This window comes from Spinacia oleracea, chromosome 3 (assembly GCF_020520425.1).
Source record: "Spinacia oleracea cultivar Varoflay chromosome 3, BTI_SOV_V1, whole genome shotgun sequence".
Classification (NCBI taxonomy): Eukaryota; Viridiplantae; Streptophyta; class Magnoliopsida; order Caryophyllales; family Amaranthaceae; genus Spinacia; species Spinacia oleracea.
Window position 1 is genome coordinate 4,403,074 of NC_079489.1, and position 70,700 is coordinate 4,473,773.

General features: G+C 35.4%; 8 protein-coding genes and 1 non-coding gene across 11 annotated transcripts; 5 read left to right on the plus strand and 4 right to left on the minus strand.

The window, feature by feature from the left end:
* Nucleotides 1–6,031: 6,031 nt before the first annotated feature.
* On the plus strand, nt 6,032–13,454 carry LOC110779919 (hydroxyproline O-galactosyltransferase HPGT1). 2 transcript variants are annotated; one of them, XM_021984368.2, is made up of 12 exons: nt 6,032–6,318; nt 6,651–6,714; nt 8,743–8,792; nt 8,900–9,090; nt 9,603–9,666; nt 9,760–9,832; nt 10,513–10,636; nt 11,219–11,306; nt 11,396–11,446; nt 11,931–12,002; nt 12,119–12,231; nt 13,060–13,454. In XM_021984368.2, exons 1-12 carry the CDS (start codon nt 6,194–6,196, stop codon nt 13,083–13,085), a joined length of 1,041 nt encoding a protein of 346 aa, XP_021840060.1. In that variant the 5' UTR covers nt 6,032–6,193; the 3' UTR covers nt 13,086–13,454. The 2 variants fall into 2 exon arrangements, with proteins under 2 accessions (XP_021840060.1, XP_056694360.1); XM_056838382.1 differs by having other exon boundaries at nt 6,048–6,318; nt 6,651–6,709.
* Nucleotides 13,455–13,917: 463 nt separating this feature from the next.
* LOC110779928 (uncharacterized) lies at nt 13,918–20,779 on the minus strand. Its single transcript, XM_021984375.2, has 5 exons — nt 20,340–20,779; nt 19,802–19,854; nt 16,492–16,656; nt 15,034–15,135; nt 13,918–14,279 (listed from the first exon to the last, which is right to left on the minus strand). Exons 1-5 carry the CDS (start codon nt 20,551–20,553, stop codon nt 14,145–14,147), a joined length of 669 nt encoding a protein of 222 aa, XP_021840067.1. The 5' UTR covers nt 20,554–20,779; the 3' UTR covers nt 13,918–14,144.
* A 1,070-nt stretch (nt 20,780–21,849) lies between these two features.
* Nucleotides 21,850–29,240, plus strand: LOC110779939 (common plant regulatory factor 1). 2 transcript variants are annotated; one of them, XM_021984384.2, is made up of 12 exons: nt 21,850–22,244; nt 23,704–23,786; nt 23,912–23,956; nt 24,096–24,191; nt 24,553–24,627; nt 24,995–25,164; nt 26,200–26,254; nt 26,338–26,380; nt 27,376–27,527; nt 27,935–28,012; nt 28,110–28,235; nt 28,718–29,240. In XM_021984384.2, exons 2-12 carry the CDS (start codon nt 23,727–23,729, stop codon nt 28,871–28,873), a joined length of 1,056 nt encoding a protein of 351 aa, XP_021840076.1. In that variant the 5' UTR covers nt 21,850–22,244; nt 23,704–23,726; the 3' UTR covers nt 28,874–29,240. The 2 variants fall into 2 exon arrangements, with proteins under 2 accessions (XP_021840076.1, XP_021840083.1); XM_021984391.2 differs by having other exon boundaries at nt 21,851–22,244; nt 25,004–25,164.
* A 546-nt stretch (nt 29,241–29,786) lies between these two features.
* On the plus strand, nt 29,787–30,755 carry LOC110779432 (uncharacterized). The gene is made up of 2 exons (XM_021983952.2): nt 29,787–29,944; nt 30,322–30,755. The coding sequence occupies exon 2, from the start codon at nt 30,334–30,336 to the stop codon at nt 30,508–30,510; it is 177 nt and encodes a 58-aa protein (XP_021839644.1). The 5' UTR covers nt 29,787–29,944; nt 30,322–30,333; the 3' UTR covers nt 30,511–30,755.
* Nucleotides 30,756–31,079: 324 nt separating this feature from the next.
* On the minus strand, nt 31,080–36,277 carry LOC110779952 (uncharacterized). Its single transcript, XM_021984399.2, has 4 exons — nt 36,119–36,277; nt 34,866–34,931; nt 32,672–34,306; nt 31,080–31,632 (listed from the first exon to the last, which is right to left on the minus strand). Coding segments are annotated over exons 2-4 (2,037 nt in total). The 5' UTR covers nt 34,867–34,931; nt 36,119–36,277; the 3' UTR covers nt 31,080–31,231.
* Nucleotides 36,278–38,560: 2,283 nt separating this feature from the next.
* TRNAM-CAU (transfer RNA methionine (anticodon CAU)) lies at nt 38,561–38,632 on the minus strand. The gene has a single exon. It is a non-coding gene; the product is annotated as a tRNA-Met (tRNA).
* A 2,262-nt stretch (nt 38,633–40,894) lies between these two features.
* Nucleotides 40,895–44,675, plus strand: LOC110779963 (probable inactive receptor kinase At4g23740). Its single transcript, XM_021984409.2, has 4 exons — nt 40,895–41,100; nt 41,175–41,237; nt 42,007–43,334; nt 43,913–44,675. Exons 3-4 carry the CDS (start codon nt 42,083–42,085, stop codon nt 44,569–44,571), a joined length of 1,911 nt encoding a protein of 636 aa, XP_021840101.1. The 5' UTR covers nt 40,895–41,100; nt 41,175–41,237; nt 42,007–42,082; the 3' UTR covers nt 44,572–44,675.
* A 1,221-nt stretch (nt 44,676–45,896) lies between these two features.
* Nucleotides 45,897–50,715, minus strand: LOC110779442 (uncharacterized). The gene is made up of 4 exons (XM_021983959.2): nt 50,374–50,715; nt 47,755–48,073; nt 46,625–46,683; nt 45,897–46,244 (listed from the first exon to the last, which is right to left on the minus strand). The coding sequence occupies exons 1-4, from the start codon at nt 50,618–50,620 to the stop codon at nt 46,201–46,203; spliced, it is 669 nt and encodes a 222-aa protein (XP_021839651.1). The 5' UTR covers nt 50,621–50,715; the 3' UTR covers nt 45,897–46,200.
* Nucleotides 50,716–53,339: 2,624 nt separating this feature from the next.
* Nucleotides 53,340–57,556, plus strand: LOC110779967 (ubiquitin-conjugating enzyme E2 28). The gene is made up of 5 exons (XM_021984414.2): nt 53,340–53,583; nt 53,734–53,813; nt 56,129–56,256; nt 56,472–56,576; nt 57,137–57,556. The coding sequence occupies exons 2-5, from the start codon at nt 53,744–53,746 to the stop codon at nt 57,278–57,280; spliced, it is 447 nt and encodes a 148-aa protein (XP_021840106.1). The 5' UTR covers nt 53,340–53,583; nt 53,734–53,743; the 3' UTR covers nt 57,281–57,556.
* The last annotated feature ends 13,144 nt before the right edge of the window (nt 57,557–70,700 follow it).

Below are 70,700 nucleotides of genomic sequence, written 5' to 3' on the forward strand. Positions count from 1 at the left end.
AATTAATGTTTAAAATTTTATATTGAAAACTATGACAAGCGTGAAAAAGTGAAGTGTGACTATTATTTTGAAGTGGAGGAAATAAATGGGAAATGAAGGAGTTAAAAGAGTGAAGAATCTAAGAGAGTCTGAGAATGTTAGAGAGAAAATAGTTGAAGAAAACTTGATTTTCTGATTAAGTTTCTTAGCTTGGAAGAGAAGCCAACATTGCTTTATATACAAGCAAGCAACTAACCCTAACTAACTTGCAACAAACTCACTAACAAACTTACTAACAAACTTTGTAAAAATAAAAATAATGAATATAAATATCATATATCCTATACTCCCCCTTCAAGCTGGACTCTAGATACAAGTCCAAGCTTGGCAGATAGAAACTGATGTCGAGAGGAAGCAAGTGGTTTAGTTAACAAATCTGCAAGTTGTAGGGCACCAGAAACATGAGCAGTTTCAATGAAACCATTCTCTACTTGCTCACGAACATAATGCATATCCCTCTTCAAGTGTTTGGTCTTGTCATGAAACATGGGATTCTTGGCAAGATGTTCAGCAGAAGTATTGTCACATAATAACTTAACAGGCAATGAAATGTGAACCTGAAGGTCTTCAAGTAATCCCTGAATCCAAACAAGCTTACTGGCAGTTGCAGACATGCTCCTGTACTCTGCCTCAGCTGAAGATTTACTCACACTACGCTGCTTTTTAGTCTTCCAAGAAACCAAATTGTTGCCAAGGAAGACAGCATATGCACTTAAAGATCTGCTGCTGTATTGACAGGCACTCCAGTCAGCATCACTTTAAGCACTTAACTCTGTATTAGAATCAACTGAATACCATAAACCATTATCTATTGTACCCTTTAAGTACTTTAAGACATGAAGAGCAGCCTTGAGATGAGGAACTCTTGGAGAATGAACAAATTGACTGAGATGCTGCACACAGTAGGATAAATCAGGTCTTGTGATGCCTAGGTAAAGTAATCTACCAACAAGCCTTCTATATACATCAGGATCATCAAGCAAAACCCCATCAGCAATGGACAATTTTAGACCACATGAAAGAGGAGCTGGTGCAGGAGTACATTCTTCCATACCAGCATCAATTAGAATGTCCTGAATGTATTTTCTTTGAGAAAGAAAAATACCAGTATCAGTTCTGTGGATTTCAATACCAAGGAAATAAGCAAGCAGACCGGCCAAGATCCTTGATTGTAAAAGCAGTGTCCAAAGCAACTTCCACTTCTTCAATTTGAGCCTTTGAAGTACCAGTAATCAATATATCATCCACATAGACCAAAATCACAAGAAATTCTGCATCATAAGTCCTTGTGAACAAAGAATAATCCTGCTTAGATTGCTGAAAGTTGAGAGAAAGCAGAAATTTGTTCAATTCTTTGTTCCATTGCCTAGATGCTTGTCTCAAACCATATAAGGATCTCTTAAGTTTACAAACTTGTCCAGGCTGAGCTTTAAGATAACCGGGAGGTGGCTTCATGTAAACCTCCTCATCAATATAGCCATGTAAAAAGGCATTATTGACATCCAGCTAATATAGTGGCCAACCTCTCACAGCAGCAAGTGCAATGACAATTCTCACAATAGCTAATTTAGCAACAGGAGAGAAAGTCTGAGTAAAATCCTTTCCTTCCACTTGCTGATAACCAATTGCCACTAATCTAGCTTTATGCCTTTCTATAGTATAATCAGGATTGAGTTTGGTTCTGTAAACCCACTTAGAGCCAATTGCTTTCTTATCTTTGGGTAACTGAGTAAGTTCCCAAGTATCATTACTCTCCAAAGCTTGGATTTCTTTATCCATAGCAGTTAACCAGTTAGCATCATGTTTAGCTTGATTGTAATGCTTGGGATCATTGGGAGACTGAAACACAGTGAAAGCTAATGATTCCCAAGTGTCAAAGCTATTAAGTGCCAAATCAGTCAACCAAAGGTCATCACAATCATTGTCAAGAGAGCAATCTTTTACAGTAAAAGAAACAGATTCAGAAGAAGAATTGTCATGTCTGTGTGGAATATATGCTCCAACAAAGTCTTTGAGAGCAGTTGAAGGTTTAATTGTTCTGGAACTCTGTCTGGTAACAAGAGTTGGAACAATAGGTTGTATGATATTAGGAGATTGATTAAGTTGAGTATTAGGAGAAGTAATATGAATTTCAGGTTCAGTATTGTGTGTTGAACCAGAACTATGAGAAGAAGAAGAAGACTTGGGAGCAAAATGTAAGGAATTTTGAGATGAATGTGGTGGAGAAGTGTTTAAGGATAAAAGTGGTGATTCAGTGTGAAGATGATTCTGTATATCAGAAGAAAGATCAACAAAATGAGAATTGGCTTCAGAACCAAAATGACAAGTTTGAACCGGTTTCAAAATATCAGGATTATGTGTAGGTTGAGATTTATATGGAAATACATCCTCAAAAAAGATGACATCTCTAGAAACAAAGACAGTGTGTGTATCCATATCATAAAGCTTGAAAGCCCTGTAACCAGCAGGATAGCCTAGGAAAATACACTTCCTAGTTCTAGAATCAAACTTATCTTTTTTGACTTGAGTGTTGTGAGCAAAACACAAACAGCCAAAGACCCTTAGTGTGTCATATACAGGAACACTCTGAAACATAATCTCAAATGTAGTTTTCCAATTCAACACCTTAACTGGAATTTTGTTTATCAAATGTGTGGCTGTAAGTATGCATTCACCCCAAAACTTCTTTGGCAATCCAGCATGAAATCTTAAGGCTCTAGCTATTTCAAGAAGACTCCTATGTTTCCTCTCAACCCTACCATTCTGTTGAGGAACATAAGGAACACTCTTTTCATGTATGATACCTTTACTGGCAAACAAAACTCTGCAAGAATCTTTCACTACTTCAGTTCCATTGTCAGACCTTATTCTTTTTATTCTCTTGTGATATTGAGTGTCAACCATAGAGATAAAATCTGCCACCACCTTTTCTACTTGCATCTTATTGTGAAGCAAAAAAGTCCATGTAACCCTACTGTGATCATCCAACACAGTCAAGAAATAAGCTGCACCATCTAAATTTCTGACCCTATATGAACCCCATAAATCCAGATGAATCAGTTCAAAACATTCATATGCTCTACTGTCACTCTTTTTGAATGGAAATCTATGATGCTTTGAATGAAAACAAACATCACAATTACATTCAGTAAATCCTTTACAATATGCTTCATCAACATACTTCATTTTTGACAGAGAAGGGTGTCCTAATCTGGCATGTAAAAGATCTAATTTATTCATGTTGTCCATTTTGGACTGAAACATACTAGTAGCAGTCTTATTTGGCAAAACACCACTATTTACATGAGTATTATCATCCTGTACCACAGTAGCAGCTGTGTTACCACTACACTTAAGATCTTGAAGATCTGTTTGTTTAGCAAAGTAGTAAAGACCTTGAGTCTTGTTTCCAGCACCAAGCATAGCTGAACTAGAAGGGTCCTGGAAAGAATACCCATCACCAGTAAATATAACATGAATACCAGTTTGTTCAATTAACCTACCAACAGACATCAGATTGTGTTTGAAACCTTTGACCAATAACACATTTGACAATACCAGTTTATCACTAAGAACAACATCACCAATAGTGTCAACATTCAATTGTGTTCCATTAGGCAAGCCAACTCTAATTGTCTTTTGAAGTGGTCTCTTGTTTATCAAAATACTCTCATCATATGTCATATGATCACAGGCTCCAGAGTCCACAATCCACAATCCACAATTAAGCATTTTATTCACAGTGCAGTTAAAAGAGTGAGAAATTATACCTGCATAGTTTGCATAAGAACCAGAAACTCCAGAAGTATCACCATACTGAACTTGCTTGCCTTTCATTGCTTTCAAAACCTCTTGGCAAATTGCATTGATCATTTCATTGTTTACAGAACCATCAGAACCATTCAACTGATCATCAAGAGGATTATCTCCAACATCAGCAGCTGAATTTACATTAGCAACAAGTCTGCTTCCATTTGCTTGATACTGTGATCCTTTTGAAGCCTTAATTGTGTTGTACTAATCAGGATAGCCTATGAGCTTGAAACATTGATCCACAGTATGCCCCTTACCTTTGCAATGTGTGCATATCTTGTGCATTTTTTTCTTTCTTTATTTCTTTCCAGTCTTTCTTTACACCAGCAAACCTCTGAGATTGATCACCTTTGTATGATTGAGCAGCCATAGCACTGCTACTCATAGCACTGGCCTCAACTGCTGCACCACTAACTTCTTTCTGCTTCTCTATTTGCTGAGTGATAGCAAAAACTCTGTTTATATTTGGTAAAGGATCCATGGATAGCAAATTTGTCACAGTTCCTTCAAATCCTCCATTTAACCCTAACAAAAACTTCATCATTCTATCTTCTTCTTCAAACTCAGCTATTTTCTTCAAAATTTGGCAACTACAGCTGTTCAAAGCACCACAAATACAAGTAGGAAATGCCCTCAAACTCTGCATTTCTTCCCACAGCTTCTTCAACTTACCATAATAGGTAACAATAGTCATGTTCTCCTGTTTTAAACTATCAATTTCCTTCTTCAGTTGATAGATCAAAGGTCCATTGGACTGTCCAAACCTCTCATTTAATTCCTTCCATAATTCTCCAGCATTATCAATGTATCCAAAATCATCTGCTAACTCATTGTTCATAGAGCTTAAAATCCAACTCACTACCATGAAATCAGCACGTTTCCACTTACAATAATCTTTGTGATTCACAACAGGTTTGATAATTCCTCCATTCACAAAACCTTCTTTGTTCTTAGCTATCAATGCTCTCATAACATTCCTTTTCCATCTCAAGAAATTCGAACCATTGAAAACAACAGAAACTAAAGAAGAAGTTGGACTGTCTGAATTAGCTATGAAATAAGGATCAAGATTACCTCCATTTTCACCATTGTTCTGGTAAGAATCTTGATGAGTTTCAAAGCTAACAGTCGGCATTGTATCAACAATCAATCAAATGCAATCACAATCGCAGATTCAAAATCGCAAAATTGTGCAAGAAACTTCGCAATTGCAAGAAGTTTCGCAGCAATCCAAGCAATTCGTGCAGTATTGATTCACTAAATCGAAAACCTAAATCTCGAAAATGAGATTCAGCTCTGATACCATGAAGAATCTAAGAGAGTCTGAGAATGTTAGAGAGAAAATAGTTGAAGAAAACTTGATTTTCTGATTAAGTTTCTTAGCTTGGAAGAGAAGCCAACATTGCTTTATATACAAGCAAGCAACTAACCCTAACTAACTTGCAACAAACTCACTAACAAACTTACTAACAAACTTTGTAAAAATAAAAATAATGAATATAAATATCATATATCCTATAAAGAGAACATACTACTAAACACAATAAGCATTAATAAATATGACATGCCACATGATTTTGTCGATCATGCATTTCTAAATTAACATCAATTCAAAAAATGCATAGTTAAACATGAGAAGTAATTTCCCATGGGAAGTTCTACTTACCTAGGGGAATCTAGGTAAGAAACTTCCTCCATTTTATAAGAAGTAGAACTTCACACTTCCTATGTTTTTGTCAACCAAAAAATACTCTAATCTTCCACTTCTTAGGAAGTCACACTTCTTATGATTTTTCATGTCAACCATACATTACCTAAGTGTAGCGAGATTCCCTAAGTGCTACCGAATCAGATTCATGATCCAAAAATTTATTCGAATTCAATCCAAGAATCGGATATCTGTACTATAATATTCAATTATATAAAAATCGGATCGGATGTCCGAAAATTTTAGAAAAGACGTTATTGTTTAGGGTTTTATACCCAAAAGGCCCAAACTAGAATTACTTTATGTTTTGGGCTTTTTTTGGGCCTGAAATATATACCCCCATAGCCCACGCCCCGAACCCAGCCCAACACATGGTCACTTGGTCAACTATAGTCTCAAACCCATTCAACATCAAGGGCAAAATCGTCTTTCCGCCATAATCGAAAATGGGGAATTTGGGCATCTCCCTTTCAGTTCCCGTCCCGGTGTCATGGACTTCGCGCTGACGCCTATCTGAATCACACTCTTTCACTCTCTCTCTCTCTCTAACTTTCTCTCTCTAAAACCAGAGATTCGATCTTCATCAATTTCACTGCGAAAATCCCTAAATTCTGGGAGGAGAGAGAGAGAAAAATGCAGAGAAAAGGATCAAGTCAGAGGCTATCATCAGGTAGCAGTAATACGCTGCTTCGCTCTCGGATTTCTTCTCTTATGCTCACCATGTTCGCCACCATTGCTTCCCTCTATGTCGCCGGAAGGTCAGTCGTCTTTCTAATTTTATTTATTGCTTTTTGCTGCGACCTTTTCGAATTGTATCGTGATGTGAATTGACTGTTGTATTGAGTTTTCGGGTGATCGCGGGGGAATTGGATCCTACACTGGAGAGCGTGATGCGCATCATGTTCTGGAATAGCGTACAGTTCAAATTAGAAGAACATATTTTCATATTTGTTTCGTAGCAGATTTAGGGGAAATGTAATTTTAAGGATTGAGAGAGAAGATGTCTGTTTTGCAATTGAGTGAAGCATTTGTTGTTTGATCTTTGATGTTTTCCGGTAGTAATTGTTGGAATGACTGGTTTCTGTTACAGATTGTGGCAGGATGCACAAAATAGGGTTTATATTATCAATGAGCTTGACAGAATTTCAGGTCAAGTAAGTTTGTTATGATTCATTTAGTTCTTGTAGCAATCAATTTCTTTCTATGTACTAAATCGATTAGTGGTACGAATGATGTGCACAATTGAATTTCAGTAGAAAATGGCATGATCTATCTTAGCTGGTGGAATATAGTTGTAATAGACTAATAGTAGAAGTAGATGTATTTCCATTTAGCAATTAGCATGCTTGTAGTGTGAATATCACCCTGCTAAAATTGAAGCTATGTTACTCAGAATCGAGTACTTTTGTGGGACACACTACTTTGTGTGAAAAAACCCATGATGTTGGCCTAGAAGTTGTGTCACTCAGACTTGACTGACACGGGTTTGTGTCCAAGTTTTTGTCACAGACATCGTATGAAAATATAGCTTGATTTTGGTCCAAATGGAGTGTTTAAGTTTCATGAGTGTTGAGATTTTGATACGGGTATTTAAAATGAATTGAAGAGCCAGAGTAACATAGCCCAAAGGAATTAACCAAGTGTCCATACCAGAGTTACCTGGTTCGTGGTTCACTTCGGTACGGGGTACGGGTTCGGGTTCGCAGATCGCGGGTAGCTGATTTTGGGTTCGCGAGAGGGTTATGGTTTTTGTTTTTTTGTGTGTGTTTTAGTGTCACTCAAATTGAGGCCTACATTCTTAAGTACTCGTACAACCAGAACATAGACAACATATCACCAGAACGATTGAAGAGCTGATCTTAAGTGCAGAGTGTGACTTTTAGTAATTCACTAAGTAAGGACAACTAAATAATATACGAAGAGTAACATACGAAGAGTAATAGAATTGTTAGCACTTAGAAAAGTCAATTGTCAAATAAAATAACACTTAATAAAGTAATGGGACCACACCCTTAACTCATGTCACCATGTGCAGACAAAAGGACAAAATGAAGTAAAAAATAAAACAAATTAAAAAACTCCCATCATCTTCATTCTTCGAGTTCCAGGTTCTTCGACATCCATGGTTGTTTATTTCAGTAACATGAAAAAACAACAAAAACATCTATTGACGGTGGAATTCAACGCGTATGGCCTTCTCAACCAAAAGCCCCAACATATTATATTTTGTATCGAGTTTTGGTTTGGTTCTCTAAAAATACCGAATTGGATCGCCGGCGAACCGCGAATCGGTACGGGCGAACCGGTTCGCGGTTCGTGGGGTTTAGGAGCGAACCAGGTAACGCTGGTCCATACCCATGTTGGAGTGTGGAGGACCAACATGGGCACTTGAGATAGTATGAAGAGCTTTGGTAACTTAGAATTGAGGTATTTAGGATTTGTATCCGGAATTCCAGATACCTGATGGTTCTTCAGCTAGTACTACGAAGGATGTGAACATTTGAACTCCCTAGGAAATGGCATGATCGATCTGAGCAATTTTCTATGTAAAACCGGCATCCAAAGCTATTTTTATTTGCTCATGCAGAAGCTCCAAGTTAGCAAATAAATAAATAAATACTTTGGTTATACAGTGAATATTTCCGTGATTATAGTTGTAGTAGTAGCAGTAAGCTTATTTCAATTTAGCATACTTGTAGTGTGAATATCCCCAACTAAAATTGAGGCCATGTTACTCAGACTTGAGTAATTGTGTCGGGCATGCTACTACACTGTGAAAAGTTCCCTGATTTTGGCCAAAAGCTAAGTTAGTCAGACTTGGATGACAGGGGCATGTATCCAAGAGTTGGACATGACCATCCTATGAAAATATGTCTCTATTTTGGTCCAAAATGGAGTGTCTAACTGTCTAAGTATCATACCCACGTCTGAGTGCTGAGATTCTGATACGGGTATTTATGAAATAGTCGGAGTAACATATCCCAAAAGAAATTCACCATGTGTCCATACTCATGTTGGAGTGTACTTGAGGAAAACTGAAGTGTTTGAGTAACATAGAAGTGAGGTGCCAGGATACTTAATGATTCTTTAATTAATGCTATGATTTCTCATGCACATGGAATTATTGTGTTTTTCTCGTTTGTGCAAGATATTTAATTGGAAGAATGGGTTTCTTTGGACAGGGGAAAAGTGCCATTTCAGTCGATGATTCACTGAAAGTCATAGCCTGCAGGTGACTTTATGTCCATCTCAACGTTACAACTTTTAACCTTTATCTTATACTTATAGTGATTAAGTTTTCCTTTTCCATGTTTATGAACTAAAAGGTCTGGTTGTCAGGGAACAACAGAAGAAACTCTCAGCACTTCAGATGGAGCTCGCTGCTGCTAAGGAAGAGGGTTTTGTTGCAAAATATTATGGGATAGACAAGGCTAAGCCTAAAAAGAAGCCACTGGTTGTAATAGGCATTTTGACAAGTTTTGGACGCAGAAATAAGAGGGATGCAATCCGTAAGGCATGGATGGGACAAGGTAAAAGTGCAGTGTAATGTTTTTTTTCTTCATGTTTCTTCAATCAAGGAGGTGTTTTTTTTATATACTGCGTTTTTCCTGGTAGAGATAAAGTGAACATTAATTGCTAACATGTTAATAGGAAATTTTCAAGTGGAATGTTGTAGCTGGTAAGGTCCTGATATTGGGGATTTGGGGTTAGATTTTATGTTTTAAACTATTGTGGAATTTATTGGTTTTGGAACTAAAACTAATAAGGCATATGGCTTTCTAATAAGAGGCTTGACATCTTAGGAATCTTACTGAGCATGCTTGCCTTTACCTGCAATTTTCTGTTGAAATCATGGTCCTTCTGCTTCTTGAATCATTTAACAAATAGAATAATGGATGGATATAAATTATATTCCTTTTTCAACACTCTTAATTATTTTACTTTGCTGATTATTTTTGTATCTCTTCCTTTGGGACATGGTGATTTCTTGCTTAATATTTTCTAGGCTAATAATATGCTGTTATGTTGTTATCTGTTATAGGTGCTGCTTTGAATAAGATGGAGAGTGAGAAGGGCATTGTTACTCGGTTTGTCATTGGAAGAAGGTGTTCACATACTCGGTTCTTCTTTCCTTTCCTGTTTTTTTCCTTGGTTGATTTCTCAGTTTTGGTAAAGCTTGATTTTTTTTTTATTCGCAGCGAAAATCATGGGGATAGTCTAGACTTGGAGATTGACATTGAGAACAGACAGAACAATGATTTCATTGTCCTTGTATGTATCTGACATTTTGAAACTTATTTAAACTCCTTTTCTACTCCCTTTATGTTTGATTTATTCTGATGTCCTGCTTCTGGACGTACCACTCTGAAATGTAGTTTACCTCCTTCATAAATCATCAGAATTTAGAGTGGATTTGCAGGGGGTAGTTGTAGTAAATTGATAAAATTTATTGAGACACTAATGAGGATGTTGCTCTGTCATAACGACAAGGATCCATCTCGGTAGCAACATACCTGGAAAAGGTGGCAATTTCTGCTAGCTTTAACATAGAAGCACTTATAGGATACTGTTTAATGCTATAGATGCTTTAGGAAGCAGAGGTAGCAACTAGCAAAGAATACAAAGGACTATGCCCTGTAGTAAACATTGTTTCTTCTATGTCTTATTAAGGCCATTCTTGGAATTAAAGAATTGAAACAGGGGATAATAGATTAAGGGTAACATGGGGCAGGGGAGCCTAATATCTCCATTTGGGGTGATCTATCACCCTTTTCAGCATTTTACTTAACAGTTTACCTCCTGTAGTAGTTTCATAATAAATATTACCCCTTATTAATTCTTTTGCTCCAAGCATGGCCTATGTAGCATATAAATTGTATATTTATGAATAACCTAGTTGCATATATTGAGTATTATATATTGATTTGGAGCTTTACACTTCCTGTTTATAGAAAGATCACGTGGAGACTTCTAAACAGCTACCAAAAAAGACAATGTTTTACTTTGCTCATGTTGCTGATAACTGGGAAGCAGAGTTTTACGCAAAGGTCAACGATGATGTTTATGTAAATGTTGGTAAGTAACTATTCCGTAATTAGTACAAATGAAATCCCCCAACATGTGTTAGAATGTGTCTGTTAAAGTTGTAGTTTTTTTATTATTTTACAGTGCTAAATTTGTTTTACTGAATTGCACATTGGTTCTATTTTTAACTTGGACCTTTGTTCGCTCTTCATTGATTATGCATGCCCTATGTTATAGGTTTGAAAGATCTAAGAGATTTAAACTCGTGATCCCTTGTAGGTTATAACCTACGGAGTGACACTCTGTTTTAATGGTGAAATTGAAAATACACGTTTTCGTTTTATTTTTTATTCTTCTTTTAATAGCTCTTTCTCTGATGTTATTATTGGCACATTGTATCAAAAAAAGTACGAAAGTAACTTTTCACATGATGAGCTTTCTTCTCTATAAATCTATAGTCTTGTTAAACTTGTTGAATGATTTGTTTTATAAACTTATGATATTTCTGAACAAATGGAAAATATTACCATCTTAGATTGTTTCAGTCCTCTAAATTACTCATAGATATTACCGAAACTTGCCCTGGATCTTGCAATCGTTACATTTTAATGAAGGACACTTTCTTCTTTACAGATGCACTGGGAAATACTCTTGCAGCTCATGTGGATAAGCCTCGTGTATATATGGGATGTATGAAGTCTGGTGAAGTTTTCTCTGAACCGTGAGTAAAACCACAAGCATAGAATGATGAAAGATGAACTATGTGAATGTAACTTTATTTTAAGATTTCATCAATGCTTGTCCTTCCAGGAATCAGAAATGGTATGAGCCAGAGTGGTGGAAATTTGGTGACGGGAAATCGTAAGTACAGAAAATAACTCTATTTCTTAGCTTGATTAGCTGGTTTGCATTCTGAAGAAAAAAGGGAACTTAATTGCCTCTCGATTATCCGGCACTAAAGCTTAGCTTCCATTTCACTTCTTTCACTGTGAAGATTGGCTATAATTTTTTTTCCTCCTCAGTTTTTTACCATGCATGTGACATTATTTGTGTTTTATCATCTTGTGTAGACACTGTTTCTTGTTTCACCAGAATTGAAACGTTTCTTTTTCTGGCTATAGAATTTGAACATTTCTTTTCTTACCAAAATCCCTAATACATTTCCAATTGTTTGATTTAAAAATAAAATAAAATTGTGTAGCAGTGTCCCTAATCATTATCGTAGAGGTCATGGCCAGAAACATGCTATCCCTTGACCCCCTTGATTTTGATTCCTTGCCTTCACAAATTATACTGTTGGTTCACGTTGGCTTTTCCTCATGCTTCTCATCTTGTGTCCAAACAGGTACTTTCGCCATGCTTCAGGTAAAATATTTGTCGTATCACAAGCGCTGGCAAAATTTGTCTCAATAAATAGGTGAGCTTGTTTTGAGGATACACAATCTTTCATACAACATTTTCTGTCTATTACATTTGTAAATATGTTTTCTTAGTGCATAGCTTTTATTGGCCTTTATTTTACTGACTTTGCAGATCTAAGCTCCGAACTTACGCACATGATGATGTCAGTGTTGGATCCTGGTTTATTGGGCTTGATGTCAGTCACATTAACGAAAGAAAGTTTTGCTGTTCGTCGTGGGCATCAGGTCAGTCTCTTTTTAGCTCTCTTACACTGCATATGTTTGACAATTATGCTTGCGATTTAGTTTGATACAAAGGTCTTGGTATACCATCAACGACCTGGTATTTTTACTACGTTCTCAATCAAATGCTTGCAATATCAGTATTTCTATGGTTTTATGTCATTGTACGTTTAAAAGCTGTTCAGAATCTAAGAATCCTCAGATATGTACTGGAGTAATGTTTATGGAAAACAATAGATCTCAAAAACACTTGACCCTGTTTGGTAATTGGCTGTTGGCTGTTTTACTTGGCTTGTTTGACTGGCTGTTTGTGTTGGCTTTTTATGTTGGATGTTTGATTGTGGACTTTACTTTCTAAAAATGTGTTTGGTAAAGTTGGTTGTTGACTACTAGTTGTTGCATAAAATGTACTTAGTAAAATGAACAACCAACAGCCAATGTAAAAAAGCTACTCTTACTAGCTTTTGGATTTTGGCGGAAAAGCCGGTTTTTTTGCCAAGGAAAAAGCTAACTTACCAAACCATATTGGCTGTTTGACCATATGAAAAAACCAAAAGCCAAAGCAAATGAAAAAGCCAACAAAAAAGCCAATAAATCAAGCCCAAGAACTCATCAGGTGTAAGGTCATCTTGACCTCTAGACCAAGTCAGTGGTGCGATCCACAATAGCTGCTGTTGTTTTCTTAGTTCATGATGCAGCAATTGGAATACTGATAGTCAGATTAGTTTTCATTTGCATTTTGGACTTTTCAATAAGAGCCTCTATTTTATTTGGTACATACTTCCAGTTGAAAGTCTCTTATTGTTACTGAACAAAGTTTCTGTGTATCAGGAGCTATTTGTGCAGGAGTCCAATGAAAACTTCTTATGCCGCAAGAGAACGTCATCTTTCTTTTTGAGAGTCATGCCCGGATGCCATATACGATACGCTGAATCTAACCTTGCCTTATTTTATAAACGGGTAGGAATAGTTTACACTTAACACACATCTTGTTTATACCGACAAAACTGATGTTAAGATTGTGTTCTTTTGTCTTTCGAGACAGGACAGTTCTAAAGGAAATAAGTTACCATTACCTTATACTTCCTATTAGACGCAACACTCCTTATTTACGGTATAAATTCCTTGTATAAAAGTCCATTGTCCTTGTAAGTACTTAGGTACTTCCTATATAATGTGAGGTTGGACATTTATCCTTCCTCCGCATAAAAAGGGTTTTATTTCAACGAGAGTAGACTACTCCCACATTACTTTTTACGAGCATTTGAATGCCTCGACTTTCAGGATGATTTTCATGATATCAACATTGTATCTTCCCTAAATGCTTTCACTAGCCAGTAGCCACAAAAAAGGGCAGAAAAATACAGACATCTATGCGAAGATATGGAGACATGGAGTATACAACTTTCATATGCACGGAAACAGTCAGCAAGATGGAGAGTTTAATTCTCATTAAGTAGGTAGCAAACAGAAATGAAAGAGTTTGTATTTAAAACGACGAGATAAAACTCAGTACTTATGCAAGATTGAACTGAACTGAATTGAATTTCCCTGAAATTCAACCAAATAGAACAAGGCCTAACAAGGGGCATTGCTAGTTTGTTGCCGAGATAACGCTTTATTGGATAGATACAGAGTAATAACATGAAAAAGAAAGGAAAAAAAACACTTCTTGTACAACCACTACACTCGAGCGACATAATGTATATTTATACACATACAATATCATGATAAAAGAAAGATCCCTTTTTGGTTTACAAGAGCAATAAGCCAGATGGGAGATGTTGCATCAACATTCAACAGCAAGTTAAGACTACTTTGTACATCAGAAAAGCAGGGTATAAATGGCCAAAAACCACAAGAATCCCCTTGTCAACAATATTAAGGGAGAAATTTGCAAGACGCGAAGAGACTCTCTATGATGAACTATTCAGGAAATGAGCTAAAGCTTTATCTGTGTCATTGTCATGCATAAGAAGAGCTTCAGCGACGTTGTTGGAAGGGAACCCCATTTCTCGAAGGAGGGTGAAACCATTCACAAACTCTCGAACCTACAACAAGTGCCCAGGAAAAAAAAAAAAAAAAAGAAAAAAAAAGAACAGTAAGTTCTAGCAATGGCCTGAGCAGATAGTGAAATGCAAAGACATCATCTAAACCCAAGAAGAAAAAAAAGGGAAATTGAGGGGGGAGCGGTGGTGGAGGATAAGAACATCATGATTCAATTTCTACAGACTTGAACATCATGATTCAATTTGTCAAACTAAGAAAATACAAAAATACAGTGCTCACATCGTTTCTAATAGACAGCAGGTACTGGAGTACTCCCTCCGTATTTAACTAAAAGATACACTTTGACCGACACGTATTTTAGGAGAGTGAGTTGAATTTATTAAAATAAGATGAAATTGGGTAGTGGGTGAATTATTTATTGTAGTAAAAATACGATGTGAGTGAGTGCAGGGACCACAAGAATGAGAGAAATATTAATGCCAAAAAAGGAAAATGTATCTTTTATTTAAATGCGGCCGATTATAGAAAGTGTATTTTTAAATTAATTACGAAGGGAGTACAAGTTTGCAGGAACCTAATCCCTAAGAAGCGGACAAAAAAATGAGACCCCCCATAATAACTAGATCGTATTAACTAAGCATGTGTAAAGGATGCCAAACCTACTCCTTGCCAACACACTTTGGGGGGTACGGGGTTTATTACTACATTAGAAGTGAAGTGCAATGGTGCATGACATAGTGAGTTAAGGGGGCAAAAAGGGAACTTCACTGCAAATAATAAAAATCCGGCACAAACCTTAGTAGGGTTGTCCCCAAACGTCGCAACAGCCAAAGGAACAGCTTCTCGGTTTAGGCCTGATGCAATATATTTGCTCACAACGGGATCTGCACCAGGAGCCTACAAGTAATTACATCCTTTTAGAGTCTAGAACAACATAATAACGGAAATAGGAACAAACCTGACAACGCAAGTATAGGGACAGTAACAGGTAGTCTGGATAGATGTTCACACACCTAAACCCGGACAGAGGAGGGGGGAGGGGGCATATGAATGCACGCAGAGATAAACAGATGGGAGCTATTTCATGCACTTTTTTAACATATAATTGGGGAAGCATAAATTTGGGACTCGGTTTTCTTTTGTCCAATTATCCTAAAAGGAATCACAGGGAGAAACTAAAAGACTTGCGTAAATCATTAAGGAACTGAAGTCAAAGCTACTAAAAGATGTTATACAAGAAATGTTAAATGGAAGCTCATCTCATGCCACCTAATATAACACCAAGTAAGTTATATGACCTCTTTATCCCCTGGACCTAGACCTGTCAAAAATCGACCCGACCCGAAAACCGATCCGAACCTGACCCGAAAATACTGGGTCCTGAACAAGATTTTGTGACCCGTAACCCGATTTTATCCGAACCCGAGCAACCCGAAAAGTAATGGGTCAAAATCCGACCGAACCCGTTTTGGACCCGACCGATTGAAAATCGTTGTATTTATAGTAATAATTGCGATTATGAGAAAATTTAAGCATAATAAACACGCTGTTTTTACTATTATTGTGTGTAATATGATTTTAATTTGAACTATACGCCATTTTATGGTTGAATTTGACTAAATATAAACTTATGTAGGAAAATTTGTTAATTTGTGCCCATATTTTGTATATTTATCACCTAAATTAATGAAAATATAATGCGCGTTTTAAAATCTCTCAACCCGTTGGGTCGACCCGAACCCGAAAGTTCTGGGTCTTGAACAAGCATTTGTAAACCCGAAACCCGAACCCGAAAGTGACCGACCCGATCTAACCCGAACCCGAAAATAATTATTTACAATCCGACCCGACCGACCCGTTTGACAGGTCTACCTGGACCCCAATGTATAACAGCCTTTACCTGTTCTGGAATGCAGAGGGTAACCATTCTATTGTTTTGTCCAGCTTGTGAATTCATATATGCACACACAAAATTCCAGAGCAATAGGAGACAATATGCTTGATCTATACTCAGATGGGTTGTAAAGCAATAAGCATAAAATACAGGTTGTTCAATGGCAACAGACTAAAGAACCCTTGAGATGTAGGAAAGTAGTTTCAAGACTAAAACCTACTATTTTACCCATACATCAAAGGGGGCACAAATAGTGAGAAGGGAGAGAGACCAAGGGTGCAAATTAGGGGGAAGAAAGCGTTGCACACTTCATGATTTATGTGATCTACACTAAAATTAGTGGGAGTAAAATAAATTACCATTGATGGCATGGATTGTGGTGTTCTTGATGGGAGATTTTCAGATGCAAGGCGGCTCCAATTCTGGTTTTCCTTCTCTGCTTCAGCAAGTATCTTCTTCTCTAAATCAAAATCAAAACGGAATGTACTTCGTGGAATATCTCCCATTTGTGGAAACATTTGAGGCTATTGAACAGAAAAGTAGAAACAGAAAAGGTCAATTCACAAGTATAAGAAAGACAAGCAACAAAATCAATGACATATCTCCGAGTAAATAGGTTTGGAGGTCCCTAAACTTTGCCAAAAGGAGCAGATAAGTCCCTCAAGTTTCAAAATGAGCATTTAGGTCCCTCAAAATGGATGGAAACCGCTGCTTTTTGACTTCTGTTACTAACGTCTGTTAAATGAATTAAAAATAAAGGCAAATTAATATAAAGGGCAGAAAAGGACAAAATAACAGTTACTTTTACATATTAACAATAATTAAATAAAGGGAAACCCTTTTAAGTTAGCTTTTTACAAAAAACTAGCAGTTCAAAGTATTTAACAAGGCCATTTGTACCCAAATTATTCAACACTTAATAAAATAAAATAAAGGATCAACGCTTCCTACTAATCAAATCCCCCAAATTAACACACCCAACAAGCATAGGTTAATCAACAACATTTCTCAGAGACAATTTATCAAACACCTTGTGTGCACACCCAAGTAACTTACATTTCCGGTAAAATTCATCCGAGCTCAAACCCATAAACTCCATGCATCATCATCATCTTCAATCTCATGTTTAATCAGCAAGTCAGCAACTCATACATGAAATCTAACGAGCCTACGACTACTAGTACTCTGCTCAACCATACTCTTTCAATTATATTCTTATCAACAGCCTAGCTAGCTAACATAACTTTGTGGATCAAACAACAATGCGGGGTCTAAGTGTAAAATTCCACTGTAATCCTCATCATGATCACCATCAATCATCTATCAACTTGAGCTTGAGATCACAATAATCATGCACCTTCAAAGATCACAATAATCATCTATCAACTTGAGCTTGAGATCCTCGTCATGATCACCATCAATCATCGTTGATCCTCATCATGATCACCATCAATCATCATCGTTCTATTTTTCTTGGTAACAATCTTTTGAAATACGGAGTAAGTTTTGAAATATTGAAGTAACTATTTTTCTCAGAATTATTGAATAGGATTATGAAGAAGAAAGTGGTTTCCCCAAATGAGATCAGAGATCAATTTTTTTCAGAAAGGGAGGAGAGAGAAAATGGGGGAGCAGGGGTGTGGGTTACCATGTGGTAACGAAACCCACCCAGAATCTCTTCAATTGAAACCAACCCAGAATAAATAAGAAAAAAAATCGAAACCAACCCAAAATAAATAAAAATCCGGGGAACAAAAAAAGGGGAAAATCAGTGAAAATGTGAAATTACAATGGAATTGTTGGAGAAATACAGGAATTAAGAAAGAGAAGCAGATTGAAGAGAATCCATAATAAAAGAGGAGAGAGAAAGAGAGAGAAAAAAGGTAGAAGAAGAACTAGTTGTAGTAGCAGACATCTGGGAGAAGAGAATTTGAAACTTTAGAGTTGTGCAAGAACAACAATTAGCTGAAGTTTATGGCGATAGTTGCTGAAAATTTAGAGTAAATTTGCTTGGATTACTCACTAAATTCGATTTGATTAGGAAGAGTTGTGGAAAAACCTAGAAAAGGAGAATATAAAGGGTGAAACGTGTAAATGGAGAAAAAGCCATATGAAAAAGCTAAGTAAGTTGAAAAAGCTAAGTCATAATTAAAATCAGCTGTTTTCATTTATTTATACACGTGTAAATTAATTTTCCTTTTCTTTAAAGCGGTTTTATTATTATTTTATTGAACTTAACAGAAAATGAAACGGTGTTAACAAAAGTAGCTGATTCCATCCATTTTGAGGGACTAAAATGCTCCTTTTGAAACTTGAGGGACTTAACTGCTCCTTTTGCCAAAGTTTAGGGACCTCCAGTATAGTTTACTCACATATCTCCACATGATTACGTTATGCTTATTCAATGTAGGTTGTGGCCAAACCACCATCAATAATTACTTTCTAGTGACTCTAGACATCACTGAAAATAAAACAATAACCACCAGGGAAGTTTCAAGCTATGTTGCCCAAACATGGGTATGGATGTCATGATAAGGTACATATACAAGCGTTTCCTACATAACTTTTAACAATTTATAGTTCAAGGACTTTTAGGTTATCCTGGATATGAGTATATGGACACATCATTCCATTCAAAAGTTATATGCTTCATATTTTTAATTTGTATTATCATAACATATACAGAGGATAGATGAATAAATTGTATAAACAACGAGTAAAAAGACTTAAAGGAAACACGGATAAGAAAAGAGAGTCAGTGAAGTAGGAATTGGCTAATTAAAGAAATCTGAGATCCTAGTTACTCGACACAGTTGCCTCTATTTATATAAAAAAAAAACAGACACTAGTTAGTAAACTTATAGTAGCCTCTTTCTTCTACTTTTGGTACTTAGACTCGGCTACAAGTGTTGGAAGAAGAACATAATTACATGGGCAAGTACAAAGTTAACCATCTTATGAAACATTAGCGTACTCCGGTCCAACATCAAGCACCAACCTTTTCTTTCCAGGCTAATGGGTTAAGTATCTAACACAGGAGTTTGAGGAGACATAAAGCGTCCCGGTACACATCTATCCGCTCTATCTATCCTGCCCTCCATTCAACTTAGTCATTCACTATCCCAACAGCCTGATGGACACTTATACATATTAGTACATTACTATACTAGTAGAAAGCAAGTGGCAAGAGCTTCACTCTTTCCTAACTTCAACAAAATCCTGGCTGGTGCTATTGTTCTAGGCAATGGTTCAAGGACCATTTGATGCTTCAATCAAAAAAAAGAATCAGCAAATATGTGCATGGAAGAAGCTATGAGAAGAGGCCAGAATCAAGTCACACGAGAAAGCAGGTTAAACGCTTTCAATCTATACCCTAGACCTGTTATTTTTGGTTTTAGTTTTGTTAGGCTTAGTTTTATCTTTCCCTATCTGTCTTTCTTAGAATAGTCATATCCATATGCTAGATGGCAGATGTGACACCTATTCCATATATGTAACTATGTAACCATGCCTTTGTTAAGTCTTATACTGACAATACGAAGACCAGAAATTACCCCCCCCCTACCTAAAGACAGCTGTCGTATTTTGTGAAATGATCATGCAAGTGAAGAAACAAATGAAAACCTAATCAATTATGGCGTAACGTAGAAGTTGGAATCTGGAACTTACAGGAGGAGTGATCCTATATTCTGGCTTTATTTGAACCCTGATCCCAGTTCCTGCTGCAAAATTAAACATAGCCATGATGTAAGAAAATAATTAAGTCAAACATCAACATAATTAAGATATTGGGGTTATATTAAGGCCCTCACTTTGACAAACAAAACTCTGCAATTAGATAGCCTACAACCAGAAACTGCTCAATCAATCAACTCAATGATCCTATGTTACTCGGACAGCCGGACTCTTTCATTTCATCCCAAGTACAATGGCAGATTCTCAACACTCTAACATGACTATGGATACTTCATTCTGAACCAAATTATGGAAATTATTAATACTTGTGTGTTAATACCCGAATCTGACATTTGGACATATACCCAAATCCGACTAACATAGCAATTATAATCAATACTCAATCACAAATTGCTGATCAGCTAAATTCAACAAACAAAAAGTTCAAATTTAGCCAAATTTCTCACAACCCAAGTACAACACATCAAAACAGACATAAAATCAGAAGAGGGGAGAAAAAAAATAGACTTACAGGAAGTCGGAGGAGGAGAAGAATGGTGATATGGAGCCAATGGAGGGGCACGGGCAGGAGGAGGGTTAACCGGTTGACCGATCTTAGGGTACATCGAAGAAACATGAGGCGATTGAGAGGAGGAAGAAGAAGACATCTTTTGGTACATGGGTACGTGAGGATCGTAGGGTGAAACGCCTGCTCTGTGTCTGCTTGAATTGTAGTCGTACTCCATTTTTTTTGGGTTTCTTCCTTCTTCAGAAATCCAATCAAAAACCCCCAATTTCAATTCCGAATTTCAAACCCTAATTGCTAATTCCTAATTTTGCAGAGGGGTAGCGAGATGGAATTTGGGGATGAATTGTGAATGAATTGCCTGGATGGATCTTTTTCTACATAAATATTTTTGTAAGACTTCCCCTCAAAGAAAGAAAAGGAAAATATTGAATTGTTTACTACTTGAATTTTTAATTAAAGTGTTAATGAGTCGATCCTACTCGTATCCGATTCGAGATCTTAACGAATAAGATTGATTTAATATTTGTTTCGCTCTAAAGCTCGTGAATAGGCTCAAGTATCTCTAATCAAACTGTTTTTTTATACAACAAAAAGTTGGGGTTTGATCTTATAACTAAAGCCAAATTTTTACCACTAGGTGAAGCATTGCTTGATAAAATTTAAAAGTTAAATTTCGTATATTTCTTTTGAAAAACAAAAGCTGATGCAAAAGTTACCGTAAGTAGGTAAATTTCATATGAAAGGTTAAAAACAATTAATGCTAGGCTTCAAAATTTTATAACATTACATGTGGCACAAAAATTCCGATAAACAATACATTATACACCTGGCTTTATGTGGACTCAAACACTACTTGAAAGTAAGATCAAAGTTAGTTATTCCAGGTGAAGAGAATAAAATCCTTATCGGGTCGTTTTCGACCCTAATTTTACTTGGAGTTATTTGACTGTAATAATTTAGCCCGAATGGTTAAGTACGGTGTAATATTTGGTGTTTGTTTGGTAGACAAAAAAAAATATGGAAGACTTGAAAAATCACGCGAATTTGAAGATGTAGAATTGTTTAGTTGACAACACATTCTCCATATGTAAATTCCCATAATTATCAGTTCCCTTATGTCAACCAAACAACTTTTAAAATATTTGACTTGGAATTTCAATTCACATGAAATACAAATTATTACGAAATTTATTTCGCATGTCAACCAAACAAGCACTTTATTCGACATAACAAGGCTAAAAACAAATAAGAACTTATGAACTACATAATTAAAATAGATCAAAACTTAAAAAATAATTGTAAAGATAAATTACAAGAAAGTTATGATAATTTACTCTCAAAACTGTATCCGAACTTAAAAAATTTAGATAAATGATCAAGTCATTTTTGGTCGACATAACCCATTAAAAAAAGGTAGAATGAGAGGTGAGGTGGGAAGGTGGGCAAAAGTGGCAAAACTTCAAAAGAAGAAACTAGAATAATTAACAAGCAGGAGAAGAAAACACGTGTAATCTCAATGACGTGGCTGATAGCCTGGCAACCTTCTCTCTGCTCTTTCACCTTCTCATTTCCCTCTTTTCTCGCTTTTCCTCTTCCACCCCACCTCCACCTCCTCCTCCACCTTCACCCCCACAAAAAAAATCAATTAAAATAATTAATTACAAAATTAAATTAAAGAAAAAACCGACAAATTTCCCTCCTTTTTTTTCACCCAGGAAAAATTAATCATACCCAAGTTGTATTCTTTACAAATTAGAGGGTAAAGATTGTATCTTTGTCAATTGTGGTTGTTTTTCTGAGACCCAGGAATAGAAAGAGAAGAACTTTCTGGGTTTTTTTTTTGTTTTGTACTGTTTTTGTTGCATTCAGGTGAAATTAGGAGGATAATTGCTGTTTTGGATTCAAAAGGTATGTTAATTACTTCATTTTTAGCTCAATTTTTGTTTTATTTTGTACAATTTTGCAATTTGTTTGATTAATTAGCTATTTTCCCATGCCTTTAAGTTTGTTTTTAATTGAAAATTATTGATTCTTGGTGATTTGAGTGCAATATGAAGTTTCTTCTGCCTAGTTTTCTGCTTAAATTTTCAGTTTTGATGTACTTGTGGGTGGGCCCCATTTCACACTTGGACACTTATTACCAGAAATTATGATAATCTTAAAAGTTTATTTGGGAAAGGTAGCTAATTGCTCAATTTTTGTTTTGGAAAATACTGTAGTTTCCCATATAGATTTGGTGCAGTGATTACTGATTGATTAGGGGTTGTAAAATGATTGTCCTTTTAGTAATAGATATAGACATAAAGTCACTTATCGTTGCTCAAACTTTTCAAGGGTTGGGGAAAAAAGTAGTTGGAGAACCTTGAGAAAGAACAATTAGACGGGTTATGGCAGCTTAATGCTCAATTTTTATACTGTAGTTTGTTTTTTTGGTAGTGTAATTGCTCAATTTGAATATGGAAGCAATTGACTGAATGTGTAGAATGCATTGAATTTTATCGCAGCGACAATAACGCCACAAATACGAGCATTCGACAGTTGCTAGCTCCTATGATTTGAACTAATATGTGATAATTTGTGGGGAGCATGTACCTATGGAAAGAAAGTTTTGAAATTTTAGTACTACTTTAGTTGTGAATTTGGTGAAAGTGAGACAACCTTTTCAGATTTCTGGTTCCCACATACTGTTGAAGCTTCAAAACTACTTCTTAATGAGTATTAAGTTTTAGTAAACGTCCGAGCCTTTGTTTCAGGCTTCTGGTTCATGGGTTCTATTTTGTATAGAGGGAAAGAGTCACTGTTACTTGGGGTTTAAACCATAATGAACCAAAAAGAAATTGGCATACTATATTGTTTATACCCCCCTCGTCATGCTTAGAGCGTAGACTTGATTAATGGTATTAGAGTAATGTTTGGTGATGATGTTAATGTGCATATCCAACACTAAAGTTTCTCTAGAACTAATTACACATGCTAAAAAGCAATAGGCCATAGGATAGGCTATGCTTACGGAAGATGATAAAAAAAAATTGATTCTTCAAATGCAATTAAAGATGATGGGAAAATCCGATTCTACTGTGGGTTTTTGATTGGTGAAAGTGATTATGAATGTTACAAACTTATGAGTTATGTGATGCTTTCACTCCCTATAGACTATCGAGTAATGCGTACACCTTATTACTTTTTCCATGTATGCCATCCCCTAACACATCAAAGGAGCATTGCATATTCAATGTAAAGATCATTTCTTTTTATTGTTGTACGAATATTGGATGCTTAATTGTTGGCCCTTTTGAAAGATCCGGCTTAGTGGGTTAAATATTGGTTAGAAAGGGGACTCTCTCATATTTCTCAACTAAATTTTCAGGGCTCTGAAGCTTGTGACACGTCATGGGTAATAGTGAAGGAGAGAAACCTGCAAACACCGAGAAAGCAGCGTCTCCTCCTCGGGTGAGTTATGGAGTCTTGGTTGAGAGTAATTTTGTTTGTGATGTTTATACTATGGTTGTGTTGTATATATACCATTGTGGGATGAATTTCTTTCCTTATTTTCCTTATGTTGTTTGAAATTACAGGAACAAAGCGGCGTTCATGTTTATCCTGATTGGGCAACTGTCCAGGTTTAGGCCGCTCTCTCTTTTATTTATTTTGCTTCTTCTATAAATTAGAAGAAAATCTGTTGGGCATTCGAATTTCTGGGAACTAGTAGGCTAGTAGCTATGCTGATTTTATTATATTTTTTATGTTTCGCCATTGTAGGCATATTATGGTTCAGGAGCTTTGCCACCACCTTACTATAATCCAGCTGCTGCATCTGGACATGCTGTTCAACCGTATATGTGGCCACCACCTCAGGTAATTACATGCTTTCCCATAATTAGTCAGAATTTTTTTTGAATTTTTTTATCAATTTCTTTTTTCTCCTTTTATGATGAGTTATATTCACCTGATTTTCACTTATTTGAACTTAAGTGAACTTGTTTAAACTTTATATAAACCTATCCGAACTTATAGGAACTTATTTTAGTTGTAAATTGAACTTGCGTAACCCATATCTTTCCAGAACTTGTATTATCGAAATTTATCTGAACTTATCCTTGAAACAAGGTGAACAGAACAGGCCTTAATATAAACGAGGAATCCCAAATCTTTGTAAATATAATTCTTAGTTATTCATCACTTGTTTGTCTTTTGCTGTCTTGTTGAATTTGGTCAGATGATGGCTCCTTATGGAACTCCTTATGCAATGTATCCACACGGAGGAATGTATGGGCCTTCTGCTGCACCTGTTGTAAGTTTGTTTATTACTGCAAACTACATAATCACCCACACATTACAGATATTTTAAGTTATATTTACATAATATGCATCTTGTTTAACAACCTTGATTTGCGTATGTTGAAAATCTTTGGGTAAATGTGCTAATCTAAAAACAAAAAAAGGATCATATTCCTCTGTGGGAATTTACAAAATCATCATAGACATTAAGTTTTGTTCGTTTCTTTCATCACTTGATAAATCTTGCCCAAATTATCCATATTGATATTCTTGTACGGCATCTATATGTTTTTTCCTGATTAAGAGCAGTGAACTGCTTGATTTGTATCTTCAGAAAACTGAATCAGGAATACCACATGGATGATGCTACTGTATCTTAGTGTATGCAGGTTCCAGCTCCCTTAAGTTTAGAAACACCAGCAAAATCCTCTGGAAAAGATAGTGGGTCAGGAAAGACTGCTAAAGAATCTGATGTTCATGCAGCATTAGGCAACGGAAATGCCAATGCTGAGAGTGCTGGGGATGGAGGTGCCCGTGGCCAGTCACAGAGGTTCGCCCTCAAATATTTAGTTGAGTTGCATTTTTCTGCATGAATCTTGAATAGATTTCAGAACTGTTCTCACCTTTTCCTGGTATGAACAATTTTAAGTATATAATCCTTTTTTAAAATAAAGAAAACCCTTCTCTTAAAAGGAAAGAAGAGCTAATTAGACCTTCAGGTTGCCCCACCAACAAGATAAACGATTTGATTTTCTCCCTAAGAAAAAACCATACTCCCTCCGTTCCGAAATAAGTGTCCATAATTCTAAATCGGGCGTTCCCTAATATGTGTTCACTTTCTATTTTTGGACATTCACTTTTTCCACTTTTCCATACACCGTGATCGCTTTTTCTTACACATTCTACACTTTTCCATCTCCACATCCACTTTTATTTGTATTTTATCAATAAACAATTATCTACTTTATCCTTTCCCTAAAAAAACACTCCCAAATCCCAATCGTTGTTTTTCTTACACACTTTTCATTTTCTTACGCACTTTTCATTAATTTTGGTAGTCCATTTCCTTGTTTCATAGTATCCATACTTGCTTTTAGTGCTGTTTTACTGAATCTTCCTTGAAAGTTCTTTTTCTTTAGTGAAGAACTCACCAGTATATGGGGTGTATTCTGAGCAAGACTGCAAGAGTTTTCTTAAATGGGTTTATAGCTAAGTTAGTTAATTCAATAAATGAATAATTAACTAGCATTTTTTAGCTGATAGCCTTATCCATGATTAGTAAACAATTGTATAGTTTAGGTTTATGTGTGTCTACACCTTGCACCACTGCATGTATTTCTTCTTAACTTAGACTATCATGTTTCTGGATCTTAGTTGAAGAACCCTAAATTTGTTTTCTCTTGCTTCTTTGACTTAAGGTTTAGTGAGGTTGCAGGGAGAGTGATAAAACACTATTCTACTGTCCAATTCTGTCGTGACCTTTCTTATTAATGTTTTTTCCTCTCGACTAAAGATAAATTAATACTTTTTTTATCATCATGTTTGATAAATTAATACTTTTTTTATCATCATGTTTGATGTATAGCACGGATTGTGGAACTGAAGGTTCTTGTGAGAGAAGTTATGACAGTTCAGCAAGAGTAAGAGCACATCTTCTCTTAGTAGATTTCTTGACGTCATTGATAAACGCGGCTTTGAACTGATATTTTTGATTCTATTCCAGGAGGACAATAGTAGTAGAAGTTGTAATGGGGTGATGGATACAGGTACAAATGCATTCTAACTTCTATTTTTCTGTGTCTCTGCGAAGTCGATAAAAGTGATCTGACTAACTACGTAATTAGTCTACCTATCATTAGAGTAGATAATCATTTGAAGATTAACATAAACTAGTCTTTTGTCTCAATAAAAATGTGATTAGTTTCCTATGTACTAGCTGTGAGGTATTAATGCTCAAGAGCTGTCAAAACAGGTCATTGAGTCGGGTCAGGTTATCTCTGGTCTTGGGTCATGATCAGGGGTCGTGTCGAGTCACTTTATTACTCGGGTGCAGGTCGGGTTCGGTCGGGTTTTTTCCCATCTGGGTAGAAGTCGGGTTCGGGTCGAGTCATGATCGGGTTGGGTTCAATTTCGGGTTAGGGTATTATATAATCGAGTTTTTAGCAGTTAATCTCGGATTCGGGGACAAGTTCAGATCGGATAATTTTCAGGTCGGTTAAAGTTCAGGTCGCGTTCACTCTCGGATACGGGTTAAGATCGAGTCAATAACTGATTTGGTAAAAATATTCAAGCGTAAAATATTTACTCCACATGTCGAGTCACTAACATGTTATATGGTAAAAATCTGGTTAAGTTCATTGTCGGGTCGGGTATCGAATCGTGTTCGGATCATTGTTTGTTCGGGTCAGTTTGACTATCAGTCATCTTTCGTTCGGGTGTCGGGTCCCCGGTCATACAACATCGGGTTAAAATCGGTTATCGGTATTTTCGGGTTTGGTACAGGTCAGATTACGGGTTACCTATTTTACCAAAATTTCGGGTCGTGGCCGGTTACGGGTTTGGTCGGTTCAGGTCGGGTCAGTTTTTGACAGCTCTAACTCAAGCTTATTATATTCTGACATTTTGTTATTGCTATTGACTTATAATATGAAGTACCAGAGTTTCTCAGGTGTTTTAGTTTCAAATGCAGTGAGTTTTTTGTGCCTGAGCCACATACTTTCTATTGCTGACTAATTTTACTGGTGATCTACGTGTGTTAAAGGCACGTGTAACATGCAGATGAACGGTGTAGTTCCAGGCATACCAATGGCTTCTGTGAATCCCGTGGGAAACTCTCCTATGCCTACTCCGGATATGAATCACCGTCCTGGTGCAGGAACCAATGCAAACGGAGTTCGTGGTGCACCCAGACAGGTCCTGCACAATAATTGTGAATTAAAAGGGTCCTTTTTTTATTGAATACACAAGTTTAGGCTTTGTTCTATTTGACTTATTTTGTGTGAACTTATATTATCTAAACTTATCTGAACTTATTTTATCTGAAAAACTTATTTTGACTGAATATAAACTTACTTGTGTGTTAAAATGTTTGAAAAAACTTATGTGAAATTAAATAAGTCAAAATAAGTCGCACAAAAAGTGAACTTCTTGAATCCATCAGCTTGGAAAGGCATGTTTTATTTGGTTTCATGCTTGCAGTTCTGATGTAAGCTTGAGATAATGTGTAATGTGGAAGTCAGTTCATATATGGAGCATTGACTGTAGAAATGGCAAAGAACTTTGCAGAAGTTGTTGACACTGTTGCTTTAATATTTTCTTAGGATGAAAGGGAGGTAAAACGGGAAAAGAGGAAGCAATCCAACCGAGAATCTGCCAGAAGATCGAGGTTAAGGAAACAGGTAAAAAAAAAAGATCAATAAACAAATTTCTGATTTCCATCTTTTACTTATCTTAGTACTATTTATCCCTTCAATCTTGTCAATATTACTTCTGCAGGCTGAAATGGAAGAGCTGGGTAAAAAAGTTGATTCTTTGAATGTTGAGAATATGGCCCTTAGATCTGAAATTAATAAGTTAGTGGAAGATTCAGAGAAACTAAGATCTGAAAATGCTGCATTAATGGTAATTCCCTTCATCATTTGCCGTCTTTTTCTGTCCGTAGCCTTGGAAAAAAATTCACCATGCATTCAGTAATGCATAACCTTAGAAACAATTTTGTTTGGTAGGATGTAAAACATTTTCATGGAAAACGTTTTTTCCTTTTCAATCATTTTACGTTATTTGGCTTAGCCAGGGATGGAAACAATTTTTCATAACTCCCTCAAAGGTGGAAAAATATTTTCCATTTGATAGGATGGAAAACCACTTTTCCATCTTTCCTCCTTATCTCCATCTTCCTTCTTCCCATTAATCTTCACCTATTTTCTCCATTTTTCTTTTTCTATTAAGGAACCAAACAAAGGAAAACTAGTTTGGATTTGCGTTTTTCCTATTTTTCACTGACAACGTTTTACACCAAACCAAACGGAACCTAAAGGCGAACTACTTAAACGTCAAGAATACGTCGACATAATTTTGTCTGCTGTTTTTCAATGTTGCTGCAGGGCAAGTTGGGTAATATACAAGGACAAGGAGATGAGACGGGAACAGAAAATAGGACAGAAAATCAAGAAACATCACATATTAACACCGAGAATTTGCTATCTAGAGTAAACAACTCGGTCTCTGACGGAGTGCATGAGCAACACGAAGAAAAATGAGAAACCCGTGGACGTCTAAATAACTCTCAGTCTACTCGGATTTTAATTTTTTGGACGCAGAGATCTCGTGGATATAGGCTGACCGAAACAACAGTTTTTTGTTGCACGTGTCCCAGGCATTGTGACCTTAATTTACGGCTAACAGGTGCCCCCGCTAAAATAGTCGGTAGCAGCAGCAGCATGGACAGGTTTTTAGAGTTTGTGTAGTAACCTATACATTGTAGTCATGTGACTCATGTTGTGTGTTATATGTAAACAAAGTTGTATCCTGATTGAACCAATTCTGGTGTATCTGAATAATTCTATCATGCTCTTGTTTTCAGAAAATTGTTGGTAATTGTTTGGATTTTCCGGTTACCGAATTGTATCTGAGAAGTGAAGTTTACTGATCTAATGTTAGAAGTAATGTATGGTTTGTCATGGAAAACGTTCGAAGTGATGGAATAAGCAACCGGTTGTACTTAGAAAATCGCCAGGGTTACGTGGTGCACATTTTATTTTGTCAAGGGAAGGGATTTGCCATATTATTTGTCCTCCTCGAATGTTCCTTGGCAACTGTGTGCGAATTTACCAAAATGCCTGTGAATATATGATTGAGGTCATGGTGGGCGTGGCCGACCATGATCTACACTTCATAGGGCATCATACTTGAGTTAATCTCACCTGAATTGAACTGAATGAATATGAATTGAACCGAATGAACCTGAACTGAATTGAGTCATATGTGAATGTATGCAATATGATGATGCAAAGGTATGACATGTTGAAATCAATTATGTCTTGACCTAGTGGTTAAGATTGAGTATATGCGTTTTAATATATGAGTACACGATAGTAACTATTGAAGGAAGATTTTTCTAACTTTTGTACCTATCCTTTAAAATAGGAAAAAAAAAAGTTACGGAGTTTCTAAATGGAGAAAGTACAAAATAAAACTGCAAAACAAAATACGGTATTTCGACTGTTGAGCTCTAAAACCCAGAACCTCCAACTAAAACACCAGTGAAAAAAATCATTTTCCCAAATTAATTCTCCGAGGAAACGTTCAATCGTTCTTCTAGTCTCCAAAAGGTAACCTTTATTTCTCTCTTTCTCTCGCCTAAATTTGTGTGTTCGATCCCAATTTATTTCCAATGGTTTGAGAAAATGTAGCAAACCCTAGCTCACTACTTCACCGAGGTTTATTGTATTCATTTCAGCACTTTTTCTCGAATCATCATAATCTGCAGTACATTTTCATCCAATTGTAATCATTATCTACTTCGAAATCCGAACAATTGAAGCTTTGTAATGTGATACTGGACGCCCCGTAATTTCGATGCATTTTTCTTCCAGTTTTTAGATTTTTGGATGATTAATTTGGAATTGAATTGATTTGCTAAAAAAAATTGTTTGCAATTTAACATCAAAGATTCAAAGTCTGTTGTTTTTCTTGGAATTTTTGACAGGGATTAAAAAGTATGACAAGGGGAAGAATACCTGATAAATGGTCAATGAGGGTTCTTTGGATGTGTGCAATTGGAAGTGCAGTTGGTCTGTATATGGTTGCTGTTGAAAGACAAATGCAGAATAGAGATAAAATGCTGGCTGAATTGGGTTCCATTGACCCGAATAGCGGTTCGAGCGAAGATGGTTAACTTCAGAGAATTTCATCTGTATGAAATGATGGAGAAATTTTGTGTTTTTTGGACAAAAAATGAATGGCATTTGGGACTTGTTGTTTGATCTTTAAGTTGTTCAGTTTTGAATTCTGCCCTGTTTTTGGGTGTAATGTCAAGAGCATATCAGATGCACTAATTTTGGATGTTTCAGAGTTGTTTTCAATGTCGATCAAGAACTTGATGTTTCATGAATAAAATGATTTGAGATTTCTGAGCCTAAATTTTTTTACTCTCATCTGAAATTAATTGTTACATTGTGTCAACTTCCTGCACGAGCTGCATATCATCGATGATCAATGTGGAAGAACACCAAGTTTCTTATGTTTATTCCGGTTAATTTTTACTCTCGTTTTCTAGAAATAGTTGTTACATTGTCTCAACTTCATGCACGAGCTGCATATCATCAATGACCAACGTGGAAGAACACAAGTTTCTTATGTAAGAACTAAGAAGAGATCTTATTCCGGCTAATTTTTTACTCTCGTTGTCTGGAATTAGTTGTTACATTGTCTGCATATCTTCTCATTGATGTGGAAGAACACGAGTTTCTTATGTAAGAAATCTTATCATGAAAGTCGTGACAAAAATGTTTCCATTATCACAATAACCATCACAAGGTATTCCTAGAGCTAAACTATAAGAAGGATATACATGATACAAAATTACAAACATGATTTTTGGCTTATAGTATTAGAACTCACAAACCAAAGTCATTTGCACCACCAAAAAACGCGGTGCTAAATTGTCTCGTGTTCAAGTCACTTACATCATAAGTCCCAAAACGATCAAGCCACTGAGTAGGGCTCGGTGTCTCAATTTCTTCCACCCATTCCGAAGTCATATCAATGTCATCAAGCTGGATTGGATCCACATCGAAAGACTTGTTATTTCTAGGTCTTCCCAACTTGAGGTTGTAATTTATGTAGATGAGATCATTTAATGCTTCTTTGTCGATTTTGTTCCTCTTCTCGGAATGAATTTGCTGAAACGTACTCCATTGTTTCTCGGTTGTAGAAGTACTGCAAACTTGACTGAGGATTCTCATGGCTACTTTCTGTAATACTGGTGCTGAATCCCCGTATTGCTCCCACCATTCTCCTGCAAATTTGTTGAAGATTAGAATTTACTTTAATTGACTGTGATATTATCTGTGAAAGATGAACTTCAGTTCATGCACAGGGGAATTGAACCACCCAGTTGACCAATTTTGCAGAAAGCTGTAACATTTGCAAGACTATGATGTGGTTATATGATTCTTTGATCCCTAACTTAACTTCAAATCAAATTAAGAATAAAGTGCAATTAAGGGTGAGTTTATCCCTCGAACTCAACCCCAAACTTCAGACTCTGCCACATCAGTTTAACTTCAAATCAAATTAAGAATAAAGTGCAATTAAGGGTGAGTTTACCCCAGACTCAACCCCAAACTTCATACTCTGCCACATTGGTTTTTCACTACCTACTTTTGCATTATTCAAACTCACACAAGACTCTTCCTATTTTTACACATTATCCTCAAACTCATCTAAACTCCTAATAAAAGATAATTGCGTAGGATAAATTGTGATGTTGTGCATGATTTGAGTTGGTTGGGAAAAAAGTAGAGTCTTGAATAAGTCTTGGATTTTCAAACCCGCCTCCGGACTTGTTGTATTCTTCTACCACATTATCCCAAGAGTTTGGCTCCATCTTTTACCACATTATCCCAAGATTTTGGCTCCGAACCCCCCTCCAGACTAGGGATAAACTCACCCTAAATGTTCAACATCAACATAACCAATGCCTCTAAAAAGACTCCTGCTTTGAACAGGATTGAAAGGGTTAAACGTACACACAGCTGTACCCTTCCCTTGGCGTAATACAAAGATCAAAATTGACCCTTAATTAAACACACAACTAGCTACTATTTCACACTGAATAATAACAGTAAGATGAGCCGTTTTAATTTAGTATTTTACACTCCAAAAGTCGAAGACTTGGAAACCTTCGACTCTGAAATGGACAGATTAGCTCGTCCAGGTACTTGAACAAAATGGAAAATGGTCAACAATGATGTAGAAATGTGGGATTTTGGCAATCCTTTGGAAAATGTGACATGATGTATAAAACAGTCAAATTTCAAGAACGGTAAACTTACCAGGAGCAACTGTATCACGTGCTTCTTTTGCCAGGTTACACCCAAACATCCCAGTTGCACGCTGGAACAAAAGAACCTGGTTAGTGATTTTGTGCCTTAATTCAGGCGTTGGAAGCAGTTTCTCCAAAACATTGAAGAAATCTTCTTTTATAGCACCCAAAAACTTAACTTCAGGGTTATACTGTATACACGGGTTCAAAAACGCTCCAGCTGAATGTAACGATGTATGAAGCTGATTATGCCAGCCACTGTCAACTATATCCAAGAACGTCTTGCACTTGCTCTCGTCCATAATGTAATATGTTCGAATTGACTCTTTCGCCCTTGTCATAAGCTCGTAAATGAACCCTACTGCAGGTTTACCATCAGCTACTTCCCTCAGAATTCTCAGAAACGGTTCAGAAACAGCTATACATTCTTCAACTGCTCTCCAAAATTCATTATCATCCAAAATCGCTGCACATGATATGCTCTGTTGTTTGTTTACACAAGCAGATGTAACGGAATACTCGGGACTATTGACCATAAGTTTCAGCTTACTCCTTTGCTTAAACATGGATTGCAAAGAGAGGAAACTGGAAACGGGTTTTGTAATGCCTGTTTTAATTACATCTTGACCAGCTGTATAACTTTTCATGAATTCAAGCAAAGGTGTACTATTGTAGATGAATCTTGTGATGGATTGTGCCTGTACAATACATTTATTCACCCAATCAATCTTGCAAAAATCTTCAAGTATCAAATTTATGCAGTGAGAAGCACACGGAGAGATAAAGATCGTTCCATAATTCTGCAGAATATGGTTTGCCACACCGGAATAGCTCAATGCTCCATCAACAATTATCTGCACCACGTTTTCAGGGCCGATTTCTTGAATGACAGAATCAAATAAATCAGCTAAAGATTTTACGTTCTTGAAATAAGAAGACGCGTCCACTGACTTGTGAAAGAAGGTTCTAGAAGGTGATGAAACCAAAAAGTTGACCATTGCTCGTGACTTGTTATCAGTCCACGTGTCTGCAATGATTGTACAACCGGTTCTGACCCATTCATTCTCGGTGTCCTTCAACCCCAGATTCACTTTGGACTTGACTCTTTCCAACCATGTGTTCTTCAGTGTTTCGGCAGTGGGGCCAGAAAAATCCGGACCACATTTTCTTATTGCTTCAACCATAACCTGGTAAGAAGATGATCTTGCTACACTGAAATCTAACTTATTCTCAAAGAAAAACAGAGCAACACTTTCCTCTGCATTTTCTTCTTCACTTGAGGTGGAAGAATTATCTATTTGGTTAAATGTAGGAAGCAACTTTGAAACGGGAGATGTTGTTTCCACAAACAAGAGAGGTTTGCTTAGGGTTATACTCCCGGGAGAACTAGTTTCTGCAAACTTTGGCTTTTTAGTAAGTGGGATTTCTCTGAAGTCGTCTTTTGCTGCTATAATGGCCCGAACTCTATCAGAAACATCATCCCTTACTTTGCTGCAGGGATTTACTCCTTTACTAGGAAACCGGGATAAGTGATGCTTCAATCTGCTGATTCCACCATTTAAGACTCTTGAACAGAATTTGCATCTCACCTTGTTCCCATCCAATTTATCAGCATACTCCCAACATATATCCTTTTCACGAACCACTAAAACAAAATGAATGTGAATCAATCTCTATATGTTGACTGATAAAGTGACAATTTTTGTTTAAGAAACACTTCAAAGTTATAGTAACCCAGAAGGATTCCTTCCATCCGAACTGGAAAACACATAGCCAACTTGTAACTTACGGCAATAGCAATAATAGGTTTGTGTTGAATTTTAGAGGTTTGTAGACAAATCTCACTATGTTGGAAAAAGTTCCAAAATCAAAGGTTACTAAAGAGTAAGTACTTTGTCTTTGCCATGTATGCAAAACATTTTTTTTTTTTTGATTTGTTTTAAGTGAGATGAATGATTTTGGATCCCACATATAAACCTTTATATAGGTTTATCAATTGTTGGTAGAAGGTTCATTACAATCAAGGTTTGTAAATGATGATGTGGCATGAAAACAAACCTCATTGAAGTTTATTCTATTGCTAAATACTGTCCGAAGAGCATTCAGCTATTCATATTCTCAATTGCTCATACAATAACATAGCAACACACACAGTGACTATGAACAAGAACTGAGATTGGAAACAAGGCCAAATATTTACTTACTTCTGATGACTGATGCCAAAATGCATAAACATAACCATCTGTTAAAAATTTATGGTAATCTGCACCCTGCATCGGTATCAAAGTAATATCAATTAACAAGAGATCTCAACTCAGTTTACAGAACAATGCAACATTTTGCATATTATGCATCAATAAATTATGTTTTCTGCAGGAGATAAACTCATCAAACAGGGCTCAAATCTGAATAAACATCTGCAAACAACTAGTAAAAGAAAACAAAACCCAAATGTTTGCAGCTAGTTGACTAGTTCTTGTCTAAGGAAGACTAATACGAAGAATTTGTACAAGTTTAGCAAAGTGATCGATTTACAAACACTTAAATTGCATAAGATAGTGTTCAATCTACATGATTAAATGGATCAATTCTTATTACAATACGCATTAGTACATGAGTAAACAGATTCATCCTTATTGCACTATGCATTACATGATCAAATGGATCCCTTCTTATTACATTACGGATTACATGATTAAACGGATTCATCCTTCTTACATTACGCATTACATGATTAAATGGATCCATCCTTATTACATTTCGGATTACATGATTAAACGGATTCATCCTTATTGCATTATGCATTACATGATCAAATGGATCCATCCTTATTACATTACGGATTACATGCTTAAATGCATTCATCCTTTCTTCATTACGGATTACATGATTAAATGGATTCATCCTTATTACAATTACATGATTAAACGGATTCATCCTTATTGCATTAAGCACTACATGATCAAATAGATCCATCCTTATTACATTTCGGATTACATGATTAAACGGATTCATCCTTATTGCATTATGCATTACATGATCAAATGGATACATTCTTATTACATTGCAGATTACATTATCAAACATGTAGTCTCAAATAATGCGGCAACAATCCAATCGAACACAAGGAACGATTGATCGCTATCCAATTGCATTATATGATTATTATCACTAGTTTTGTTCATCCAAATGAATTAGTTCCAACAAAAAATTGGCAAAATTTTACTTAAACCCTTGACAAATTAGCTACATCAAACAAAACAAAACCCATTTGACATTCTAGCTCAGGATAAAATTAATCCATAACGATAAAATTATTTATCATAAGAGAATTTGTTTATTCAATTTATGTAATCAAATCGGATAATTGAAATGTGTAAAATGCTTAAAAATAGAGAAAACTAAAAATAGGATGAGAAAATAAACGAGAAAAGAGAGATTGATGTCGGAAACTTACAGCAGAGAATTAGAGGAGAGAGAGAGAGATATATAAATACGGAGCGATAGTTTTCCGATTTGCAAATCGCGCGATATTTTAACGCGATTTTAGGGTTTGCATTTTTCTTCTCTTTCTATTTTCCCCCTTTTATGAATATGTTATTTTCCTCTCCTAGGAGATAATAATATCGCGGTGCGTTGACTTTTGTAATACAATGCGAAGTCGTGTGACTCGTATCGTACTGTCCCGGAATATTTGAACAGATTTGTGTTATTACATTTAAACCTGAAATAACATGTAAAAAAATATAATATAAATGCAATTCGTGCGAATATAAGAAACATATAAGTTAGATAGAGCCGAACGCATATAAATAGATCCACTAAAATGGTAAAAAATTATTTAAGGGGCTAGATTGATTAAAAATTTTGGGCTTTCTAATGCGGAAACCAAAAGTGGATTTACTAAAATAACCTCATCTTTTCACTTATACGATAGAGATGCCTCAATCTCAAAACTTTACCCAACCAGCCACCACATACGCGCCACCTCTTCCTCCCGCAGACGCACCAAACTTCTTGACACTTTATCGTTTCAAGTTTCGACCCGACACAGACAAGTAAGATAAGTTAAGTATGAACGCGCCTCCACCTTATGCCTTCTCCTCCCTTCCCTTACACCTTCAAACCCAACACCTTCACTCATTTACTCCCTCTGTCCCTTAATACTCGCACCGCTTTTCTTTTCGGGTCGTCCCTTAATACTTGCACCGCTTCTATAAATAGAAATTCATATCAATATTATATTATTTCTCACACTTACTTACTAACCCCACCTAACCCCTATTCCCTACAAAAAATCATTTAAAAATTCACACCTCCAGTCCTCCACTCATCACTCTCCACCTCTTACACATTTCCCACTAACTATATTAAAAAATACCCCACTATCAACTAACACTCATTAAATTAATAAGTCAATTTAAATGTCTTAAACTCCGCATCGGTCAAACCGGTGCGAGTATTAAGGGACGGAGGGAGTATATAAAGTTTACTTGATTGTTCACTTATATAAGTAACCCTTAAAGAGTTTGAGTATTACAATGACATGTCGTCACATAGGTTGTTATCATAACATATGGCACTAGCCTTGAAAATTGGAAACAAAAGACAATAACGAACATGTTTATAGATAGTACTCCTTTTAGGCCTTTTGATTATTGAACTAGTCATTACAACTTCCTACCTCCGTTTCAGAAAGTTCTTTACGCTTTAGAAAATGTGTCCAAAGTATAAAAAATTTGACCGTAAATTCTCACAGTTATATACATTAAAACATTACATATAAGATCTTGTTAGATTGGTCACGGGATGTATTTTCAGAATATCAATTTTTTATAATTTTTTCGCATACGAAATTGAATATATTAGTAGTTAAATATTACATTGGAGTCCGTGCAAATAGTGACTGCAAAGATCTTTTTGAAACGGAGGTAGTACAAGTTAGTACTCCCTCCTCCCCTTAATACTCCAACGCTTTCCTTTTCGAGCCGTCCCTTAATACTTGCACCGCTTCTATAAATGAAAATTTATACCAATATTATATTATTTCTCACACTTACTTACTATCCCCACCTACACACTTATTCCCTACCAAAATCATTTAAAAATTCACACCCCCACTCACCACTCCCCACCTATTACACATTTCCCACTAACTATATTAAAAAAATACTCACTATCAACTAACACTCATTAAATTAATAAGTCAATTCAAATGTCTTAAACTCCGCACCGGTCAAACCGGTGCGAGTATTAAGGGACGGGGGGAGTACTAATTTAAATTCTCATATTTGGATATAACTCGTTATTTTATCTTTTGTGCATTTGATATAGCAATTTCAGACTATATACTATTTATTACTAGTTTGGGCTTGTTCGACAATTACCTTTCAGTTGTTGATTGGTTTAAATAGTTGTTAGTTGATTTAACTAGTTGTTAATTGTTAATTGGTTTAACTATTGATTGAATTAGTTGCTTGTGTAAAATATTTGATAAATTTGTAGATAGTTGTTTAAAGAAAAAAATGACCATTAATGAACATTGACATAAAATGAGTTAAGTTGGTAATAGTGGTACTTTTTTTTTTGACGGGGTAATAGTGGTACTTGTAGAGAATATTAAGACAAAATTGTCTTGTTAAACCCACTAATGCCAACCTCTAATTCATATTTGCATGTGTTTTATTAATCAAGTACTTCGTAGAATTTAATCATAAATATTAAATGAGTTTAGCAAAACCAGTGAGTTATGGGCCAGGTCCAGGTCCAGATCCAGGTCCAGGTCCAGATACAATTACCAAGTGTATATGGATTATAAAGGGCTGGAGGCCCACAGGTCCAACTGCTAAAACGGGCAAAATGGAAAATAAAAAAGTTGGTGGAAGAAGCTTTCTCTTTATATCAGAGCCAGGTTTCGATCCTGGGACCTGTGGGTTATGGGCCCACCACGCTTCCGCTGCGCCACTCTGATGTTGTTGTTATTCTTGTCCAACTAAATGTATAATAGTCTTATAGTCCCATATTGAATATTTATCCACGCATTGAGTTGTTCTAGACTTCTAGCACAGTAGTAAAAATAAAAAATGTACTTTGTATCTTTTAGTTTTTTTGTGTTTTGTTTTGTTTTGTTTTATATTTACTTTGTGTATTGAGTTAAGAGAGGTTGTGTTTGGCTTATTTTGCATAAACTAAGTTAAGATAAGTTGAGATAAACTCGATAATATATGACCAAGTTTGGATATTTAACTTTGATCAACATTTTAAAACACTAATCTTCTCTAACTGATTTGTAATTGTTTAGGGTATGAAGCCAATCATCTCGAGTGAGGCTTTAATCGTTGAATGGAGAAGACTTGCTTACTCTGATGCCTTAGTTACACGGTGAATAGAGTAAGAGAAAAATCTTATTGAGGTTGTGTGCAAGAGCAATAATGAACATACATTGCGATTCACCATTTGACGGTCTACTTATAATGTTTAATGATAAAGGCGGTTGAGCTTATTATAATAGGGCCTTGTAAGCCAATAAGGAACCGATTCCTTTATGCATATAGTAAATAGAAACCTAATGATCTTTAGTGTAGATTGGACCCAAATAGGAGCCAAATTGGGCACCTAAACAATTATAGTGTTTCAAATTATAAAAGTAAGTTTGAAGGTCTTACAACACACATCTTATGAGCTAGGAGAATAAAGGAATATCCGAATATGGATGACACTGAGCCTAGCCAAGTATTTGACTGTTCGAGTTAGGTTTGATGAAGAAAATTCCTAGCTTGAGTTTGAGCACAACTTAACCAAGCTTTAATTTTTCATGTTCGAGCTTGACTCGTTTAACTTTTTTCGTTGTTCGTATATATGAAACACAAACACTAATCTGAGAAGCCCGCTCAATGTTTCTATAAGGCATCTCGGACGCTCTTCGCATGTTTGAGGGGAAACCCTGTCAGTCAGTAAGATTGTCAAAAGGAGAAAGTCAACTTTCCAAAAGTTTCACTTAAGCGACTACATTCCATCCCTTAGCTCCGGCCAACCTCAATCAAGCCATATGAGTCATTGGCTGTTTAATCCAGGTAGTTGACTAGTCGACCAACTTGAGGCCGACACACAAAGTGCAGTCCCAGAGTTTAAGACATTGTCTAAAACTCATGTCCATCATAGAAAAGAAATAGCTTAAAATACGAACTTTACACAATTCTCAATACTCCTACATACAATAATTTGTGTTCTACGAATAATACAAACTTGAAATTAAATGTGTGACGACAAATAAATCATCATACCAAAATTTGAAAATCCATTAAAAAGGCAAGAAATGACATGTCACAACTAATACTTCAATTACAATTAACGTACATATGTACTCCTAGTTATGTACCCTCTATAACTAACAAAATGATACTCCAAAATTCCCTTTATATAACAAAGACAATTGCTATAAGATAGAGAAAAATGGAAAACCAGGCTGCTCACATGGAAACCAATATATTCAAATCAAAATCTCTTTTAAGAGAGATAAATAATAAAAGGAATTTAAAGTTGTTGGAACAAACAAGAGAGTAAATGCATAGTTCATGGTTTAAGCAAGCAATTAAACATGGATTTTTCCAATTTCCTTCGTTGTCTTAACTTTGTCTCCACATGCATCTCCCTCTTCATACGCCCATATCCTTCCCACAAAATATTATTCTATTTTTTCTTATTTTCGCATTGATCTGATCTGATTTTTCTAATTTTTGCTCCCTGATCCAAGTTTCCTTGTTCTATTTTGTTATGAAATTTTCTGATTTAGTCTGGTTTGAACTTTTTCCGTGAGTTTTTTTTGCTTTTTTGAGTCTGCTCTAGTCTACTTTTAAGAACAATAAGGTCCCGTCCTATTGGACTTATTTTGACTGAACTTATATTATCTAAACTTTTCTAAACTTATCTGAACTTATTTTATCTGAAAAAAACTTATTTTGTCTGAAATAAACTTATTTGTGTATGAAAATGTATGAAAATAACTTGTTTTTGCTGAACTTATATTGTCTGAACTTATTTTGTCTGAAATAAGTCAAAAGAAGTCGAACAGAACAGAGTCTAAGCAATAAGCAAAAAGAATAATTTGAAAAGAACATAATCTTAATCATAATTAAATTGATTAACATTGAATGTCATCACCATTTTAATTATTTAAGTTCCCTTAATTGATCATCCCATCAATTTGTATTAATTAATGTATTTTTTTTAATTGGCTGACCTTCTCTCTTTGTCTCTCTCTATTCATGACTTCCCCTTTTGCAAGCAATAAACATTATTTCTGCTTCACATGCTCTTCTTCCCTATTCCATCATTTCTCCTTTTCTCTCTCTCTTCTCTGTATTATTTTTATTTGGGTGGTGAATTTCAGAGGATTAATTCAGACTCCATTGTTGATTGGTTGAAGTTCATGAATTTCTGGTAAATACCCACTTTCTAAAAGTCTAAAAAGTTCGCAACTTTGTTGTTTAATTCTGTTTTCTCTTCCTCTGCAGTTGAATTTCTAGAAAGAGCAAAAATTGAAGAAATATGGATGCTTTGATCATCATCATTAACAAGTAAGTTTAACTCTAGCTTTCTCTCATTTTTTTTGGGGGTTATAGACGAGATTTAATCATAAGTCGTGTTACTGCGACTACCACTTTATTAAGTGAGTCGAGGGGTGACACAGACGGAATTTGATCACAAGTCGTGTTACTGCAAGTCTGCGACTACCACTTTATTAAATGGGTTGAGGGTTGACAATCTTGACATCCACTATAACGTGTTGCGAGGGTAGCAGTGTAGACGGGATTTGATCACAGATCGTGTTACTACGACTACTAAGTGGGTTGAGGGTTGACAATCTTGACATCCACGTAGACGGGATTTGATCACAGGTCGTGTTACTACGACTACTAAGTGGGTTGAGGGTTGACATCAATGACATGCACATTAACCCTCTCTTGTGTGTCCTCTTGTTTGTTTCCCGGGAAAATTGGAAGTATTTTTGCCCATTTTCTGCAAAAAGATTAGAACATATTTTCGTACAAGTATCAAGATTTTGGCCAAAATTAGGTAAAAATATATTTCCTGGGAAACCAAACAAGTCACCTAACTTCTTGAGTTTTCACAAGCAAAAACGCACTAGTATTAGTAATTCCGTAATTGAATTTGCTTAATTCTGCTCTTAATACTGTCACTGCCTGCCAAAAATGACCGTTGAACTTAATTACTACTCACAACGTTTTACTATTAAATGCATTCAATTCTTCAATAACTATATATTTCTGTCTTTCTGAATTCTGATCAATTTCTATTTATAACCCTTCTTTTTCTTTTCACTAGATCATGACCCAGATTGTCAGAACCAGTTAAAATCACTGTACCAAATCTGTTTTCTGGATTCAGCAACAACAACAAAATGGGTAAATCTGGGTTCAAATTTACATCAATAATCTTCTTTGGAATATGTTTATTACATGTTTATGGTGAACCATGGGGTGACAAACAAGCATTACTCGAGTTCTTACAATACACATCACATTCGCGGTCTCTGAATTGGGATCAGAAAACTCCTGCATGCACCAGTTGGACTGGTGTAACCTGTAATGATCAGAAAACTGCTGTTATCGCACTCCGATTACCGGGAATCGGAATCCGAGGATCGCTTCCTTCGAACACGATTAGCCGTCTTTCTTTCCTTCAAACACTTAGTCTTAGAAACAATGGGATTTCAGGGAGTTTTCCATCAGATTTTTCCAAGTTGAGTAACTTAACTTCTTTGTATTTACAGTCAAACAGGTTTTCAGGTCCTCTGCCTTCAGATTTCTCTGTTTGGCAAAACATGGTAGTGTTGAACTTATCCAATAACAATTTCAATGGAAGTATACCTCCTTCGTTTACAAATTTAACCCAGATTACGACCCTCGATCTTTCGAGAAACTCGCTTTCGGGTCAAATACCTGATCTGGGTATCCCAAGTTTGAGGTTTCTGAACTTTTCTGACAACCATTTGAATGGGAGTGTTCCTAATTCCCTTTTAAGATTCCCAAGTTCATCTTTTGGTGGTAATAATGTTACCTCAAGGGAGATTTCAATTCCTCCTATACCATCATCAATCCCGACTAACGGGACAACCCGTAAGTCCAAACGGATCAGTGAGACGGCATTGTTGGGGATAGTTGTCGCTGGTGCTGTCATCTTGTTTGCTATGATTGCAGTCTGCATGATCCTTGTTTTCTCGAACAGAAAAAGCAAGAACCAGGAAAACAATGGTGTAGACTCACAAAACACGAACAAATTCTACACGAAGAAGAAGAGATCGCGGTCACCTACAGAAACCCGAGAAGAGAGGAACGCGAGGATCACGTTCTTCGAAGGGTCTAACATGGCATTTGACTTGGAAGATCTTCTTCGGGCCTCGGCCGAGGTGCTCGGTAAGGGCATGTTTGGGACAACGTATAAGGCCGCCTTAGAGGATTCTACCACCGTGGTTGTGAAGAGGCTGAAGGAAGTGAATGTGGGAAAACGGGAATTCGAGCAACAAATGGAGATTGTTGGTAATATTAAGCATGATAATGTGGCTCCTTTGAGAGCTTACTATTATTCCAAAGATGAAAAACTCATGGTTTATGACTATTTCAGACAGGGCAGCTTATCAACAATGCTACATGGTATGTGATTTCCTATATTGTTTTATGTTCTGCAAGGTTTTTTTTTTTTTTTTTTTTTTGAAGTAGGTAAAAAGAAGGGATCCTACTAGACCTGTTTAACGAGGTGGTTGGGTTGGGTTTTAAAAAATTATTTTTCGGTTTAATTCAGGTCGACCTAATGGAGTAATGGGTTGAAAGATTTTAAGACGGGTATTATATTTTTATTAATTTGGATAATAAATATACAAATATGTGCATAAATTAACAAAATTTCATACACATGTTTCTATTTAATCAAATTCAACCATAAAATGGTGTATAATTCAAATCAAAATCATATTACACCCAACAATAGTAACAACGAAAGTAATCTTTGTAATCTCATTTTTTACTATAAATACAACCTTTTTTAATCGATCGCGTAAAAAAGGGATTCGGTTGGGTTTTAACTCATTACTTTTCGGGTTTTTCGAGTTCGGATAAATTCGGGGTTACAAGTCACAAAATCTAGTTCAAGACCAATATTTCCGGGTTGGGTCGATTTTTGACACATCTAGGCCCTACTAAACCATCACCTGTTCATGTTCTGTATTTTGCAGGAAGAAAAGAAAACCGAGCTCCATTAGACTGGGAAACCCGGCTAAAAATCGCCACAGGAGCAGCAAAAGGCCTTGCACACATGCATTCCCAAAACGGCGGGAAACTAGTCCATGGTAACATAAAATCCTCAAACATTTTCCTCAACCAGCAAAACTACGGTTGTGTTTCCGACCTCGGCTTAGCAACCATAGTAACAACCACGGCCCCACCAATCCAACGAATAATAGGGTACCGGGCCCCGGAACTCACGGACCCCCGGAAAGCAACACAAATGTCGGATGTCTACAGTTTCGGAGTCCTGATACTAGAACTCCTGACAGGAAAACCTCCCCTAGGGGAAGGCACACACCTGGTGAAATGGGTGTATTCAGTTGTCAGAGAAGAGTGGACTGCTGAAGTATTTGATGTGGAGCTTTTAAGGTACCCTAACATTGAGGAAGAGATGGTTACAATGTTACAACTAGGTATGGCTTGTACTGAACGGGTCCCGGAGAAGCGGCCGAGGATGGTAGAGGTGGTGAAGATGGTGGAGGATATACGGCGGGAAAACTCCGATACGCGGCTGTCGTCAGAAGTTTCAACTCCAACACCAACAGGACTTTCACATTCACATACAACAGAAACAGGATCATCTAACTATGTCACCCCACAATATTAAGATTATAAGATTGCTTTGTCTTTGTAGTTAATTTTAGTTGTAACAAATTATTGCTGGATTTTTTATTATTATTTTTAATTAGAAATGATGATTTTGCTTATAAATTCAGGCACATGGTCATAATTTTGCTTATGATTTTATTATATTAGTGCATTATGTTTTGTCATAATTTTTTAAGGGGGGAAAGTGGGATGAAACATGAAAGTAGTTTACCAACCAGAAAGCCAGCTAATTTGTCAAGAGTTAGCTAAGAACATTATTGATTTATTTCCCCTTCCAAGATTTCCAGCAAATGTAAACTGTCAAAGTCAAATTTATACCTGCCTTCAACCTTTTTGCAGCTTCAAGTTTAAGGTTTGATGCCTAAAAGAAAAGTTTGGAAATAATAATGATGTAAACGAAATTTGATTCGAAGTGAAGTATTTAAAACAATATCACCGCCTTTTTTTATACATTGATCTTGCTTAAAACTACCACAACCAAGTGTTTTAAAAAGTCAAAATGCGAGCAATTTTTTTATTACGTATTTATTTTAGATTTATAGGGAGATACGCTGGGTAATGATATAAACGAAATTTGATTCAAAGTATTGGGATGTGCCTTTCAAATCTTTTAGTTTTCTATGGCCTTTGAACATTCTTTTTCTTTTTAATTTCTTTTGGCAGGAAAAGTTATCATTCTTTACTAATGAAATCATATACTGTATCACTATATCTTGTCGAATACTTTGATGATTTCTATGTCACATTTTGTGACAAAAACAGAGCATGGAAATTAAAGTAATTTACTAAACCTTTAAACTTTCAATCTGAAAATTAAAGTTCTATAACTCATGATATGTTAAATTAAACGATAACGTACATGGTACAATCTCATTCCCAGAGAAAAAACGAGCAAAAAGTTAGCCTAAGTCGTATTATGCACGTAGAACAACCGGTTGTACAATACTAGTTGAAATTTAAGCATAAGGGACAGAGGATAGAGAGGCGGCACACAATGATGTTTTTATAAACACATCATAGGGGTACGCTGGTAATTTCACATCACATAAACACGCCTTGTAACTAACACTTGTTAAGTACATAGGTGCATGATATTAGTAACACTAACAACCAAAATTGCAACATAAACACATAACTAAGGTCAGAATTTTCAGGCTAATTATGGTTTTGTTTACTTCAAAATGTTTACTTGGATCAAGATTGATCAATGACGGGTTTTCTCCTTCGTTTACAGGGTCGCATGGTAGACTGTGAGCTTCAGAGTACATTATTATATGCTCGCAAACCAAAACCAGATCAAATATTTGCAATAAACAACACCACTGGAGAACAATCTCTTGAATACTGGAAAACTTACTTAAGAATTCTCATGGATTTCAGAGTACATTTACACATTTGGATCATCTAAACTTTCCGTAAGAACAAACACGAAGATTTAAAATTAAAAAAATGAAAATGAAAAAAGAACAATGCAAAGAATGATGTACATGAATACACGTTATGTAGTAGACTAGTAGTAGTAAGGTTTTAGTACCGAGGACCTGGATACGTGCTGATAGGAATCCAAGGATCATCATGCAGCAATATGTCCGCAACACTGAGATTTTCGAGTTTTTATAAGACAAAACTAGTCGTCTTCTGGTTTGCGTAATATTTTCGTCTTTACACCGCCTGAACACACACACATAGAGGAAACCTCTTATTATATGAACCATACTGAATTACTGAGTACTGAACATGAGAAATTAGGCTTTTATATACTTCTTCCTTTCCAATATTATTGCACCATGTAGGTTTATGTCAAAGAATTGGTAGTGGGTAAAAAGAAGAGAGAAAGAGACAAAAATACAAACTTGCTCGTGTGATTGCAAGCATTAAATAAATCAAGAAGAGTTAAAGACATAAGGGTATATTGGATATTTGTGGTGTGAGAACAACTATTTTATTTCTAATAATGGAAATGGTGCAATATTTGGGAAATTTCCTTAAAAGGTAAATAGTGCAAAAATATTGGAACGGAGGGAGTATATAAAAGCAAGAACTAGACAAACCTTCAACTTCCTCGAAATGGACTTCCTTCACCAAATCAGCAGCCGGATTATACTGGAACCTATATAGAAAGAAAGACAGCAATAAGATGAACTGATTACGAATTTACAACAATAGGAAATGCAGAAATACTCAGTTGTCATTAATTATCTAACTTAACAGTAGGGGTGACAGAAACTGCCATCTGAGAAAGATGGGGATAATAAGAAACATATGAGAAGATGAGGTGATAAATACAGCATGCACTAGTGAATTGATAAAACCCAGTTTTGATCAGTAAAAATGTTGGCCACGTAAAACAAAAACATCAGTATCAGCCAAAAGTACTTTAGATTAGAAAAGTTAGTTCAGTTCAGTTAGTATCAAATGTTATGAACAGGGCATAAGTTAAACTTTTTGCTTCTTTTTGAAGAAGTTTCTCCACAATCTTAAATCTGCCCCTAATATACATCTAAATCATCAATATACCTCAATTAAAATGCATCTTTATACTAATTAACTTCAGCAGTGATCCTTATGATGTTTCGCTCTCCTCACACAGCATCTCAAATCAGTACTTAAATAACTCATCATTTCAGAAGACATAAATCAGAATGGTTCAACACTTATAAAAGCTCAGGTGCTAAATCAGTATCCATTGCCAGCAGTGAGAGGTTTGGGTTAAATTTGAAGGCTGAAAGGCTGTGGTAGGTGAAACTCTTGGAAGTCCTGAAGCTGTTAAACTATTTATGCAGAAAAAATAACGGATTTATTTGGTAGGTGAAACTCTGGGAAGTCCTGAAACTGTTAAACTATTTATGCAGAAAAATAAAGGATATATTTGACCGAGCATCTAAGTCTGCACTTTTATATAAAAATTAAAGCTTACAGGACACATATAAGATGAAGCACAAAAGGAAGAATGTTGAACGACCAGATTAAGATGGACGAGAAGCACTGCAATTGATAATATATAGGATGATCATAAAAACATAGTCAATTGAGATTTGAATTCCATCTAACATATGACAAATATCATCCAATAAGAGTTTTCAGTTTTTGATAGACGAGTCATGACTTCCAACGCCAAATAATCAAATTTAAAATTTGGGAACTCAGGAGATACATTGAGCCATATAAAGTAGAAAATTACCTGTTCTTGAAAATCACATCAAGCTCAAAGTTAGATGTATTCTTTGCAGCATCCACCAAAACAGTTACAATTTCAGTCTTTCTAGTGCTAGCCATCAGGACATCATACTCTGTTGGAATAACAATTGCGAAAAAATTATCCGATAATTTGCTTAGATATAGCTTCTCTACCGCTGAAAGGGTTATCCGCCGTTTAAGGGTATAGCTCTCAGGATCGACCACGTAAAGAGCAAAGTCTGTCACTATCAAGATGCGCCTCTTCATCTTTCCAGTACTAGTAAACTTCAAAACTTTATCAGAAAAGAGAACTTGCCTGTCACCTATATAACAGAGAGGCAAAATATTTTTCTTAAAAAAGATTCAATCAACGAACAGTATTGATAGGTCCTCAAACCAAGCTCAGAGAGAGCAATCATAAAAGCATACAGCTCGTCAAGATCTCAAAATGACACTCCATTTTGCATTCATTCCCAAATACTCGTAACATATACTTACTATCAAAAAAAAGTTCCCTTTCCAGTTCCCACTAAATTCTATGAAATGGCAATGACGTGCAAAGATGTTCCAGAACATAACTGCTTAAAAACATCCACCATAATGAACTAATTTTTACCGGGCTCCATGCTGCAATTTGAATTACGAAGAAGATGACCTCTCCCAGATGATATACCATACTTTAGACTTTTAATAGATTTTTGCATTTATATTAGCTCAGATATTCATCATGATACTAAAACTCTTCTAGCCTCATTAGTGAATCCAAAATTCTTTCTAACAATCAAACCTTTTCAATGACGGTAACTAGAATAGCATGCACACACTTCTCGTACTAACAAAAATAACAAGCAGCAGAACAACTTAATAATTGTGCATCAATGATGCTATAAAAGTAGAATTAAGAAAATCGCAGCAGAAATAATATACGAGAATCAATTTAGCGATGTGAACTTAAGAACTGATCAACACATTCCTCCTCTAGATTCTTGTACTCATCCATATGTTTGAAAAGGATTGAAAAACTGAAAGGTGAGTGGCAAAAGGAGTATGACTAATGAGTTAATGTGTGATAGAGTAAGGAGTCCATCATAAACAAAAGCTACTAGGCAGAGAAAATCAAGCTTGATACCCTATAAAAATCGCAGATGATAAAACAAGTAACCGTTATCAAACATGATTACCGGAATCTCATGTTGCCTCATTTATTTAAGGCAAACAAATAACAGTTCCTTCTGGGCAACACTATCAAATACCTGCTACAATATATTTCTCCACAAGCTTATCTTCTAATGAGTTGTTCGAAATATAATCTAGAGTTATCTCCACCTAGAATATATCACTGCCTAACAAAAACCTTATCTATCTTGCCTACTCCAAAACAGCACATACCAAGTGCTAGATACGGCAGGTAGCTTTATGCTGTAAAAACAGCATGTACAAGTATAAGGGGAAAAGGAATAAATATCTACTTTCTTATCCCATTTCAACAATCATAACTGATTTACCATATCTTTAACTTCAAAACCAAATTTTATCTATCAGGCACCTTAAAAAGTTTGACCTCCCCAGATCCAACCATAAGGGGTCCAGACCTCTTCACGTGCAAAACCATACGGTCTTGCAAGCTCAAAAACACAATTGATGCTACAGCTAAAACTTCACCTGATAAGGCCACGGGGTTATTTTCAACCAGCAAGTCACAACCACCTAAACTGACATGGATATTCCATCCACCAACTAAGAAGTAACAACTACAGTATAAGACTAGCATAGACCTAACCATAAGACGAAACAAATTAATAGACCAACTACGAGATATCCTCGGATTGTTTTCAAACAACAATTGCAGCAGGAAGCGGAAGAGGAAGAGGAAGCAGAACCAGCTATTGTGGTTCAATATAATCACTCGTCCCAAATTCAACACTTGTATAACAACAAAAAGATCGTAACAGAAGTGCAATGCACTCACCACTACCCAATTAAAACTAATCCTCCGTATCTCACACCAGAAACCCTTGAATTGCATATATACTTGGTCTTATTACCAATCTAATCTGAGTCAAACAGTACAATTGGTTGCTAAATCTTTTAAGAACTATGCATTATCATTCCAACCACCATCAACCCTCTCATTGGAAGCAACATAAAAAATCACAAAAGCCAGCTCAATTACTCCTTGCATTTTAGTTCAAACTCAAAGAATCTGGCCGTCTAATTTACACTACCTCTTGAATCAAATCAACCTTCAATTCAAATTATCCAATCCACCCCTACCCTCAACGAATTTAGTTATGCTACTTTGAGCATTCAATTTGACAACACTTTCCCATTTACCACAGACTTTCTATATACATATTCCAACATTTAAATTCCAGTACCCTGATAATTGAGTTCATACCCTTTTTCTATTAAAAATTTCAAGAACAATTCTCAATAAATCCACATTTGCATACAACAATAATTTCAGCAGGCAACACAATCAAACAACGATTCCAACCAAAAAAAAATATCATCAATCAAAATTATACAACAAAAACACAAATCAGAGCTTCACATAAACCCTAAAAACATAATCCCAGTAAAAAAAAAAAGGAAAACGAAATTCGAAAGGGGTATAAATTACCTTGTTTATCAAGAATCTTCAAAATGTAAGGATTTGAAGAAACATTAAGATAATCCCCTCTATAATCCCTATGAAAGGAAGCCAGCCTTCGAGCTTTGACCCCCATGAACGGCTCCAATTTTCCCACCGGATTATCAGCAGACGGCTGAGGTTCGGCGTCGGTGTCGCCAGGAGCGGCGTCGAATCGGGGCATGGAATCGTTGAGTTGGACTCGCCTGCTACTGTATCTGTTGTTCTGTCGGTCCATATTTTCCGGCTAGCCGGCGATCTAACGGTTGAAAATCGTGAGACCTCCGGTTTGATTATTTGACGAAAAAGGGAAATGCGCCACTGGGTTTTGATAATTTGAGTGCGCAAGTGCTGGGTCCCGCCATATAAAAAGGATATAAAAGTAAAATTCTCAAAGAAAATGATTTTTATTTTATTTTTTGATTTTATTATTTACATATATTCTTGTCTAGACCTGATCAAATGGTTGGCCGGACTGGGTTCGGACCGATCCGAGGCATAAAAAACAGTCCCGTCGAGCGGGACGTGGCGGGCTAAGATTAGGTTTGAAAATTTGTGCTCAAACCTGCTAATTCGAGCCTAAGATACCGGGTTTTTTGGACCATTTTCGGGTCGGCCCAAATTTATAACTAAAAAATGTAGTTTTATGTTGCCCAAATCCGACAAAAAAAAAAGGTCCGAGTCGGGTCCGGAAAACGGGCCAGAAAATTCTCCCCAAATCCGCAAAAAATCGGGCCGGGTCGGGGGGGCTTATCTTGATCGGGTCTATTTTTACCCGAGAGGTAATCAAAGTTAAAAAGACAATGTTGCTCGATTTTCTTTAAAAAAAAATTGGCTTAAATCTTAACAAATCACATTTTAATTGTAGGGAAACTAAACAAATAGAGACAAAGGCAAATACTCGTAAATTGTAATCGTCTAAGCCTGATTATCATACTCACTCTACGATAGTACGAGCTTATCTTTTGCACGTACTATATTCAGTCTCATATTACTCTATGCTCGCTACTCAGACTGCTCACTGATTTTACCCTATACCCCATTACCCCTAGAGCCCTAGACATAAAATGACTAAAATTACTTTGTATTACACTACCCTTTCCAATCTACATTGTACGGAGTATTTTTGTATTTATTAGGTAAGAACAAGAGACCCTAGTAAACCAATATCTACCAAAGAAATTGATTATTGCCTCCATATCACTTATTTGGTATAAACCTACTTTTACAATATAATTCGATAGTAATTGTATTGTACTTGTACATATATGTATATAGGTATTATTATATCTACCTAATCTTTATTTAGCTAGATTTATCGATTAAAAATAAAATTTCTATTCACTAATGCTTATTTGTTGTATGAAGTTTCTAAGGGTGGAACTAGATTTCATTGATTGCAATTGATTTACTTAGCAAAATACTTCAAATGCTTCGTCTGAGTTGTATGTGCATCTATGAACCATACAACATTGACACAACACGTAGACATGCCACGACCTAATACAACGAGACCAAACAATAGTAATTTGAAAAGGTTTGTCGTTGCACAGGGCGAGTGAACTATATTATCATTATTAAAATCATGTGCTCAACACGACCTAATGCCACCTAAGCCTACGTATATGTCCCGACTAATATTAAAGGGCCGAAAATATGAAATCGAACTCAGGAAATTTTTCCATGTAAAATCGTTTGTCCTTACAAGGTGTTGCTAATGAGTAATGAAATGTTTAGTTTTCCATGTCATGGCCCCGTATGTTTATACTGAGCACAATATAACAAATCGGTTTTACACACCGACATACCCAAGAGGGGTCTACCCAGGCCTTGCCCCACCCCATGGATCCAAGAAGCTATAATTATTTTATTTGATAAACGAAAGTTATACATCATTCTTGCGAAGACGATAACTCTTTTAAACTAAATTGTACATATGAAATATTCACGCAGAATTTAACTCCTCGTTTGTTGTGCTATTTTCTAAATTTTTCGAGTGGAACTACATTTCATTGATTTACTATCAAATCACATCAAGTGTGTTGCACCCAAGGTGTGCATGCATGAACATTCAAAGTATTGATAGGTCTTGTTGTATTAGGTCGTGTCATGTCTATGTACTTGCGTCAATGTTGTGTGGACCACACAACATTGACGCAAGTACATAGACATGACACGACCTAATACAACAAGACCAATCAATACTTTGAAAAAGTTTATCGTTGCACATGGCCAGTGAATTATACTATCATCATTGATTATGTGTTCTCAACACAACCTAATGCCATCTTTACTACTTGCATATTGTGTCCCATACAACATTAAAAGGTCAGAAATGTATAAACGATATAGTGACAACGAACAAATTTCTATGTACAATTGGTTGTCAATACAAGGTATAACTAATACGGAGTATTATTTAGTTCTATAAGTCCATGAAGAGTTGAGGACCATGACTCTATACTTCTCGTAGTTCGTATGTTCATATGGAGCACAGTACAACGAACCTGTTGTACGGTAAAGACGCTCGAGAACCAATAAGCATAAGCCACAGTCCACATTCGTATGTTCATACGGAACACAATACAACGAACCGGTTGTACTGTAAAGACGCTCAAGAGCCAATAAGCATAAGCCACAATCCACATTCGTATGTTCATACGGAACACAATGCAACGAACCGGTTGTACGGTAAAGACGCTCGAGAACCAATAAGCATAAGCCACAGTCCACATTCGTATGTTCATACAGAACACAATACAACGAACCGGTTGTCCGATAAAGACGCTCGAGAACCAATAAACATAAGCCACAGTCCACATTCGTATGTTCATACGGAGCACAATACAACAAACCGATTGTACGGTAAAGATGCTCGAGAACCAATAAGCACAAGCCACATTCCACATTCCAATGTACACAGCTGCAGTTTACGGCTATACGCAACCCCCCACCAAAAAAAATTAAAAAATGAAAAAGAAAAGAGGAGAGAGAAAGAGAATCCCCCCCAATTTAAAGTAATTCCCTTCACTAATCTTCCTTTTCCTTTTTCCTCCCTTCTTCCGGCGGAAATCGAAAACCCTCCACTCCCTCCTTCCTCCCCCTTCGCAAAACCAGAAGAATTCGAAGCGGTGTTCTGCAATTTTGCGCGATTCTCAGCGCGAGAAGAGAGAGAGAGAATTTCTTCTCTTCTTCTCTGAGGTATTAATCATCTTCTTTTAACATCTCTTGAATTTTGATGTTTTTTTAGTTATTTTGCTTAATTTGAGGTTTTTACTGGTTTTATTTGATGATTTTTGCTGGATCTTGAAGATCTGACTTGATCTGATGCATTTTTTTCGATTCTTTTAGGTTTTGAGGGATGGCGTCGAAAAGGATTTTGAAGGAGCTCAAGGATCTGCAGAAAGATCCTCCTACTTCCTGCAGTGCCGGTATAATTTGATATATTTCTTTTAGAATTCCCGTTGTTAATCGTTGAGTGATTGAGTTTGTTGATTGTATGGTTTGATTGGCTGAGAATGGAATTTATTCGATTGCATGATGATTTATGTGAATTTTGGATGATTTTTTTTTTCCCTGTTGTTAATGTTTCCGTCGATATTCTGTTCTAGTGAGCTAGTGATGACTGATGAGTGATTGCAAAATGTTGTTGGCATCATTTGTAGGACCATGAGGACTGAAACAAATGCAAATTATTGTGTGTTGTTTGATTTGTAAACCGTGTTTTTGAGTGCAAATTAAGGTTGATTCTTATGATTGTGGTTTTCAGCCATACTGACTTTAGGTTTTCAGTGCTCATCTGAGGGTGGGGATGGATACTGTTGAGAAGTTCATATAGAGGAGAAATTGAGTCAATATAAGATTATAAACAGGGGAAAGTAGCTGTAATTAAAATCCTTCTATAAGGGGATGCTTATTGTTTATCCATAGGGGGTTAACTGACTAATCTCTGCAGAATTTGGTTAAATGATCTCAGTTAGGTTTTCTTATGTGTCTTTCTTGCTGGGAAGTAATTGGCAAGTTCCGGCTATTACCTTCTCCTGTTCAAGGGTATGATGGAAGCAACACCTTTGCTGGCTTAATCATCTGACTGTCCTTAGTCTCCTTACTATACCTTGGCCAGGAACTTTTTAGTGGGGAATTGGGCAGTGATATAGTAAGGATGGTAGTGATACTATTCTTTACAGCACTGTTGTGAAGCTGCATCTTGTATTTGATCAATGCTCGTTGTGTACTATGCCGACTCTTGTATGGATTAGAAAAGTTTGTTGATTATCCTTCCTTTTTTGTTGAATATGCAGCAATCATGTACTATTCTCTGCTTGCGTGGATTTAAAATATTTAGGGTTTTTACACTTTCATGCATAGTATTATAGTAATCATGCATTTTTCTTGAGTTAACTGAAATTTGATAGTAGTTAATGTCTGGTTCTTTGACCAGGGGAATATTCACCTGTTTGCTATTCCATTTTTGCTTCATGTGATTGGTAAATTCTTGTGCCTCATGGAAGCCTTCTATACCACAAGTTCATGAAATACGTAGTTTTCTGTTCTCTTGTCCTACAGTTTTTTGGATAAAGGGTTTTTGTTCTTATTAAAAATTTCAGCCTTTGAGGTTAGAGTGTTAGACAAGTTGTGTTATCAAGCTCTTCTTTAAGTTTATCTGCCAATGTTGTTGGCTAATGAGTATTTTTGAAACTTGGAGGATTCTTACTTTCTTCTCTGCTTGACATTCATACTTAATTACTTATAATTTCCACCAAGTTTCTTTTCTATGTGTGGATTTTCGTCAAAGTTCTCAGAAAAATTGGTTTTTCTTTTGTATAATTGGTCTTTCTTTTGTATATTTTGGCCTTTTGGGCTCGAATTTTGAAATAAATATATTTTTTGGTTGTGTTCCGTATGGTGATCTGCCAAACTCAATTTCTCCTTTTTACAATTATCCTGTCAAATCTTTTATCAATCCTTTGAATCCTACATCCCAAGCCTCTGCCATATAGTCCTATTATGGTAGTAGGGCATGCTATTCTCCAAAAGCTACTGTCAGAGTTGATGGGTCCCCTATGGAAGGATATTATATTTTTTGGTTGTGTTCCGTATGGTGATCTGCCAAACTCAATTTCTCCTTTTTACAATTATCCTGTCAAATCTTTTATCAATCCTTTGAATCCTACATCCCAAGCCTCGACCATATAGTCCTATTATGGTAGTAGGGCATGCTATTCTCCAAAAGCTACTGTCAGAGTTGATGGGTCCCCTATGGAAGGATATCAGGGTCTCTCGTAAACGGCGCTTGCATTCCTCTACAATTTGATTCCTTATCGAGGACATGTACATATGTTTTGAGTTCTACTGAAAAGGAAAGGTACACTAATGCAACACATAGTTGATGAGTTTTATGCTTGATGAGTTGATCCTTTTCGTGAGAGGTGAACGTGAAATGTCTTTTCTTGTCTGATAAATTATAAGCGGGAAAGAATAAGTTTATTTTATTCAATTGTATGCTGTTACTGCTATCAGTAAGCCCCCTATCAGTATAACTGTTAGGTTCATATTGTGAGTATGCCTGCAAATCTCCCAGCTGGTCAGCTTGATCTTGAGCTATTTATCTTTGAAGCAAGCTTATTTTAGGAGTTTATGAGTATTTTTTTTAAACCTGCAATAGCATTCTTTTTTGTTAACCTACAATGATTGTTTTCTTGTTTTAGGATATTATATTGAATGTGTTCTTTCTGTTGCTTCTCAGGTCCCGTGGGTGAAGACATGTTCCATTGGCAAGCAACCATTATGGGTCCTCCTGACAGTCCTTATGCAGGGGGTGTTTTCCTCGTCACTATTCATTTCCCCCCAGATTATCCATTTAAGCCCCCCAAGGTATTTATTATTTAATTCGTTAGGTGTGTTGCCTCTCAATTGTTCTAAGAGTAGTCAGAAGTGCTGCTAATCTTGTTTAGCTTGATGATCACACATTGCACTTCTTTTGAATACTAGACGTGAAGGCTGTTGTTCTTTGATAGTTGCTGAGCATTAATTATGACCTTCTAACTTTCAAAGCCAAAAATTAAATTTTGTGGTGGTGATGCGAACAGGTAGCATTTAGGACAAAGGTCTTTCACCCAAACATTAACAGCAACGGAAGTATTTGCCTAGACATCTTGAAGGAACAATGGAGCCCCGCCCTTACCATTTCGAAGGTTTGTTGGACTATGCTTTGAAGAGCCTTTTATGTATTTTTGCACTAGAGTTTGCTGCATCTTCTTGTTAGAGGCAATAGATGCATGTCATACAATCCTACACAACGGATTCATGACATACTATCCTTGGCACAGTCGTATGATGTCTATAAAGATCAATTAATGGGTCTTGAGTCACTAAAGATGCGCGTGGGTCGGGCCCAAACTAGGCCCACTCTGCATTTTACCAGACCGAAAAGTTCAAAACATGGCCCAGGCCCGGCCAGGCTCACGGGCTGTTGTGCCTAAGCCTAATTTTACTAAATTTAGCGTGCTTTATTATGTCGTGTCGTGCTTTTCCCAAAAAAATGCGGCCCAGGACTTCGTGCTCCTGCTGGGCCGTGCTTTTTTAGTGCCCGTGCGAGGCCCAACCCGGCCCACGGCCATCTTTAGTCTTGACCTGAGCATATTATTATCATGTTGAATAGTTGTGCCGACCTAATCATTGGACAGTGTCATTGCTCGAGGGTGGAACTAATCTGTAGGAGTCTTCTCAAACGTTTAATTTTCGTTGTGATCAGGTGTTGCTTTCGATCTGCTCGCTGTTGACAGACCCAAATCCCGATGATCCCCTAGTGCCAGAAATCGCTCACATGTACAAGACTGATAGAGCAAAGTATGAGAGCACCGCAAGGAGCTGGACTCAGAAGTATGCTATGGGCTAAAAAGACTCTTAACATGGTCAAATTGAAAAGGGGTTAGGAGGCAGCTTTGTCATTCGGATATTACTGTCTTCTAATTCTAAGCTTTATGTAATGTGGGTTTTAACTACCTTTTGAACAGTGTGCTCTGCAATCTGCATCCTAAGCTGGACAAAAGTATTGTCTAGCATTTCATTATGTTCAAAAAAGAAACATTTATATGTTGTCCTTTAGAAATGTTTGTATGGACAAAACTTAATCTTCAAGCTGTGAAATATTACTGATTTGGTGCCCGATTCATTAGTGCTCTTACCTACCTTGAGAAACTACAGCTTCCCCCTCCCTCCTTCCCATGATTTTATGCATGCTTTGTAACAGTAGTACTGTTGGCGATGAGCAGTTTTGAGTACCCCTTGAAAGTCTGCTTTTCAATGGATGAAGTAGCTGTAAGTTTGATCTCCAATGGAAGAAGTAGCTTAACCGATATGCTATATGCGATACCCTTAACGGCTCGTTTGGTAACTGGTAATAATTGGTGGGAATGAGAATACATCCTAGTGTTATTTGGCAAGAAATTAACAATATGATGTTCATGGTAATGAAATTTTGTCTCAAGCTGTGTTTTTCTTCATAAATTTGCATTTCCTAATACCATTCCCCAAATGTTAATCGATGGCAATAGAAATTTATAAAGAAAAAGAGAATTTTGAGTGCATTAGCATTATCATGGATATTGATTTTTCTTACATATTTATATATAAATTCATTCTCATTGACACCATTATGACCGGTTACTTTTGTTGTAAATGGTGTCAATGAAAATGAATTTGTAAGGAAAATCAACATTCATTCCCATTGTAATACTAGTTCATTCAAAGTTATCTCTTTTTCTTTATGAAATTTCTATCATGTTCCATTTGAGGAGTGGTATTAGGTGAATGAAAATTTATGAAAAAAAGTAGCAAGTTTGCGATAAGATTTTATTACCATGGTCATCATGATGCTACTTTCTTGTCAAATTACACTTAAATTTATTCTCATTTCCTTCATTTATTACCAACTACCAAACGGGCCGTTAGCGAAGTGAAATATCCATGCGAAGCCCATTTCTTATGTTCAACAAAATTATAGAATCTTGGGTACATTATGCGCAAACCAGGATAACAAGTTGAATCCACATTAGATCGTTTTCTCATCATGTGCAAAGAACTGGAGTATTATCTTGGAGCAATCTTAGACGGACAAGTTGTAAATTTTAGTAAACTGATTTTTTTATTTTTTTATTTTATGAGTGCTTTTTATTAAGGATAAAGAGTCCACAAGGAGAAAACTCTACTACCAGTGGAATAGGGGACTATTATTTAAGGACGAAAAATGAGTATGAATTAATGCTAAAAAGAAAATTGATGAAAAACCAATAAATGGTTTACTATTACCACTTTGAAAGAAGCAAGTATTGGCAGTTCGAAAGTCGAAGTTAGGATGTGTTTTGTTCACCTGATTTTCACTTATTTTTCATTAACTTATCAAAAATTTATTTTAGTTTTAAATTATATTTGGATAACTCTTATTTGTCTTGAATTTATCTTATATAAACTTGTTTTTTTCCCTAAATGAAATGAAAGTAAAGTGAACAGAGCATTGTGATGAGTTAACTGTAAAGTTTGATGGTTGGTGACTGTTTTTTAGTGTATCTTTTACTATATAGTCTTAACCAATAATTTTTGGTGTATATAGAGTCATAAAGGATAGTACTCGTTGCCATTTCTTAAACCTTTAAATTAAGATAGTTGGTTTTTATGGATTATAAAGAAACTTTACAAATTAAGATAGTTGACGTTTATGGATTATGAGCGATATAATGTAGTATGAGATTCCTAAAATTATATGGTATGGCTCATAATTTTGTCATCCTCGAATAAATTCACAAAATCTATGGCCATCCAAATCCAAATGATTTCTATCATTTCAAGTTGGATAGGGGAATTTGAACAGCATAATAGATTGATTTTGCCTTTTTGGTGGCTAGATTTGGTTGACCAATTGATGTTTCATATAGATTTTCCCTTTACACCCATTTTCTATATTCATGTCAAATTGTCAATCCCCTATATAGGCTATATGCCTATATAGCACTTGGGTGAGAACAAAGGAAGCATGGTCATATTCGGATTTCTTTCCACCAATTACTACTTAAATTAATATTTTCCCCGTTCATTTTTAGATGATATAATTTGATTTTTATTATTGTTCATACAATCCATTTTGACTATTATTTTGTGATTTATACTTAAGAAAAAAATACAGCATGTTGAATCCGACCTGCCTATATATGTGGACCTCATTTGTTACAAAAGGTACGTGATCACAATTACTTTAGCTTCAGAGCGACCTCCTGAGAATAGCTAACGTTCCTACCCGTGAATATCCTTATCAACATATAGAGAATCCAAGGCACCTTCCTACCATTCTCATTCCATACCGGAACAACATGTTTGATCACATAGACACTTACTAGAACTATCTTCAAATTGTTGTCACATATGCTTAATTAGTTTAGACAGAATCGCACGCCATGTTATAAAACAAGACTAAGGTTGGGCAATTGTTGGAAAAATTATTTTCTTCCACCACCTTATCTGGACCAAATGTACATATACTTGTATTAGCTAACTAACCTGACAAAAGCTACACATTTCAGTGTTCTATGTTATGATAGGGCCTTAGGGGGTGATTGGATCAATAAGTGGAGTAATTTGTTTCATTGTTTGTATTAAGTTTAAACTTGAGCAAAACTAAATTAAGTTCAACAAAAACATACAAAGAATATACGAAAAAAGTCATAAAATCAACTTAACAATAATAAGAAGTAATTAACAAGTATAGAAATAAGAACACGACCAATGATTCATGCAGACTGTAGAGCTTGTAGATGACGAATATCCGTGAAGCTAGCCGGGCTAGTTAGGTAGAAAAGAAAATAAAGGCTAACATGAAAGAGAAGAGCCGGTGAAGATAGCCAAGGAGACTGCCTGAAACCAAGTAATTTGGGACCATTCATATTGTTTATTATTATTGAAGGTCACCAAATAAGTTCATGGCGCAGGCAAGTCATCCTTGGCTACCAAACCAAAGACTCTTTTCTTCATGCAAGTCCCTTCTCTTCAATTCGATCATAAATAATTTGCAACAAAAAAAAAACATATTTAATTTAATAATTTGTGAAATTGTGGTGCAAATATTGTACTACAAAACTCGTTTATTTATATTAGGCCATGCAGAATAAAAATTTGCATGATGTAATATTATTGTTGATTATATTCTTTTAGCTGTCGGTTGACTTAATTATATTTTTCAAGATGGAATATATTCTTATATATGCATGCATTCATGCACGATGATGTAAGGCCAACCTTAAAGATTTCCTCTTTTGTAGAGTTATATCCCTTTTTAGCTTAATGGAATTTTGACAAATATGGCAAAATTTGGCTCTTCAAATCTTATTCTCCTTGTTTCATGAGCATACAATATGATTGGTATTGACTACTTGGCCACCCATATTCCAAAAAGAAAAGTGTATTTTCCACCCTTGACTCTTAATCATACAGTATTGATACATGCAGTCGATTCGTATGCAGTCTATACGACCGTATATAAAAGTTTTATATATTTCTGAACCGATGCGAAATATTGATTTTTTTAGAAATGCACGATAGAATCACGATATAATCACGCTTTAATGAATTGATGATATTGATTTAATATATAATTTAACTTTTATACTTTTCACTTGTAGCTTCTTGCATGTATGCCGATCTAAGAGTTGTACACTTGTATGTATTTTTCTTAAAAATATTGCATGAATTGATAGAAGTGGGAATTTGTACTTGCTTTTAAGCCAAATACTACACTAAGGCACTACTAAGCTAATTATCAAATAATGGAAATTGATTCTCAACGTCACTCGTTAAATATATTTAAATTGCCTCTTACGAGTCTACGGAATCCATACAAGGCTAGTGCTTGTATTTGACGCAAACATATATCATATATGAAATCATAAAACCTACAAAATTATTCAAAAGTTTTGCAATTCGATCTAGAATCGAAAGTTGGCCATATTTTGATGTGTTAGAAACTCATTTGTACGGTTGTATTCACATGTGAGTTGGGCCCACATTAGAAAAAGAAGGGATCAAAGGGATACCAAATTATTAACCCGATCAGAGCGCGCAAAAAAAATAAAAAATAAAATAAAAATCGACCATATACTCTTACTAGATACGAAGTATGAAGTACAAATTAATTTTAATATAGAATCTCAGTTAGGCTTATAAGTAGAACAAGCGCTCCTCCATATCGGTCTAGTTGACAGACTCATTTTTAACTTCTCTAAAGCTACGCACATTCCGATATGTGTTTAAGTTTGATAAAATTGATTCTTCTCTATAATAATCATGATCATTTTTTCTTAATTAAGACCTATTTGATTAACATTTTTTTCCTTTTATCCCTGATCATATCGTTAATTATTATCCAAGTTAGGAAAGAAATCGTTTTAAAAAAAATGTATGGTAACAAATCAAGATTGGTTTCCCATGTAGCAAATCACAATTATGAAAAGATTCACAATCATATTGATATTTTACCATAGGTGCATTATTTGGTTTTGATGTTGACCTATATCGGTATAAATATCATTAGATCAAACGATTTTTATACATGTTTACATAGAAAATGTTAGCGATAAGATTTTCTTGGAGCTTATGATTAATCAATCGCTAAGTTACTCGAGAAGTGAAGAGAAATTGTATTTCCAATTTAATTCTCGGGTAATTTACAAGTTTGATTAATAACGATATCCAAATACACCTTTAATATGCTTGATAACACAACGCATGACCAGGCGTATAATTTTCTAGGAGATTATGATTAATCGGTCACTAAATTACCTGAGAAGTGAAGAGAAATTCATTTTCTATGTTAATTCTCAGGTAATTTACTGAGTTGATTGATAACGACCTCCAAAATATACTTTCACCATGCTTGAAGACACAATCCATCAACAAGTGTACGATTTTCCTGGAGATTAAGACTAATCGGTCGCTAAATTACTTGAGAAGTGAAGGGAAATTCATTTATAAAGTAAATTCTCAGGTAATTTACTGTTTTAATTGATTGATAATGACGAATAACCCATAATTCGATTAATATATAATAACGTAACAATTGGATATGATATGCTGGAATACATAACCCGTCAATAACCCAAATCCAAAGTTCTGGCTTGCTTGGACATAACCGTGTTGAATCCGACACGACCGTGTTGCCTTCTCATTAGGTTGTGCATTTTCGAATATGGTAAGATCCGATCCACATATCCGATTTTTCATGTCGGATATTCAATTACCTGAGATCAAATCAGAATTAGGATTTATGAAATAATTAAAAATGGAGATCAACAAAACAAAATATTAAAAAAAAGGATTCAAATTAATAAAATAAAGTAAATAAATCAAGGATAATAGAAAAATCGTGCAACAATATTAACAATGATAACACAATATAAAAGTTTGAACAATTTAATACTCGTACTACGTATATTTTAAAAAAATAAATAAATATTGTTGTTGGTGTTACGTTGGTGTGTCCTTGAAGCCTTGGCGGAGTATGGATAATGGTTTCGAGAGTTTAGGAATTTATGTTTTTGTAGGTCATAATTATTTATTGAACTAGATTAGATCCCGTGCACGCACGAATTTTGATAATTTTTTTCACAAATTATTTAACGGATTATCTCCCAAATTACTGCATAGTTATAACATTTTTAATATACTCGTTTAAATTTATTCATCTAATGTGCATATTTAAAATGCTAATACGGTTATTTGACCAAAATATTGAGTGATATATTTTACATTATTAATATAGCAATTTGACTAAAATATTACCAATTTAGAATAATTATTATTACGTCGTATCTTTTATTGCTATAGTTTATAAACTAAATTTTTTTTTCATACATAAATAGTTATAAAAAGAAAGAAAATAAAATAAAATAAAATAAAACAGATACACATTTTAGGGAAAGTGGTTTTTGGCTAGAAAAAATCGCACCAGGAATTGACATGTGTCATTCCTGGTGTCTCTTTTAGTATATAGTAATAGATAACAACAAGTTCTTTAATTAATGGACATGTTTTCTTATCGGATAATAATATAATTAGAAGTAATTGAAATTTCCGAAATATGCCTTGTTCTCACGACGATATCTTAAGCCACAAATAAAATACTTTTCTCCTATCACCGGGCAATCGGACATTCGATTCTTTAAGAACAACTCCAATGGTGAGCTACAAGATGTTGTGGCTAAGTTTGCCATATTAAATTTCTAACTACAATTGATTAAAACTACAAATTATCACATTGGTGGGCTACAATACTTTGTAACTCCCTATAATATTTAATTTAAATAATTTATTTATTTGAGCTATATTTTTTGAGCTACGTAGCCCAGATAGCTATAAGGTTATAACAACTGTTTATGTCATTGTTGTACAAATGGTGGGCTACTTGCTCACATGCTCATTTTTTTTGTGAAGCAGGTCCATTTTGTAACCATTGGAGCTGCTCTAATTACATATGTACTAGTACGTAGTACATAACAATACTCTGTACTATGTAACTAGTTTATACTACGTACAATTTACCATAAAACCTAACGTAGTAACACACCGAGTAAGATGAACTCAACACACCGAATTCGTCTAAATATGAGGGTAAAACCGCAACCACGATGACTCGGCGGGGCAACCATGGTCAAAGAGAGATGATACATGACTTCTAATAATTTATTATTTTTCTTTTTAAATACTAGGTGTAGAGGTATACACTAGGTATAGATTTAGTTTTCGCATTTCCAATAATACAGGAAAAAATGTTTATCACTATTTGACGTCCTCTATCGTTCACTAAAAACGCCCGCGTATTTTACAGGAAAGGACATTCGTGCCCTTATATAATCTACCACCATCTCTCCACCACCATGTCCACCACCAGCTCACTGTCACCGTCTCCACCATCATAATCTTCACCACCAGTTCTTTAGAATTAGTTTTAAAAAATCATGATATAATCTGGAAAAAAAATTGTAAAAAATCTGTTAAAAAAATATGGAAAAAAGTAGAAATATAATGTATGAAATATAATTAATTGAAAATTAATTAATTATTTATTTATTGACAAGTTTAAATAAAATATTTAAATTTTGTTTATTTATTTATCTGCATTTAATTAAATAACACTACAAAATAATTTCAATTATTTAAATAAAAAAACAATTTCAAATATATATTCAAAAAATTAGAAAAATCAACACATATTTACATGTATTACGAAATATAATTTTTTGCTACATTTAAAAAAAAAAAGGAGTTTACTAAAGAATGGGCGGTTAACTTTTTTTTTTTTATTATTATTTTAAATACAAAATGCCGCCGGGAATTGGCGGTCAGTTCCATGGTCGTGCCGCCTTGGAAAAGCGGTACCGACCATGGTTCAACCACCAAAGATCTACGGGTCAACCATGGTCGCCGCCGCTTTTCCAAGGCGGCACGACCATGTCCCCGACCGCCAATTCCGGGCGGCAAGACCAATTTCAAAAAAAAATGCAGAATGCTTACCACTCGAAGTCGCGGTGAAGGAGTATGGGTGCATAGGCGGGGGGCAGCTGCGGGGGCGTAGCGGCGGTTTCTCCTTCTCCTCCTCCCATTGCCTGCAGTTTTTGTTCGATTTGCTCTACACCTTCTGATTCCCTGCTTACACGCGAGCCTATGCTCTGCTCCACCACCTCTCTGTTTTCCGACGAGGTTGCAGTAGGTGGTATGGAGGAGGTGGGGGGAGCAGCGGTTTTTTGCGTGGAGCATGCGGCGATTCTCGCGGGTGGGATGGAGGATGTGGCGATTGTCGCGGGTGGTGTGGAGGATGCGGTGACTTTTCGCGGGTGGTATGGAGGAGGTAGGGGAGCAGGGTGTTTTTGGTTCAAGGAAGCGGAAGTCGTAGGTGGGGGTGCCGCAAACGCTTGTCGAAATTTGGCAGGTGATTTTGACAGTAACAGTGGCGCAACAGTGAAGGGGAAGGGTGAAGATAGGGAGGAGTATAATTGTCTTTTCATCATAAATATGCGGGCGTTTTTAGCGAATGAGGGCGTTGATTAAAACCCACCTAAAATAAATTGATTTGTATTTGATGCCAAATCCCATTTTTTTGAACGTACGATCAAAAATATTAGTAATTCTCGGATACCATATCTGATTAGATCACCTTGTTTTTGAATCGGGTCAATCAAATGGGATTTTTGCGCAACCCTAGTTCACCTTTTTTTTTTCTTTTTTGTATAAATATCCCCAAGAACCTAACCTCTCGCCAATTATCCCCGCCTCCAATTCAAAGGTCTAGCCTCCGTGAGAGTTTTTCTAGAGAGAAAAAATAGATTTCTTGAGAGAGGCCGGACATGAGAAATTCTAGTTATTGGCATGGGATTTGATGATTCAAATAAGTATTTGATGAATGTTGCTTGCCTTTCTCAGTGAGATTTTCTTACTCTCTCCTATATATCTATTTGTTTATTGTTTTATCCATTTTTTAATGTTTTTTTCTCGTCTTTCCTTGCCATATAAATTTGAATTCTTTGAGTCTGTTATTTATTTTGCTAGTACTACCCAGATTTACTTGTTGCTTCTTTGTTTGTTTTCTTAACTTCTAGCTTTGGTTAGTTTTTTTATATATAGTAAAAAGCAATCCAGTAATAAAAGGTGACATAACATCTACAAAAGAAATTTAAATCTAACCAAATACATAACAAATTGAATCAAAATACATGTTTTCTTCATCAAAACTACGATCGTTGAGTAGATCTACCATGTGAAATCTCCGCACATGTCGCTGGAATTAATACACAAATTTTTCGGAGGGACGATCTAACAATTTGTTGTAGTTGCGAGGGTGGTTTTCATTTGATTGCATTCGACAAATTGATAACTTTTCCGATCCCGCATAATTTTCTACCAATGAACCAATTTCACTCTGATCCATTAGTTCTGTGATCCTGGACATTAGAAAAAAATACAAGAAAAAGTCTTCCTCGAAGTAAGGAGAAAAAAAACCCTATCTTAATTTCGAACAACAACAACAACTACTATTCATTTTCCTACTTTCTTGTTTGTTTTGTCCTTATCTTCTTCATTTTCGTGTTTGTTGATGATAGTATATTGGCCTAACTCCTAAGATTTAGATGAGCCCTGATTATTGCATTATCTGTTCAATTTATTCTTAATTGATCTTTTCATTGTTGATGAATTAGATGTTTATGATAAATTGAAGCAAACTTTTCAACTTCTTGGTAGTTTAATTTGATTGGTAGATTTGTTTGATATTTGGGGTGTCCCAGATGATATCCATGAGAGAATGATCTACTTAATTAACCAAATCAGTAAATTACATGAGAATTAAAACATATAAAGTGATTTTCTCTTCACTTCTCAGGTAATTTAATGACTGGTTAATTTTAATCGATTTTCAGGAAAATCGTACATCTATTGTTGGGTTGTGTCTTAAAGAACATTAAAGGTAAATTTGGAGGTCGTTATCAATTAAATCAGTAAATTACCCATAAATTAACTCAAAGGGATATGAATTTTTGTTCGCTTCTCGAGTAACTTAGTGATTGATTAATCTTAATTCCACAAAAATCGTACTCTTAACATTTTCTATGTAGGAATGTATTATAAATAAATTGATTTATATGACCTACTATATGCTATTTATAATGCTACAGGTTCGTATTTTGTAGCATCAAAATAAAATGATGTAGATAAGGTAAAATATCAGTGTGATTGCGAATCTCGTCATAATTTGATTTACTATATGGGAAAACAATGTCGGTGGCAAATTCAATTTTTTAAAATGCTTGTATAACGCATAATCGTGCATGATACAACTAAGAATCCAAGACTATTTTTTTGCACGTATATTTTTCTCTAAAAGCTTCAACGAGCAAATGATGAAAAAATGAATGATGCTTTTAAAAAAATACATCAATTTGAAGTTTTCAATGGGGAAACTTTTTACGCGTTGGTAAAATCTAAAAATAAAGTTTATTATACGTCGTCCCTTCAAATAAATTCCATTTATTATTATTATTATTATTATTAATATTACTATTATTACTATTATTATTATTATTATTATTATTATTTGTTTCAAAATCTACTTTTATGCGTTATCACGTGTCATCTTCAATTATGTTTAATTACACGGATTCACTTTGTGATGGTTAATAAATTAGATAAATATCTGTAAATAACATAACCTATATTGTTGATAAAAGTTAATGTGAATATCACACTAATGAAAGTATGTCAAGGTAATTAAAAATATTCAATTTTAAGTCTCCTACGTACGTACAGTATTAGTTTTCTTATTCACAATCAATTTGAAATCCATTTTTTATTTTCTCTTAAACATTTTCTAGTTGTAAGTTGTTATTCATCACTTATCTAATGACTTCCTCTCCAAGTTTAAGGAGTAGTTGGCTTTAAGATGTTAAGAGTTGTAGTGTTACTAGTGGTAAAAATGTTACAGGTGAACTTGGCCCATATTTTGTTGTGTTAAACCCATTGTGTACGATTGTAATATATGTGAGTTGGCTCGTATTGGAGAAAGAGGAGATGATACACTAAATTATAAATCGATGAGATACTCTTACTAATTCTGGAGTGGAACAACCATTGCTCTTTATTGGGTTGCGTAGAATTATTTCTAATTTCTCTAAAATTCAACACGTTCCAATATGTGTTTATGTTGGATAAAATTTATTCTTCTCTATAGTAATCATGATATCTATTTTTCATAAGATCTATTTAATTAAGGTATATAATATATTTTTCCCTTTTATTTCAAATTTTTACGGAGCAATTATTATACAAGTTAGGAAAGAAATCGTTTTTTTTTTAAAAAGGAAATAAATCAAGATTTTGTTCCCACGTAGTAAATCACAATTATGACGAGATTCGCAATCATACAGATATCTTACCATATCCGCATTATTTCGTTTTGATGCTACAAATACGAACCTATAGCAGTATAAATAGCGTATCGTAGGTCATATAAATCAATTAATTTATACTACATTCCTACATAGAAATGTTAAGAGTACAATTTTCATGGAGTTTAAGATCGATCAGTCACTAAGTTACCCGAGAAATGAAGAGAAATCCACATTTCTACATGATTTTCGGGTAATTTACTGATTTGATTGATAATGACCTGCAAATTTACCTTCAAATCACTTGTAGACACAACCCGTAAATAGGTGTACGATTTTCCTGGAGTTTAAGATTAATCAGTCACTAAATTACCTGAGAAGTGAAGAGAAATTCATTTTCTATGTTAATTCTCAGGTAATTTACTGACATGATTGATAACGACCTTCAGATTTACCTTCAACATGTTGCATTCTTGCATTCTCTTGTGTTTGAGATTTATCATCAGCTCATAAGGGTACTCGTGTACTAAAATGAGTTTTTGTGTATATAAGAATCATTGTCATGGTCTTTTGCGATGGGGATTTGTCTGTCATAGTTGCTAGTTTGCTTTTCGCGATGGGAGGTTAGCTCGTCATGTTTTGCTTTTTGCAATGGGATTTTCTCCTGTCAAAATAGGTTTATTGCGACGGGAATTTTTTCCTGTCATAATAGTTTTTTGCGACAGGATCATGACGGGGTAGTCAATTTTGACGGCCTCTTTTATGACGGGCTTGTGACGGGTAATCCCGTCATAATTGGTCTTTTATGACGAGTTAATGACGGAATTTCCCGTCATAAATAGAACATTTTCTTGTAATGCATGTTAGTGGTGAATATTAATCCTAGACATGCATGTTTATCACGTTACTCCATAGTTATTAGCTTATAGAATAAAGATTTATAAATTTGATTTCTGTCCTATGAAGTCGATCAAATGGAAAGCAAAGCTAATTCAAATAATCATCACATACGATTTCTATGACTTGTAACTATGTAAGTGTAGTACTTATGTTATATGTGAAACAGGCTCTCATTTTGTTCTAATAAGGTGTAACATGTTTTAATTATTTGAATTTTGTTATAATAAGGTGTAACATGTTTTAATTATTTGTTTCAACTTTCAAGTTCGATAGAATTCACTGTGCAATCTTGATTATTCTTTTCATAAGACCTAGCTATATAGTATTTTTTTCTGCTTTATAATCTTGATTATTCTTTTCATAAGACCTACATTATATTTCTTCTGTACTTCGTATCATTAACTAATATTTTCATTTTCCGTTTAATCCTTGATTGTTTATTTGTTTTCGACGTAAATATCAATTTTAATAATCAAGGATTAAAGGAAAATTATATATAACTTTATAATCATTTTCCCTTTAATCCTTGATTACCAAAATTGAGATTTCTTTGGAAAACTAATCTTGATTAATTTCTAGACCTTTTCTGACGATAATTTCTTTCCAAAATGTTTTTCCGGCAAAAAATGTGTGGAAGAAACTATCGTATTAAAAAAAAGTTTGGAAATAAATCAAGATTGGTTTCCCACATAAAAAATATGTTTAAAAAGAAATCGTTGACAAGTTAAGTTTAGAAATAAATCAAGATTAGTTTCCCATAAGAAAAAGAAAATAATTCAAGATCAGTTTCCAAAAAAAAAAATTGGAAATATATCAAGATCGATTTCCCGCATAAAAGAAAATTTGGAAATAAATCAAGATTGGTTTCCCACGTAAATCACAATTATAAAGATGATGCTAGAAAATACAAAAGGTAATTTAGGAATCATTTATCTTAACCTTTGTTGAAAATTGTACTCAAATTAAATACTTTGTATAAAATCCTTTGTTGATTATACACTTTACGGCAATATATACCGTTTGATAGTATAAAAAAGGTAACAATGTTGATTGGTATAATTACGTAGGCTTTACAATCATTCTGATATCTTACCATATCTATATATTATGGTAAGAAACAATTTCGTACCATATACAGAAATGGTAAGATATCGGATTGATTGCAAAACATAAGTACATCAATCAATACTGTTACCTTTTTTATACTATAAAATACTATATATAGATGGGCAAGTGTATAAGTAACGATATATTTCACTTGACTACAATTATTGCAGAGGTTAATTAAGATTAATCAATCAGAAAATTACCTGAGAACTGAAGAGAAATTCACATTTCTATATTTTATTCTCGTGTAATTTATTGACATAATTGATAATGTTCCTCCTGAATTACCTTCAATACACAACAATGCGGAGAAGTATGTAGACATCGTGTTGAGCTTCGAGGCTTTGATGAAGAAGATGAAGGATCTAACATGAAAAAGAAGAGGTTGTCAAG

Coding starts and splice junctions, on each gene's coding strand:
- LOC110779928 (XM_021984375.2), bottom strand. CDS start 20,553: ATGGAGTACGACTACAATTCAAGCAGACACAGAGCAGGCGTTTCACCC. Junction 19,855..20,339: donor TTCTCCTCCTCCGACTTCCT/GTAAGTCTATTT, acceptor TTAATTTTGCAG/CAGGAACTGGGATCAGGGTT. Junction 16,657..19,801: donor AATATAGGATCACTCCTCCT/GTAAGTTCCAGA, acceptor TCTGTTCAATAG/CCTCAAATGTTTCCACAAAT.
- LOC110779432 (XM_021983952.2), top strand. CDS start 30,334: ATGACAAGGGGAAGAATACCTGATAAATGGTCAATGAGGGTTCTTTGG.
- LOC110779967 (XM_021984414.2), top strand. CDS start 53,744: ATGGCGTCGAAAAGGATTTTGAAGGAGCTCAAGGATCTGCAGAAAGAT. Junction 56,257..56,471: donor ATCCATTTAAGCCCCCCAAG/GTATTTATTATT, acceptor TGATGCGAACAG/GTAGCATTTAGGACAAAGGT. Junction 56,577..57,136: donor CCGCCCTTACCATTTCGAAG/GTTTGTTGGACT, acceptor CGTTGTGATCAG/GTGTTGCTTTCGATCTGCTC.
- LOC110779952 (XM_021984399.2), bottom strand. Junction 31,633..32,671: donor ACGTGATACAGTTGCTCCTG/GTAAGTTTACCG, acceptor ACAAATTTGCAG/GAGAATGGTGGGAGCAATAC.
- LOC110779939 (XM_021984384.2), top strand. CDS start 23,727: ATGGGTAATAGTGAAGGAGAGAAACCTGCAAACACCGAGAAAGCAGCG. Junction 23,957..24,095: donor CTGATTGGGCAACTGTCCAG/GTTTAGGCCGCT, acceptor TCGCCATTGTAG/GCATATTATGGTTCAGGAGC. Junction 24,192..24,552: donor ATATGTGGCCACCACCTCAG/GTAATTACATGC, acceptor GAATTTGGTCAG/ATGATGGCTCCTTATGGAAC.
- LOC110779919 (XM_021984368.2), top strand. CDS start 6,194: ATGCAGAGAAAAGGATCAAGTCAGAGGCTATCATCAGGTAGCAGTAAT. Junction 6,715..8,742: donor TTGACAGAATTTCAGGTCAA/GTAAGTTTGTTA, acceptor TTCTTTGGACAG/GGGAAAAGTGCCATTTCAGT. Junction 9,667..9,759: donor CGGTTTGTCATTGGAAGAAG/GTGTTCACATAC, acceptor TTTTATTCGCAG/CGAAAATCATGGGGATAGTC.
- LOC110779963 (XM_021984409.2), top strand. CDS start 42,083: ATGGGTAAATCTGGGTTCAAATTTACATCAATAATCTTCTTTGGAATA. Junction 43,335..43,912: donor CTTATCAACAATGCTACATG/GTATGTGATTTC, acceptor TGTATTTTGCAG/GAAGAAAAGAAAACCGAGCT.
- LOC110779442 (XM_021983959.2), bottom strand. CDS start 50,620: ATGGACCGACAGAACAACAGATACAGTAGCAGGCGAGTCCAACTCAAC. Junction 48,074..50,373: donor GAAGATTCTTGATAAACAAG/GTAATTTATACC, acceptor TCTGTTATATAG/GTGACAGGCAAGTTCTCTTT. Junction 46,245..46,624: donor CCATTTCGAGGAAGTTGAAG/GTTTGTCTAGTT, acceptor GTGTGTGTTCAG/GCGGTGTAAAGACGAAAATA.